The following is a 72,089-nucleotide window of genomic DNA, read 5'->3' on the forward strand; positions in this document are numbered from 1 at the left end:
CAATAAGACTGATAAGGAGGGTAATGTGATCCACAATAAGGCTCATCTTGTAGCTCAAGAATACTCTCAAATGGAAGGAGTAGACTATGATGAGACACTTGCTCTAGTAGCCAGTATGGAGTCCATCATAATTCTCCTAACCCTAGCATGTCACTTGAAGTTCAAGTTCTACCAAATGAACATAAAGACTGCTTTCTTGAATGGGCTCCTTAAAGAAGATGTTTATGTGGCTCAACCAAAAGGATTCATTGATTCACACTTTCTGAATCATGTGTTGTACCTCAAGAAGGCACTTTATGGTTTAAAGCAAGCCCTCAGAGCTTGGTATGATCAACTCACACAACACTTGGTGTTACATGGGTTCAGAAGAGGAAAAGTTGATCAAACTCTCTTCATAAAAAGGGAAGACAATGAGTTGATAGTTGCTCAAGTCTATGTTGATGATACATCTTTGGGTCGACTAAGGATGAACTTGCTCATAGTTTCTCAAAACTCATACAGGCTAAGTTCGAGATGAGCATGATTGAAGAGTTGACTCATTTCCTTGTTTTACAGATCCATCAACAAGAGTCAGGTATATTCCTATCTCAATCTAAATATGCTAAAAATCTTGTGAAAAAGTTTGGTTTAAAATTTGCTAGTTCTGCTAGAACCCTTATAAGCCCAAATGTTAAAACTCACTGTTGATTTGTTGGGTAAAAGTGTTGATTCATCTCTTTATAGAAGTATGATAGGTAGTCTTCTTTACATTCGGGAGCTTATCGAAGATGGTACTCTTACTCTTGAGTTCATTCACACTGATGATCAGAAGACTGACTTGTTCACCAAACCTCTTGATAGCAAACGGTTTAAATTCTTTCGCCAAAACATTGGTGTTATCTCCATGGATTGATCTCTTTTTCTCCTACTTCTTCCTCATGCATTTACATCTAGTTTTGTGCATTGCTTTGTTTAACATGTTTTTGTTTGATTATTTTTCAGTTTTGCTTTATTTTTTTGGGCATAAAAATTAAAAAAAAAATTGAAAAATCAGAAAAATACAAAAATAGTGCCTATATGTACATTGGTACTTGTGTACCTTGGATGACCATTGAAACAAAATTTTCTAAACTTTGTATCTTTTGTAACTTAGATGAGCATCTCTATGCACAACTAAGCAAATGAGCTTTGTGTCTCGTATTTGTGATGAATAAGATTATGTAATCTCTTATACTTAATACTCGTATCACTTTTTTTGACAGGAATGACTAAAAAATCCTAAGAGAAAGGTATAAATATCCATCTCACTACTATTGCCTGCCAATCATGAAATGACATCTGTATGCTTCGGCATAGCAAAAATGTAATGTCAAAAGTTTAACATCATTGGATATTTCTTTTCTCTCTCTTATATACCCATGCATGATTTGCTTAAAAGAAAATATGTAAAGAAAAATAAAAGCAAAAAGAATCAAAATATTTTATATATGATTGCAAGCGTGTATTCTAGGAGATGTGGGAGTTATAGGATGTACCTCGAATGTGATAGTCTCCATCAAATAGTTATGGTTGTGTGTGAGTTAAAATGATTTTCTCATATCTCAAATCATCATAACATGTAGACACTTATGCAATCTTGCAATATTTTTCACACACAACACCCAATATTTTTTGTTACTCTTGATACATGTGCAGGTACAATGTGATTTGGTCATCATAAGAAATACATGTGTTAATGTATGCTCACTAAACTGTCTTAACTTGTTTTTAAAATATAAAATTGGTTAGACTTATTTAGTGTGTGTGAGTGTATGTTTTGGATCTAAATGCTTGACATTTTTTTTATGAGAGATGTTTTTGAGAACTTAAAATGTTATTTGGATATTTAGTTGAGTAGCATGTTTGATTGCATTCATGTCTGTGTTTTTTTTTCTTCTTTGAAAAACTATTTTTAAGCAATTTCAACAGCTTCTCGATACTGCTTGATAGATAGCTCTCGATAGCTAGGCTATCTATTGAGTCTCTTGAGCTTCTCGATCCATTGAGGAGGTTTCTGTATGCTTGATAGATACTCGATAGCTTCTCGATCCATTGAAATTTATTTGCTGTGGACACCTCTCAATAGCTCCTCGATAGCTATTTCTCGCTTTTTAATTCTCGACAGCTCTCGACAGCTCTCGATCCATCGAGAAACTGGGATTTCTATATATAGGGTCCGTGCAACATTTCTCTCATTTCTCCTCAATCTCTTTCGATCCTTTCTGACTTCTCACCTTTCTCTCAAGATCACTCCCTTTCTCTGGTATGATTCTTTTTCACTCCTTTCTCATGTATTTCATCTTTTGTGACCTAGCTTTTGGGGTTTGTTGAAAAATTTTGGATTTTTCAAGTTTAGTGAGGTTTTTGCAAAATTTTTGGAATGGGTTTTTGTTTAAATGATTTCAAATCATCATGCTTTGCATCACATGTGCATTTTAACTATATTTCATGCATTTTAGATGTGTGATTATTATGTTGAATTGTTATGTGCTGTTAGGTTTGGATTGGGCTGAGCCCATGATGTTTTTACTATTGCATGTCATATGTTTATGCATTTTTCATGCATACTTACCATTTTTGTTTCTATCATATTGATATCAAACAGTTTGGTGCTTTTCTGCATGTCTCTCTCTCTCTCCCTCTATCTTTCTTGTGTTAGTCTGCTCTATGGCACCTAAACGCAAATTGATAATAGCTTAATTTTTCATATTTATATCATTATTAGAAAAGCATTATCATACTTATTTTGAGTTAATTCATGCATTTTATAGTTAATTTTGAAATAATGCTAAATAATCAATTTTGTGCTTAATTGAATTTTAATGCGTGAATTTATCTTTTGTAGGATAATGAAATTAAATAAGTAAATTTGTGCAAAGAAGAAATTTAATAGATTTTAATTTTACAAGGGCCATGATGAAGTCTAAGAAATTTAATAGTATTTGGAGCATAACTTTCGATTCAGATGTTCAATCGAGATGATTCAAGTTGGGTTGGAAAGCTAACTTAAAAGGCTTCAACTTTGTAGTTTACCAAAAGTTCGAATTCTGAAGTCAATTGGGCCAAAAGCGTCGGTTGAGTGAAACCTAAAAACTTGGGATTTTCTCCAAATGGGAATTCAAAGGCTCTTTAGGGCAAAATTTAGGGGGGGAGCTGCTGTAGAACATAATTTAGGATTTCTTAAAGTTTCTTTACAGTTTTTAGAGTTCTATTTGTGTTATGGCTTGCTAGAAGTCTTGTTAAGGCAAGGGGTGAAACTCAACTGTTTATTGGTATATTCTTAACAATTATTTATTGGTTTTAATGCTTATGTTTTTATGTTTTTAATTGTTTTACTCATCTAGAAAAGTATTTAGTTCTGTATAATCTTTTGATTTATCGTAGACTCTGGGCATGTTAAATGCTTAGTATTCCCTGCAAACTAATTCACTAGTTTTGTTTTGCCTAAAATCAATCAATTTCATGAAACTACCTTAGGCAATTAATTCTTGAGTTTTTATTGTTAAATCATCGACTAAGATCATCATTCGTATGAATTTTAGTTGAGTTATAAAATAAATATTGTTAAGACTACTAATAGATGTGTTGTGTGTGGATCCTTAAACCTTAACGCCTTAATATATTGTTATTTTCTTTCAATTTAAATTACCTTTACTAAGCTATCAAAAATCTCTTTAGGTAAACTTTATTATTTTAGTTTTATTCTCTTGTAATTTGCTAATAAATTCCCTTTTCCCTATGGATTTAACCTCGGACTTACCGAGTTATTACTTCGTGACAATCCTGCACTTGAAAGCATTATTTAAGTTACAGCACAAATCTACTCCGTCCCGGAACTCTCTTTATTCCGGGGCTTCTTCTTCTTCTTCTTCCCCCTCTGACCCCACTCTATCTCACATCTGGTTCCATGATGATAAAGCCCGTAAGGAATTTTCAGAGAACTTCTCACGACGTGGCATTCATTCAGAACGCCAAGTCATTCTATCGAATTCTTCTGATACTGACCTTCCCACTATCATCTATAGTCAAGGTTAGGAGTCACTATGTGGCATCCCGATCACTTGTCCTTTCATGATCATACAGGAGTTTTACTCCAATATGCACAAATTTGACTATTTTGTACCTCATTTTATCACTCGCGTTCAAGGTACACGCATCGTAATCACTCCAGATATTGTATCCGAGGTACTACACGTTCCTAGGGTAATGCATCCTGACTACCCTGGCTGCAATCATCTAAGGATTGTGTCCAAAGACGAACTCTTGTCTCTTTTCTGTGAGACACCTTCATCTTGGGGTGACCATCAAAACACCCCTTACTCGAGCTTTGCAAAAGGTCCGAGGTTCCTTAACATGGTGATGACATTTGTTCTCCATCCGCTGTCTCACTATAACTTTATCACAGAGCCTCATGCTCGATTTTTGCTTTCCCTTCTTGAGAGGCTTACCATTGATTTTCCCTTTCATTTCATTTGCTCCCTCATAGATGTCTATAGTGATACAGCGACCCGTGATAAGTTCATTTTTCCTTCAGCTACCATATGGATTCTTCGCCATTTTTCTGTCTCTTATCCTGAGTCTCCTCATTTTTCGGTCATGCGTGCCATAGAGGTTGCTACCATCAGACAGAGTGAGGCCTAGCTTTGACCAAAGCGGCCACGGATAGAGATAGCAACTCCTCCTGCTTCTTCCGCTCCTTCCACATCTGCACCTTCTTCATCAACATGTGGTGTAACCCTCGAGGCGGTCATGACGTAGTTGTAGCGCATGGATGCTCTCCTTAACACACTTAGTGATGAGTTGTGTCATGTGAACACCTATGTTGGCCGAATTGCGTGACGGTAAGCTCCCTCTCCTTCTTCAGAGGCATTTGAGGACGAGGACGATGATGGTGACTTTGACGACGAAGATGATAATGATAAGGATGAGGATGCTAGCTCGCCTAGTGACGATGAGATGACTGCCTGATTTACTTACCCTTTGTCATTCGTGACAAAAAAAGGAAGTAGTTTTGGATATGAGAGTAGTCATGTACATAGAGGGAGAGTTAGCATAAGAGATTTTTGTTAGGGGGAGTGTTTCTATTTGAAGGGATGTAGTGAGGTTATTATATATTTTCTTTTCTTTCCTTTACATTTACCTTATGTATACCGGTCTTGTGACCATTTGACATACATTGTACTTATCTTTGGATATATATATATATATATATATTGATGTATGTTATTCACCTATCTTTACATGTGTTGTTTCTTATCTTTCTTTATGCACATGCTTCTTATTATTTGTATGCAATCTTTTATTTCTATTTTACACTAAGATGCCATGAACTCTCTTCTTGCAAAAATTTTCAAGAGTTTGTGTTAGAATAGATTTTATTGTATTCAACCAGTGAGTATGAGTTGAGTGATTTATGACTTCTCTCATATGTTCATTTATTTGTTATGGTTTTGTCACAGATTGCCAAAGGGAGAGATTGTTAGGACATATGTGAATCATGTTAGAAACATATGTCAATATAGAATTGGCTAATCTTTTGACAAAACACACTTTACTTGTAATTGGGTAGATCTAGGATGTGTTTAATGCTTCAAGAAACAAAGTTTCAAGTTCAAGTGTTAAAGTCATGCAAGTTTGTCCAAGAATCAAGTGAAGAAGTGCTGGATTTTAAAACTCGACAGCGAGCTTGATAACTAGTATCTATCGAGGTTTAAAAGACTGTTTAAGCTCGATACTCGACAACTGCTCGATAGATAGGGTATCTATCGAGATTTATGAAAATTAGTTTTCAGATCTGATTTCACTCAAATCCGTGAATAGATGTTTGGACTTTCTTTTTTCACATCCCTAAACATATGTAAGGATTGTTTTAAGGGTCGTCACAGCGGATGCACCTTAATGCAAAAGTTCATCTTTCTATTCAAGAAGTTGTTGTGTTTGTACACCATAGGGTTTTGTAACCAATGAGCTTTATGATCTTCATCGTGTGGATGAACTAAAGAACTTTGCAAACAACATCTTTCTCAAGTTGGTGAGTAAGCCACGTACTGGGATCCGTGCATCGAATTGGTTAGTTACGTACTGGGAGCCGTGCATTGAAACGAGAGATTGTCACTACAAAATAAGTCCAATTGGGTATTGGGGTAAGGGTTCAATTGTAGGTTGGTATAAGGTACTAGAATTACTTTACTTATAACCGCTTGTTGTGATAATAGTGAATTCTCGGAAATGGTGACCTTAAAATTACCTAGTGGGGTGTAAGTTTTCTCCATTCGTAAACAAATCACCGTGTCAATTTATTTTCCGCTACATTTTAACTTAGTTGGTGATTTATTTGTGCTACCACGCTTATTGCATGTAAATTGAATTAATTAATTAAATTGGCTAATTAATTGGTTAATTCATCACAATGGGTCAATACATTCTTGGCATTTCAAAAACTATAACACATCAACTAAGATGGTTTGTCTTTATCATAGAAGTGGAGACTTCTAATTGATGTGTTGATGTGTCTTAAATATTAAGACATATTGAACTAAACCGCTGTGAGATTAATTTTTCAATCCATAACTTTCACCTGAATGATTAATCTCACGACTTCTAATTTCATAGACTCTCAATCTTAAGAGGATGGTGAACCCGATCATGAAATGTAGGTTACTTTGATATATCAGGAGTGAGATCTAATATTGACGGTCAAAATCTCAGTATGTTGGGTAATCACACGTAGTGTTGAGGAAACACATATTCTCAAGATGGAATCCATAATCTCCTTTAATAGAGACACGAAATATCCCCTTAAGATAAGTTTAATGAGAACTGGTTATTTAGGGTGCCCACTTTAGTAAGGAGTTACTAAAGTTTATATTTATTGAAATTGGATTTCAATAAATATGAATAACTAAAAGATTAAACCGGGCACTCAAGGATAAAATAGTTGTTTACAAAATGACAGTTCATTATGACTTTGTTCACTATGGATATTTCATAGAGAGGTCAAATGATATCATTAGAGTCTTGGGATATAATTTATTAATAAGGAATAGAGTGCAATTATATATATATAGTGGTATTAAATATAATTAATGGTAACTTTGGACTTGTCAAGAATTGACAGATAAGCCCAAGGCCCATTGGAGCTAGAGTCTTATTTGTTCCCTTTGGTCTCATCCCAAGCCACAAACTAAAACCCAATTGGGCTGGCCCAAAAGGCTAACCCAATTAGATAATCAGTTATTTATTTAATAAGACTTATTAAATAAAGTAACTTCCAAGACAGTTAAAACATACGTATGATTAAGAGAAGAGAAAATAGTTTTTCTCTACAGAATCTTGGAAATACACTTTTCTAAAGGAAAATCAACGTACAAAAAGACTGATTGAAAGACTGATTGAGAGACCACTCTTCTCGAGCACCATGTGGAATTGGGATGTTGATTAGAGGTATTCCTAAGTCTTGGTTTTGAATTTCACTGTATCAAGGTACATTTTCTATTCTTTATTCTAGAATTCAAGATTACATGTTATCTCTCATGAATGAAGTAGATCCGTGTTTGTTGCTTTCGCTGTGTGTTTTGTATGAGATGAAAAACCAGATTTTCCAACACAATGCTAAAGACGTCATTCATTCCTTGCGCCATACAAAAGGCCAATTACATAATTTCATATTCTCCTTCATTGCAAAGGTAGCAACAGTGACTCAAACTTCTTGTTCTTCTCATAGTCAAATTTGTTCTCATCATCCTACTTCTCTCTTTCCTCTTGTTCATCTATAGGCCTCTTACCCTTTGCCTCCTCTAGTCAAGTAAAGTGAGCCCCCACTTGTTCCAACATTTTCTTTTGGTCCATCATCATTTGTGCATTTTCTCAGCAAACCCTTCCTCACTTGTCCTAGCCATCTTTTCTGTAGTCTTAAAGTCAATCTTTATCAAAAAAGTCGAGCCGGGTGGTTGGACCCAAGTGGAACCAAGGACATGATTTCTTTGAGTGGGTAGTGCTATGATGCCTAAAAACAAATAATCCCTTATGAGTCCATGTCCCAAGCTTAAAAGCCTTTTTGATTATTTTTTTTTTAGACGTTCTTAGGAATCTTTAAGTTCATTTTCATGAAACCCATTTACAAAAGATCTCTTTCCTCTAATGACCCTCGCCTGTAATTTCATTAGGGCTCGGTCCATTTACATAATGCTCTCATCTTAAACACTCATGGGCTTTCATCAAAGTGGGCTTAAAGATTCTCAACCCTTTGTCTCAAATATTGGCCTATAGTATGTTCATAACTCATGGGCTTTTCACATCTTTATTAATCATCAACTTTTTTTTTTTGTTGGGAACTAACCCTTAAGCTAGAAGGCACTATGACCTTCCTCTCAAGGTCTATGATTCTCACATCATCTTGGCCTTTACATGCATCAATGAAGCCCAAGACTAGAGATATTGAAAGGCTTTGTAGGATCCTTTTGGATGCAATGCCTATAGCATATTTTTTTAGGCTTAAGATTTTCATTTCAAAAACACTTGATTGGGTTTATGACACCAAATGGGCTATGGTCCTATGAACCTTTATGATTATGGCAAGCCCTGTGTGCTTTAGGATAAGCCTTGGAGAGAGCTTCATTTCTTTTCATCCAAAAGTCTTAGGTTATGTCATAACTTTCTAGGCCATCCTTTCATTTTATACCTTATCAACCATATTTTTCTTTTCTTTTCTTTTTTTGTCCTTAAAATTAAAGGTTATGATCCCAAAGGATAAGGTTGAACAAAAACATACATCGAGGGTATTTTCTTCGAATAAGGTCAAAGATTACTTTAAGTTTGGGACCAGATCAGTAGGTCACTTACAACAAGAGGGGTCATGCTCCAACCTAAGGCCTACATGGACCAAAATGGATTGGTGAGCAACCCTTTATTGTACACAAAGCCTATTATAGGCAATGACATAGATTGTGAATTGGTGGGATGAACTTCAAAAAGCTTCAACCCAAATGGAGCTTAATCTTTCTCCCTCACCTCCAATTGTGGTAACAATGGTGAACCAATGTGCAATTGTGTGAAACCAAATTAAAGGAGCTTCTATTAGATTTAGGATATAGAACACATCGGATTCTAACTTTCTATCTCCAATAAAGTCGCCACTGTGGGTGCAAGTGCCCATCCGTGGGTCTTAACTCCCCTTGCTTATTTCAAAAACACTTGATTGGGTTTATGACACCAAATGGGCTATGGTCCTATGAACCTTTATGATTATGGCAAGCCCTGTGTGCTTTAGGATAAGCCTTGGAGAGAGCTTCATTTCTTTTCATCCAAAAGTCTTGGGTTATGTCATAACTTTCTAGGCCATCCTTTCATTTTATACCTTATCAACCATATTTTTCTTTTCTTTTCTTTTTTTGTCCTTAAAATTAAAGGTTATGATCCCAAAGGATAAGGTTGAACAAACACATACATCGAGGGTATTTTCTTCGAATAAGGTCAAAGATTACTTTAAGTTTGGGACCAGATCAGTAGGTCACTTACAACAAGAGGGGTCATGCTCCAACCTAAGGCCTACATGGACCAAAATGGATTGGTGAGCAACCCTTTATTGTACACAAAGCCTATTATAGGCAATGACATAGATTGTGAATTGGTGGGATGAACTTCAAAAAGCTTCAACCCAAATGGAGCTTAATCTTTCTCCCTCACCTCCAATTGTGGTAACAATGGTGAACCAATGTGCAATTGTGTGAAACCAAATTAAAGGAGCTTCTATTAGATTTAGGATATAGAACACATCGGATTCTAACTTTCTATCTCCAATAAAGTCGCCACTGTGGGTGCAAGTGCCCATCCGTGGGTCTTAACTCCCCTTGCTATGCACACGGCCATGTTCTAAGGAATACGCCACAACTAAGTGGGCCAAAGGTGGATGGTTTAGTGGGAGTTGCCACCTGGTTTAGTCCCAAGAACCAATCTTGAGCCCCTTGTAAAGGACCTTGTAAATCCAGAATCTAGGTTCGAAGTTAAGATATGGGGATGTGAAGGTGTTTAAGCACCTAACCCTGCCTGGCCCATAAGCTAGCTTCCACTCATTGTGTTCAATACCCTAATTCTATCAAGGGGTCCTCTAATAGGCTATCCTAGTTATGCGTGCTAATAAATACTCTAGTTCTAATACATACATGCCCTAGCATACATTTAAGCATATATATACTCATAAGGCAGCAAGAATACATCATCATGTCATCATAAGACAACAAGCATTCATCATCACATGTTCATCATATTATTGTGTATTCATCATATCATCATATCATATATGCATGTTCATGTCATAATGCATGCATATACCTTACTTACCTCACTACATCACCACAACACCAATACATAAATGCATGTTCATATCCATGTGTTCTTCCAAGTATATCAAACCTTAATCATTAATTTAAGCAATCTAATCATGTGGGCAGGTCACCTACTGACTTCTTTCCTAAACATACATAAATTAACTCAAATAGAAAGCTAGAACATGTATTAGACTATCTAAATAGAAGGAAGGCACAAAACAAATAAGTTTTAGAATTCTAGGTTAAGCCTTTGCGCACACATAGAAGCAAGTGTATGCAAGCTCGTGGAGCGATGTGCACAGGGACTACCCTGTGTATGCAACCTAACTCAAATTCTAAACATACAATAACCAAATAAACTATATCTAAACTAACCCAGCATGTTTTTAAGTATTAAAATTGTAAACATAAACTAAAAAGTAAAAAAATAAAAGAAATAAAACAAAAATTAAACTTAAAGAGAAGGAAAGAAAAAGGTAAGAAAATTATTTAAACAAGAAGCTCTTAGAGCTTGATTTTGATTGCTCCCCTTCGTCAATCTATAAGATAAAAACTAGAAGGTTAGTAAAATTTAACTAGAGGACTTAGACCATAAAATGGTCTCAGCCAAGAAAACTTAGTTTAAAAGTGTTTTAACTAAATCGAGTATTTTCTAGTCAACTTGGTGTGTTTTCGAAAAAGAGCCTAGAAGGCCTTTTATATTTTCAAGTGTGGGATAAGATCTTTTCCTAGGTGATGTGGGATCACCTCTGCACGGGTTTCCGTAAAAAAGTTTTCTTACATAACTCTGCCAACCCCCACTTGCGCAAGTAGGCCCGAAGGCTGTGTGTGCAGGGTTGAAGGCTTCGTATGCATGTTGTGTTCCTACGTAGGCACAACTAGGGTTTTTGCAATGTTTTTAAAAAACCAAAACATCCCTCAACCTAAAGAGTTTCCTTAGCTAAGCCCTTGACCAATCATAGGCCCTCTAGTGATATTGTCATTGGGTAACAAGGGCTCAAATAGTAAGAAATACAAAATGAGGTGTCTACAACTTCTCATCATTTAAAAATAACTTCATCCAATTTGTTGAAAGTCACCATGGCCATTCGCTAAGTTCTAAAACCAATATTCCCACTACAATAGAAACATCTGTAGGCTCCCCATTCATGCTTCTAGAGACATTAGGAAAATCTTCAACTTGCCATTCTTTAACAAACCATCCACCATTCTCTTCCATTGTACCTTTGCCACTTGCCTTCCACCGTAGTCATTCAAAGACTTTATAATCTATTTTGGATCTTTGTCATGCTTCAAAAATTTCTCCTTATAAAACTTCATCGCCACCAACGCTAGCCTATTGTACTTTATTTCACCCATAACCTTTTTCATCCATGCATAAATTCACAAATTTCTTCCCCAACACACATAAAACCTAGCAAAAAGAAACCCTCCAAACCCTAAAACAAGAGAGAGAGAGAGAGAGTACCAACTTTCTGGAAATCAACACTGCACAGTAGAGAGAAAGGGCCACTGGTCTGGGGAGAGAGAAAGGCTAGCAATCTTTGGATTTGGGTGGAAGACTTGAGCAAGCATCTGTGGGTTTCAATGGCTTTTTCTTCGAAGATTGAAATGTTTATTTGCAATTTGTTTTCTATAAGTTTTTTGCTATGGTGAGAAAGACAATGAATCATGTCTCACACAAGTAGTTGTTTTGACATAGTCCCCACCATCTGAGTTATAATTTGCTTTTTAAAAACCAAAAACTAAGGGAATTTCAAGTGTCCAATAGGAATTGGAATGAGTTAAGGGAAAAAAATGGGGAATTATGTTTTATGAGTTATGAGAACTAAAATATGAATTATGAGAACCAAATAGGGCCTAAATCTTGACTACTTTCCCTTATTCTCTCATTTCTCCCATGTCCCATGGTTCCTATAGTAATTAATAAGGGTCTTTATTGACCTAAGCTCCCCGTCTGGCATTGCATTTTGAGGGGAAAAGAGCTTTAAGAGAGCTTAAAAGTCTCTTTAGTAAAATTTATCATTCGTTTGGCAATTTTGTTAAAGATCATTTTCTCTCTCCCTAAAATTGGGAATTTGAAGCTTTTGAATTAAAAATTTGTTTAGTATTATTCCAACTTTTAATATAAATAATTAAGGAAAAATTACACTTTACCACCCTAAACTATACCCTTAGTTACACTTTGCACCCTAAACTTTCAGAATACATAGTTAACACTCTAAACTATAATCCATGTTACACTTAGCACTTTGCTGTCAATTCTGCAATTATCTTGGACAACACCACATGAAATGACCCAAATGCACTTCTTAATCTCTTAAAAACAAAGGAGAAACTGCAATTTTTCACCCTAAACTATACTCCATCGATTACACTTTGCACCCTAAATTTTAGTTTTCTATCCAAGATAACAATAGAATTGACAATTGGGTGTAAAGTGTAATTTGGATATAGGTTAGGGTGAAGTAGGGGTGTGTCGGTTCGGTTTCAGTTGGTTTTCTAAGTGTTGGCCAACCGAAACCGAAATTTTCGGTTTGTGAAATTCTCAACCGAAACCGACCGAAATAATTGAAAATCCATCGATTTCGGTTCGATTTCGGTTTCAGTCGGTTTCGATCGGTTTTTTGGTTTCCTTATCAAAGAAAAAAAATTAACAAACCCAGAAAATATTAAAAAACCTAGAAACCCAGAAAATATTAACAAACCCAAAAAACATAAACAAACCCAGAAAAAATTAACAAACCCAGAAAATCCCTTTACTTTCCCACGTTTTCTCACCACCCAAACACCAAACACCAATTTTCTCACCACCCAAACACCAACAAACACCAAGCACCAAGCAAATAGCAAAGTAGCAAACACAAAACCAAAAAAAAAAAAAAAAAACGGCGAAGAAGCGTACCGGCGAAGCCAAACTCACAACCTTCTACCTTGAAACCCAGAAATCACAAAAAACAAAACCTAAACCACGAAGAACAAAACCCAAACGATGTCAAAAAAAAAAAAAAAAATGCGATTGAACCTAGGTGACGAAGACTCCAGGCGGCGGCGGCAACGGGGTTTGTTGATGTTTTCTCTCTGGATCTTTGGGTGGGTTTCTTGATTCTTGTTCTTGATTCTCTCTGAATCTTGTTCTTGGTGTGGGTTTTTCATTTCTTGCTTCTTGATGTTCTCTCTTGATGTTGCCAACGGAAGTGAGAGAGAAGAGAGAACAAAACCCACACGTCGGCTGAAGAAAGAAAAGGGAAGCTGAAGAAAAGAAAAGGGAAAAATAAACAGGGGTATTTCCGTATTTATGCTACTAGTAGGGTTTTAAAAAATTAAATAGCAAAAAAAAATACCCACCGCGCGAAGGCTTGAACCTGGGATCAGCTAGCTAAACCATAAGGAGCATACCATTAAGGCCACTGATCAGTGGTGTAATAATATTACATAAATATATGTATATTCGGTCGGTTTGGTTCGGTTTCGGGTGAAAAAATCCAACACCGAAACCGAAACTGAAAATTTCGGTTTTTAAAAAATGAAACCGAAACCGAACCGAACCGAAAATTTGGCAACGGTTCGGTCGGTTTTGGTCAGTTTGTTCGGTTCGTCGGTTTTTTGCACACCCCTAGGGTGAATTAAGAAAAATTCCCTTTCTTATATTTCAAATGGCACATATTGTCTATCATTTTCCACCAGAGAAAGAATCTAATATAATAATAATAATAATAACAACAACAACAACAACAAGATCATTAATTGAATTAACTGGATTTATTTTAAAAAAATAAACACACACAAAAAGGTACAAGGAATATGGTTGAACACATTGTTAAGTATGAAGAACAAAGCACTTTTGTTCTGTTCTCCCCGGTCTTTTTTTCACACTTAAAAAAGCTTTTTATCAATTTGGTTATTAAACAGGTGTAACTGCTTCAAAGTATGTTATCATTGTAGTTTGTCAAACGTTCTATATGCAATTGCAAAGAGCTTTTCGATTCAAGCATCTTTGTCTTAAAAGCTATACAGCTTAGAGCTCATCTTCCGAAAAGAAATCCACACATAGTTATGGTGACCAAAAGCAGCTTCCCAACGGTGGTTCAACTTGTTATACCCTGTAAGCTGAGTTGCACTAGAAATGGTATGCATGGCAATGAGTAAAGACATCAGAATTATGAGACCAAATACAGGACTTGGGCAACTTTTCTATCATACATATCATATGATGCAAAGGACGATGACGCATGAACACTACCTAGGGCCTATGTGAATTCTCTTCCCTAAAATGGAGGAGGCCCTGCTTGGTAGAGAACCTCAAAAAAGAAAAGAGACGGATTATCTGGAGCAATCCTTAAATGCATTACAAATTTTATACCCAAGGTTGTATGTGCGTGTTGTCCTTATTGCGATACAGTAGTTGGGTCACTGATGAGAGTGATCTGACTTATTGGCCTTTACCACGCTAGTTTCATCACTCATTCTTGAGCACGTCTTCCATAGAATATCACCTGGAGATCACCATCAGGCTTAGCCTCCTTCCAGGTTGGACAATGGAATTTGCTGAATACATTTTAATTTACCATTCTATTTTGCTTAGACCCATTTCATTGAGGTTAAGGACAATCAGATGATCAGTGACAACTATGAAAAAATATGGCACATTTTGGGGAAATTGATACCAACCAGTGTAGGAAAAATCCCCCTTCATTTACAGAACAGTTAGTAGTACTGAGAATGAAAACTCCTGTTTAGAAATGAAATGTTCCCGAAAATTCTTCCCATTGGACTATTTGCATCTATGTGCACCAGCCAATCTCATACATGAGTACTAACTGATGACTTATGGGATACCAACAAATTACACACATACAACGACTAGATAAGAGCGTGGAATGTCACAAGGAAGCACACGGATTATAGTAGTACATATGGGCCTAACATGAACACTCACAAGTTGTCTAGGAAGATCTTGTGTTTGGGTTACTATACATAAACGTATTGTCATCATTCATCACCCACAAAACGAACTTATCTTTCACTTCTACATATAATCCATTATACAACACATGAATTTACAAATATCTTATCAAGTCTTCAACCCTGGTGTGACCAACATGAAGCAAATGAGCTGACACTTGGTACAAAAAATTGATGAGAGTACCAGGTTTGATTGCGCTCACATACCAAGAGCAGCTTCAATCTGAAAGGGCATAAACACCAAAAAGTTATACAAAGATAAAAATAAGAGTCCAAAGATATTTTATTTAACAATGCAACCAATTCAAAAGGAAATAAGAGACCAGAAATGCTTATACTGTGCCTTGAATGATTGAAGCCTAATTTGGCTGGCTTGGAAGCAACTTCCATAACCTAGAAAAGATGCTCATGGCTTCAGTTGGATCTATATTCTCAAGAGTTTGATTGGGAACCAGTTTTACCATCTCCAGCATCATGGGAGGCCACAGGATCAGCCAAATCATTCTCATCATTCTCCTGAGCATCACTGGACAAATTGGAAGCAGGAGATCCATTTTCTGAAACTTCTGAGGCAATTACTATGGAGTTGTACTGTAAAGTCAGCCTCAACATATTAGGAGCATTCCTTACAAGCTCAAACTTGTGTTCTGGGGTATGTTGCTGATTGAACCGCCCTGGAAGCTTGGATTGGGTATTATAGCAATCACCACAAAGGTCAAAACCAATTTTCTCCTTGCAATCTTTGCATTTGTATCTATCCCCAATTATGGGGCAAATCTATAGACACAAAAACCTGAGATATTATGATATTGCATACAATTTTAACCCCAAAAAAAATATATTGTATAAATTTTTGGTGCCATTTAGAAGTTGAGTCATCCAATGTAAAAAAATTTGAGTATATCAGTACCTATGAACATTATGTTTCACAATTCCCAACAGGGTCCTAACCCCAACTTTCTGACAAACTGGTATTGATTAACATGTTAACACCCCCTTGGGAAGGGAAAATCGTCTTATTATATGGTCTCAAGAGACCGACCTCTCACAGCATAAAGTAAATAATCAATGAATGCAGTGAAAAATCTGTCACTGTTTGATAAATCAAGCAGATCACTTTATTTATCAAGAAAATGAATCATGCAGATCACTTGAAGGATGCCAAACACACTACAACAGGCAGCTGATAAAAATATTGTAATTAAAAGAGAGAGACATCTATGTTGTTTGCTCAAAATAAGGGCCTTTTTTCTAATAAATGAAAGGACCACATCAATATGAAACACCAACATCATTGAAAATACATGTTTGCTCCGCCACACTCTAGGAGTTGCAACATATACATGCATATTTTGCACATAATATAAATACAACTATTTAAGTTTTAGCATTTGCATGTCAAGTTGACAGTTCCATTAACAATCTACTCAAGAAATATTAAAAAAGAGTAAGCATCATAACACTGTTTGGAGCATCAATGCATCAAAAACTATCAAATAATCAAGTTGAAACAATAAGGTTTCTCCTACAAAGAGGGGGCTTAACCCATATCTTCACATTATGGACACAAGCAAATGAAGATGGACAACATTGTGAAAGTGCCCAAATGCATAAACAATAATTCCAACATATAATAATTGAAAAGATAATTTCCATGCCGAGTGGCAACTAACCCAAGATGAATGGATGGAGTAAACAGGTTTTTGCAAGTCTGACACCAAATATGGCATATGCTACCAAAATCTAGGCATCAGTGCACGTGCAGGAAATGGAAGTAGAAAAAATTTACCCCACAAGAATCACAACCACATGCTGCATGAACAATTGAGTGAGAGTCAGGCCAATGTAGTAAGTTCTCTCCTTGTTTAGCAGGCTCTCCTTGTTTAGCAGTTCCTGTTGAACCTGGAAGCATATACTAGCATTGTAACAGGCAGGTCTAACTTTAAAGTATTCAGGATATGCATCAATAATTATGCTACTGTAGGTTAATTTTAAACAGTGTACAAGACACAAAAGCCCCTCTTGTATCACTACTCAATGTTTAATCTCATTTGTTCTTATCAATACATCATTGGTACCTTGATTTCAACTCTAATTACAATGGGGCTTATTCTCTCTCTCTCTCTCTCTCTATATATATATATACACACACACAGTCAAGCTCACACTGTTGCCCATGGTATCATAGAATTCTATTGATGAAGTTTGTAAGGTTCACCTAGCAAATTTTTAGTCTAAAGATCCAACAAGTTTGGAGGGCTGATTATACTTTAGCATCTACCCCATGAACAAGATTGATGATTTCAACTAACAAAAAAGGGTGAAAAATGTAACAAGAACAGCAAAACAGATTATATGAATTCAGGAAACATGATGTCACCTATATGGCTACACTAAACTAAAAACAGATGGCACATTCTAAACAACCCAAAATATTTTTAAGAACCAATTCATACTTATACTTGAACATTAAAAAGAGAAATCAAGTATTCGGGCATACAAATAGTTGGATGCTTGTGCTCAACATCAACTAGTTTGAGCAGAATACCATCTCTTCTCAGCATATATTCTTTAGGAAATTGTTCTTCCAAGAAATGATCAAGCTCCAAACAAACTTTCGGAAATCCTCTTGGATGTGAAGTTTGACAAACTTGACATTTAAGCATCTCAACAGCTGAGATGATGACACAACTTTCACAATATACTGCACAATAAAATAAATTAAAATGAACATAATTACAAATAAACTAAAAAATATTTTCCATAACAGATAACTTGAAACCTGATCATATATAAGAGGAATAACTTAAGTGAACAGTCTACCATGGCCACAGATAAGAACCACAGGACGAAATAGTAGTTGCTTGCATTCCAAACAAAGAACATCAGCAACTGAAACCTGCTTGCAATACTTTTCTTCAACAGCAATGTTCCTGATTACTTCAGAATTCCCATCAGAGATTTCTACAAGAGTGCCTATGCCATCATCTTGAACCTGTGAATCGGACATCAATACCTCCGTATTTGCATAAGCTTCCCCTTTCCTAGGGGATGATGGGTCTGATGATGAATTTGACTCAAAAACCATGGTAGAGAAAGATGCTGGATCACCCCAATGATTACATGCTTGAGAATTAAGTTGCGGCGAGAATGTCTCTTGTTTCATTTCCTCTTCTGCAAAAAGAAAAGGCAACAACTTAAATTTTCATGAAATATGAGAAGAGCCAGATTAAAAATAATGATTTGATAACTGTTTGCTGCAAAAAAACAAAAGAGCACTACAACAGCAGTTACAGTGATGACAAGCTAACAGAATGAGAAACAGATTAAAAACATCAATAAATCTTTTCTCCTGCATTAATTTTTCTTCTTTTTTTTTTTTTTTTTTTTTTTTCAAGGGCATTGAGAAATAAGGTGGTCATGCTCAAGAAACACAAGTCTAGGTCACACTTCTAACAGAACTTAACATCTAAGCTTGGAGCCACAGCCATGTTCTGAGCAGATAGCCATGCCAGAAAAGGTGATAAAATATAGACATTTACAAACTAAAATTAAGTGAATATTGAAGTTTAAATATTTAAGGATATCATTTTCATCAGTATATCCAATACCTTGAGTAAGGAAATTTTTTCAGTTTACATCCCAAGATGTCAAAAATTCTATTGACATAATAATATCCATCAACATTGCACAAACATCCATGGTTTGTCGCAAGTCAATAGTATGTCAAGCTATGTATTTACATCACGGGAAATGTTTTGGCTTAGTCATGTGGTTTTACCAATGCAATATGCTAGGTTCTTTTTCTTTTTTTAGTTCAAAACTTCTAAGTGTTTCTCATTGAGCTAGTGTAAAAAACTTTAAATTATGAAGCATTATTTGAATAGTCATGCCCCACATTATTTATCAAACATAGTTATGTCCCACATTGCTTAAGAGAGTGTTGTGTGTAGTATAACTTTTTTTTGATAAGTAACGTAAAAAATTTTAAAAAAACAGACAACCCAAGTACACGGGAAATGTACTATAGTAGCAAAAATTAAGAACCTAGATTACAATGATCAATTAAAACAGCAAGGGAAAAACAAGAACAAGATGGCAGAACTAGACTCCATTCAAGGAGAGTAAGGAAGGACAAAGACTCTATCTCAAGAATAGACCATTCACAGCCCTCAAAGCATTTAGCATTATGTTCCTGCCATATACACCATAGCAAACAGTGCGGCACAAAGCTCCAAAGAGCGACATTTCGATGTCTACTGAACTTGACCAACCAAGAAGCTAACAGCTTGACAACCCTATACCGCATAACCCAATGAATACCAGACAAACAAAAAACCATAGACCACAGCTCACATGCTATAGGACAATGAAGAAGAAGATGATCCACCAATTCCCCACACCTTTTGCACATATAGCACCAATCAAGCACTACAATATGCCTCTTTCAAAGATTATCTATAGTTAAAATCTTACCTAAAGAGGCAAACCAAGAAAAGAAAGCTACTTTAGGAGGAACCTTCAATTGCCACACCATTTTCCACAGAAATGAAATGAGAGAAGCAAGGGATAAAGAGCGATAAAAACCTTGAACCTCAAAACCTTTAATCATAGCTAGCTACCAACAAACTTTGTCAAAACAAACACCCCGCACATCTGTGGAATAGATCATGTCCATAAACAAGGTCAATGCTTCTAATTCCCAATCATGCACTAGACGACGGAACTAAATGTCCCTAATGTATCCTCCCATCAGAGAAACATATGATGACCTCGGACACAAAAGACTCACTTGCCCAACTAATATGATAAAATATTTAGGAAAAGCCACCTTAAGATAACAGTCCCTACACCATACATCCTCCCAAAATTTCACACTAGTACCATACACCTTTGGCATGATTTTGTGCACAAGCACCCCATTCACTCCCATATTTCACCTTTATGACCCTCCTCCAAAGGGCATCCCTCTTTGTTCCATATCTCCACAACCATTTACCTAGCAAGGCACCATTAAATCTACTCAAACACCTAATTCCTACTTGCCATTTAGCATTGGCTTACAAACCTTAAACCTTTTTTCCACGGGTACTTTTGAATCATCACCAATACCACTCCAAAGAAAATCTCTCTATAACTTCTCCATAGGATTCACTACCTTCACTAGAACTGGAAGGAGACAGGAAATAAGTAGGCAAGCTAGAAAGAGTACTCTAATAAGAGTTACCTTACCCCCCTTAAATAAATACAATCTCTTCCAACAAACTAATGTCTACTCCATCTTTTCCAAAATAGGATTCAAAATCGTCTTTATCTTTAAAGGTAGCACCCAATAGTAGACCCAAATATTTTAGAGGAAGTGAAGATTGCCTACAAGCCAATATCTCCACTAATTCCTGCATATTTTGCACATCATCGATTGGAACCAATTTTGACTTCCCTAAATTAATATTCAACCCTAACACCACCTCAAATCTGGCAAGGATCCCCTGCAAAACAACTATTTGATTGGAGTTAGCATCACAAAAAATAAGTGTGTCATCCGCAAATAAGAGACAAGATACCATCATCAATGTACTAGCTGAACTACCTATTGAGAAGCCCAAAAACTGACCCACTGTAACAGCCGCATCCAACATACGACTCAAGGCCTCCACAACAATATCAAAAAGTAACAGGGATAAAGAATCCCCCTTGAGAAACTTCCCTAGAGCTCCCAAAAAAATCAGATGGGGTACCATTAATCATAATAGAAAATTTGATAGTGGAACTATAACACATTATCCACCTTCTCCATTTTTCCAAGAATCCACACTGCTGGAGGCTGGAGCATATATATTGAGAAAACTCCAATTCACGTGATCATAAGCTTTTTCCACATCCAACTTGCATAACACCCCCGACACTTCCCGTCTTCAACCTACTGTTTATACATTTAGATGCAATTAAAACAAAATCCAAAATCTGACTACCTTTAATGAAGGCATTTTGAAAATGATTAGCCAACACCTTGGAGATAATCTTATACATCCCTCCCACCAAATTAATAGGTCGAAAATCCTTCACTTCTACAACATCAGTTTTCTTAGGAATAAGAACAATGAAAGAAGCATGAATACTCTTTTTGAGCACAGCTTGAGCATGAAAATTATGCAGAACATCCATAATATCATTTTTCAGAATACTCCAACATGACTGAGAAAAAACTATAGAGAAACCATCTGGACCTGGCAACTTATCACCATTGAAACCATTCACCACCCCAAACACCTCATCCTCCTCAAAAGGTCTTATCTATCCACATAGGATCCTTCCAAACACCACAGCATCCAAAACAAGTCAATGAACCTCATTTTTAGAAAACAGCTTTCTATAAAATTGAGTAATACAATTTGCTAGTCCCTTGATCCATAGACATCTCCCCCATTCACCATAAGCGTATCAATGGTATAAATCTTCTAAGAGAGTTTGCCATTTGATGAGAGAAATTGGTATTCCTATATCCTTCTTTAATACAAAGAACTCTTGATTTTTGCTTCCAATGAATTTCCTCCAAAAAGTGTCATTTTTTCAAAACCACCTTGAATTTTTTTCCCTTCCAAATTTTCCTCCACCATAAGATCACAGCTGTCCTCAACACTCCAACTCATGAAGATCAATCCACAGCTTTTCCCCCTTTCTTCTATATTACCAAACTCCTCCACATTCCATCTCTTTATATTAAAATCTTCAAAACCTTCAATTTATTTGCCAAAATAAAACTTGGAGCTCCTTGGAATTGATAAGACTCCTACCAGGAGGGTACCCGTTCCACAAAGCCCTCCTCCTTTAACCACATATTCTCAAATCTAAAAGGCCTCCCTCTATGAAAATTACCTCCCTCCAGAAGAATTGGAAAATAATCTGATAGCAACCTAGACATCCTCCTTTAGACAGACAGATGGAAACTTATCCTCCTAGTTAGCTGTGAAAAGAAATCTGACCAGCCTAGACCTTGACATCACCTCACGAGAATTAGACCAAGTGAAATTCTCAAATTCCCCCCTTCCAAAGGGGGATCAATCAATCCTTGCTTTGAAATGAAATAAGAGAACTGATACATAGCCTGAGTAAAATAGTAAGAGCCAGAACGTTCAAAAGGAAACCACACCACACCAAGGAACATTCCACCAGCTACACAACCCAAATAGCTTCTCCCATAAAAGCCTTCTGTCTCTAACGCAATTAGGCCCGTAAACTCCAGTAAATGCACATTCAAATTGCTCAGCCACATTTTTTAATTTACACGAAACTGAAAAATTCCCTATTGCTTCCTCCAACTGTCCCACATCAGTAACACCGCTCCCTAAGCACCCACAGAGCCTAAGCATACGCAGTCCACATGCTGACCTCCCCACAAACTATGAATGACTCCCCTTGTAATTAACTCCAATTTAGTTCCCTGAAGACAAACAATGTCTACTTTCCAAAGTAGTGTTATTTTAAGGGCATAGTTATAAGGGTAAAACAATTTTCAATACAAATTGGAAGCATGTGTAACTTACTAAACAAAAAGGGTTAGAGCAATTTTTAAGTTAGGTTTTATTTAATAAGTTATGGTCAATTTTGTATGGAGGGCCAAAATGTGATTTCTAAAACCACAACAAATTAAAGGAATTTTGGTAGTTTTCCATCTCTTCTGTTTGTTTGTTTCTATTTGCAATAGGTGGTTCCACCTGCGCTCTGTTTTTATGGGGAAAGAGAGTGCAAACAAATTTTTGTTCCACCTGGAGGATACCTGAGGGAAGGTTGGGTAGTGGCTAGCAAGGGCAAGGCTTTGGCATCAACTTGAGGAAAACTTTAAAAAAACCAGCTTCTCTTTTCAGTCAAGGAACGTTACATAGAATACAGAGTGCACTGAAGGCTGCGGTGGTGGAGGCTAATGGACATCAAAATCATGGAAAGGAGAAAGTATATTGGGAAGCATGCAGCAGAGCTTGGGGCAGTGGGATATTTTGTCAAATATTAAATTAATGTGATTGCCAGAAGACTCTAGACATCTTTTTACTTACGTGTGGAGTGGAGCGTGGAAAGGAGGGGAAGTGGGTTGCTGACTGTTTCTTCCAATATTAAAGATGTGAGCTCCAATCAAAATAACAATGGAATGAGGCCTAACCCATCTCTCAGCAGCCAGGTACTTGTAAGTCAAACCTCACCCATTTGCACACCTAGGGCAATTCAATTCAGAAAAATGGATTTTGGAGCTTCATGATGGGAGGCAAATAACTAACTATCCCTCTCTCACTATACCACTCACCTGGGAGCATGCATGTCGGATTTTAATGATCTTGAGGGACAAGGTAACAACACTTTCAAGGAAGAAGGGCATATTGTTAGTTGGGCAGATGAATGTGATAATATTTCTGTAGTATTAGGGTTGGACTGTGAGCTGTGGGACTCAGATGGGGGTCTCGTAATGTAAACTGGGAAAAGATGAAAGAATCTCTGGTTGTGCAACCTTTGGCCATGGCTAACCCAGATGTTCCACTTGTAGAGCTGGTGGGTGCTTCCACGCAATTATCACCATGGGTTGAAAAATGAATTAATAAAGCTTTTAGGACGTCTGTGGGTACCTCCTTAATAGGCTTTGAAGCAGAAATTACTAGAATTTTTTTAGCTTTGGAGGCTAGGAAGAAAACTACAATGCAGGGAGAAGGCTCTCAAAAGAAAGAGGCTAAGACAGGTTCTAAAGGGCGTTGAGAATTGAAAAGTCTGCTAAATTCTTGGAATCTTGAGAAGAAATCTGCTTTGTCAAGAAGTGCAAGTGAGGAACAGGATTCAGTGGTGCATCAATGAATCTGAAAATTATCTGTTGGAATGGAATGTTAGGGAGCCGAAAGATCGTGACAAAAGACTTTGGATTCCGAATATGATCAGAAGTTAGGGTGCTAACATTATTTGTCTTCAGGAAACAAAAATGGAATTGATAACAAGGAGGAAGATACGAAGCTTGTGGGGTTGTCAACATTTGGATTGGCTATATTTGGGCTCTGCTTGAATTTTCAGATTTTATTTCTGAACAGTCTTATAGATTTACCATTAGAAGGGGCTACTTTCACTTGGTCTAATTCTAGAGAAGTGGTTTTGTGGTCTAGGCTTGATATGTTTCTTCTATCTTCTGATTTAGAAGAGCACTTTCCTCACATTCGTCAAAAAAGACTGCATAGGTTACTATCAAACCACTTTCCAGTTCTTTTAGGAGGAAAATTTCACAGAGGCAGCTGCCCTTTTCGCTTTGAGAATATGTGGTTGAAGGCCAAGGGTTTTGTGGAGACATTGAGAACCTAGTGGGAGTCCTATCATTTCAAGGTTCCCCTAGCTTTTGGATTGTTAGCAAATTGAACGCTCTGAAGATAGATTTGAAGAAATGGAATGAAGAAGAATTTGGCAATGTAGAGGATAAGATGCACAAGTTATGGAAGGATCTTGAAGAGCTATATTTGATGGAAGATAGCCGTCCTCTAACCGATGATGAGAATTTGGAAAAAGAATGGCTTCGCATTGAGCTTGAAAAGGTAAGTCTTATGTTTGAGATCTAATGGAGACAGAATTCTAGGGCCCTTTGGATCCGAGACAGCGATAGAAACACTAAGGGTTTTCATAGAACAGCAAACTCCCACAGAAGGTTTAATACCATAAACAATCTAATGGTGGATGGTGAGTTGTCATCGGATCCAAATTCCATATCAGCATGCATCTCCAATTTCTACAAACAATTATACTCTAAGAATGAGGATCAAATACCTATGCTAGATGAAGTGAAATTCTCTACGATTTCTGAGGAGGAGGCTGTTTGGTTAGATAGACCCTCTGAGGAAGAGGAGGTATATGGTGTCATCCAAGGTTGTAATGGCAATAAATCTCTAGGACAAGATGGTTTCTCAATGGCTTTTTTTAAGGCTTGATGGGGCTTTTTAAAGTTTGAAATTACGGAGATTCTTGCAAACTTTCATTCACAAGCTGCCCTTGAGAAAAGCCTTGATGCAACTTTCCTTGCTCTCATTCCAAGGAAAGTAGATGTTGTTAATGTGAGAGACTTTAGACCTGTTAGTCTAGCGGGCAATATTTATAAAGTCATTTCCAAGGAGTTGGTTAACAGGCTAAGAATGGTGATTACTAGGATTATCTCTGAGCCTTAGAATGCCTTTGTTCTGGATAGGCAAATCCTAGATTCTATTTTAATAGCTAATGAGTATTTGGATAGCAGGCTCAAGGCAAGGATACCAGGTGTTTTATGTAAGTTAGATGTGGAGAGCTTTTGATCATGTCAGTTTGGATTTTCTTATGTATATGTTGCAACGCTATGGATTCTCTAAGAAATGGAGAGTGGGTTTTGTTTTGTATCTCCATGATGAGATTTTCAGTTTTCAATTCTGATAAATGGTACCCTTAAGGATTTCTTTGGGAGCTCTAGGGGGCTACGCCAAGGCGATCCTCTCTCCTTGCTCTTATTTGCTATTGCTATGGAGGCTTTAAGCTGCTTGTTGGATGGTGTGGTTCTGGCTGGACACTTCTATGGTTTCACTATTGGTACTAGGACTAATACTCCCCATATGGTGTCCTTGTCTTCTCTTTGCAGATGACACTTTAATTTTTTGTGATGCTTCTACTAGTCAAATTGATAATTTTCGGGAGATTTTATCCTCATTTGAAGCGATGTTAGGGCTGCACATTAACCTGGCTAAGTCAGAATTAGTTTCAATTGGGGAGGTCTAATGGGGGAGCTTGTGGCATTGCTAGGTTGTAGACAATCATCTCTGCCAATGACATACTTGGGACTTCCTTTGGGTGCTAAATTCAAAGATAGGGCGATTTGGAACCTATTCAAGAAAAAATGGAGCGAAATTAGCGAGTTGGAAGCGATAATATTTATCAAAGAGAGGTAAGATTACTTTAATTAAAAGCACTCTCTCAAGTTTGCCAACTTATTTCCCATCACTCTTCCCTATTCCTGTGGATATTGCTAATCGTATTGAGAGGCTTCAGAGGAATTTTTTATGGAGTGGGATAGATGAGTCCCCTAAATTCCGTCTAGTTAGGTGAGCCCAAGTTTGTACACCCTTGTAGTCCGGCGGTTTGGGCATTAGAAATTTGAGAATTTCCAATCAAGCTTTGTTGGGGAAATGGTTGTGGAGATATGGAATAGAGACAACCCGCCTCTAGAGGCGGGTCATTAAGACTAAATATGGGAATGATTAGGGTGGTTGGTGTACAAAAGGAGTCTATAATCCGTATGGTGTTAGTCTTTGGAGAACCATAAGACAAGGCCAACCAGCCTTTTTGAAATCCATTCAATTCAAGGTTGTTGTCGTTAATAGAATTAAATTTTGGCATCATGTGTGGTGTCGGGGTTGTACTCTCCAGGAGGCATTTGCGGAGCTTTACAGCATTAGTTATAATAAGGGGTCTTCTACTGAGGATGTTATGCACTTTCCTAACCAAAGGCTGCACTAGGATCTTCAATTTTCTAGGGATGCTCAAGATTGGGAAACGGAACATTTTTACACTTTTCTGGATCTTATCAACTCTATGCCTCTTAATGGTGAAGGACAGGACAAACTTTGTAAGAAATCGGCAGGGAATAAGAGTTTTAAAGTGAGTGAGTACTATCTCTCCCTTTCCTCCACTCTTGACACTCTTTTCCCTTGGAAACCTGTGTGGCGTTCAAAGATCCCTCCTAGGGTTTGCTTTCCTCTCATGGATTGCCGCATTAGGTAAAATTTTGACTCTTGAAAACTTATGGTATAAGGGTGTTGCAGCTGTAGATTGGTGTTGTGTGTTAAAAGAGTGAGGAATCAGTGAATCATCTTCTTCTTCATTGTCCTATTGCTTATGAGTTATGGTCTATGGTGTGGACTCTATTTGGACTTCTATGGGTTATGCCGTAGTGTTAGTAATTTATTTTCTAGTTGGCAAGGTTCCTTCGGTGGACATCGGAGCATTGATTTATGGAGGGTTGTACCACATTGTGTCTTATGGTGTATTTAGCGAGAACAAAACTCAAGATGTTTCAAAGGGAAGGAACGGTCTATTTTGGAACTTAAATCTCTCCTTTTTCACGCCTTGCTGGAGTGGAGTTTGTCCTTTAATCTTTTTTCTTGTTCTAATTTTTTAGAATTGCTTGATCATTGTAATTTAAGTGTTTGGTGTTCTGTTATCCATGTACACCCCCCAGTGTACCTGGAGTTTTGATTAATACAATTCCATTATTTATCAACCAAAAAAAAAATTGCTATGGATCAATTCAAGAAGAATTTAATGATATGGTGGTAAATAAAAATTCATGATTCTTAATCCTTCTGAAGGTGATTGAAAGGTTCGTACAAGTTTCAAGTTCAAGAGTGTTTTTTATATTAATGCATTTGTCATATAAGTCATTAACAATCAATAGTGTCATCTGACTGTGGATGCATGCATAATGTGAGCACCTCAAATAAAAATTATGAAGCTCACCAAGAATCTGGTTTTCCCTTCTCTTATAGGCAACAGGATACATCTTCAAGAGCAGAAGGTGAAGCATCTGGCAGATGGTAGGAAAGTGAATATATGGATGCCTACAAATAGGACAACGAGACTCCCATAGTCCATCCATGGAACGGTGAACACACCAAAAACAAGATATGTGACCACAAGCTGCAAGAAAATGATATAATTTACTGAAGAGTATAAGCATTTCAAAATTCATACCATTCAAGCCATTAGTAAACCCTTACACAGCACTATTGGCTTGTACAAAAGATCCCTGCAACATAAGAGTGAACTCAATTTGTAAGGTTTCCATTCAAAATAAAACCAATAATAAGCAAATACAAGAATAGAACTAGACTATAACCACTACAGAGTAATACCTACTAATATAAAACTAGCCAAGTAAATATTATTCATAAATTAGTCAATGCAGACATTTTGGTTCTTTTAAGTCCAAAAATAGAATTATTAAGCCATTTATGAAAAAAAAAAATGTTTGCATACAGCATGTAAAGACATCATATGTAAAATGCCAAGTACACAGTAGTACAAGAAAGTCTCTACAAGATCACAATATTTAATTTAAATAACCACAATCAAGGGAAAAAAAAGGGGGGGGGGGGGGGGGTGGGGGGGTAACATGCCTAAAGGTCAACATCAAGTGATAAAATAATCTCAAAAAAGGAAGACACTAATATGAGAGAATTTTTTTCACCACCAAATGTTTGAATATTCCATTCCCTCCAAGTAGACCATGTAAGAAAATGTGGAATATCATTCCAAATGTCACCACTCCTTTGACAACCAAATCATAATTTCCCAGAAGCCAGCAATTCAACAACCCTCTTTGGCATCACCCAATGAATGCCTAATGGGGAAAAAACTAATGAACACGTATGTGCTGCCATCAAACAGCGAATCAGAAGATTGATCAGCCAATTCACTAGAATTTTCACACATTCAACCCCAGTACACAACAATTATTCTGCTCTTAATATGATTTTCCACTGTCAATATTTTACCCAAGGAAGTGTGCACAAAAGATACAGCTTGCAATGGAACCATCACACACCATATGCTCTTAGAAGGGAATCGCTAATCCTCTTACAGCTGCATGAAAAGAGCGAACCTCAAAATTTCCATTACGTGCCAATTTCCAACATAATCTACCCTTTTTATCACCCGAAAGGAAATTAGAGTACAATGAAAATATATAAAAGGCAATCACACCACTTCCCAATCCTAAAGGATTCCAATAATGAACACCACCCTCTTCTGATCTCCCCATATAAGAATCCACTAAAGGATCTCTTTTTTTTTAATAAGTTTGTTTTTGGCCCCAAGGAAAGAAGGAGAGATTCAAACTAGTGACCTCTGCTATGTGACGCACGGTCCCCAACCGATCATGCTCTCCTAATATATACAGATGCACAACTAATTACTTTTCACATCATAACACCACAACCACTTCCCAAATAAACCTGTATTAAAGTGCTTAATTTCCTAGCACCCAATCCACCAATACTAATAGGAAACCACACAACAGCACAATCTACCAAATGAAGTTTAAAATCCTTCCCTATTCCTTCTCACAAAGATTCCTGCTGTAATTTATTTATCCTATTAGTAACATGGATGGGGACATACGAAAAAGAGAAGGGAAATAAGGTGCTCTTCAAAAGCATGATCCTCTCACCTACCCCCCCCCCCCCCCCCCAGGGGGCAGCCAGCTCCCCCCTTTATAATTACGTGAAGTACTGGACTGAAGGGGAGGGGAAAAGGAGATTCAACTAGTAAAATCAGTTTCATAAGTCATGGTCTGCTGCAGTGGCAGAGCTAGGGGGACCATGCCCCCCCCCCCCCCTAGCTTTTTGAAATCTCCTTTATTTGTCAGTATAATTGATAGTAAACTTAGAAATTTGTTAAATTACCGATTGTCCCAAAAGCTTAAACTATTAGGAAAATGTGAATTTAATCACTTAACCATAATTCTAACACTCCCTCTCACTTGTGGGCCTAAACTTCCCCTTAAATAAGTGGGGCCCAACAAGTGGGAACTTTAACATTTTAAATGGGAGGTAGAGTAAAGTTAGGAATCGAACTCAGGATCTCCTGCTCTGATACCATGTTAAATTACAGATTGTCCCAAAAGCTTAAACTGTTAGGAAATGGTGAATTTAATCACTTAACCATAATTCTAACAAAATTAAAGAAAATTTTCTTCATTGCCCCCCCCCCCTAAAATTATAGAATCTGCTCCTTCAAGCTCATAATTTTGAACTAACACAGTAAGAGTAAAACCCCTTTAAAAAATAACAATAAAATGGAATGGGTACAAAAAAGCCCCCCCAAAAAACAAAAAAGATCCCCCCTTCTGGCCCAATCCTTTGCCCATGATCCTCCAAAGTCCAAATACTAACAAAACCCCAGATCTTGTCTAACAAATCCCAAATCACAAATTTATTTATAATAAATAGAAGAAGAAGAAGAAAAAAAATGTCTACCCCATGCAGTCAGGGATCATCTGCTCAACTTCACTACTAAACCAGTCCAACCGGTGGTACATCTCTCTCACTCTATCTTTGTTTTCTCTCTTGTTCTAGTGTCCTGTCTTCTAACACTGCTGTAAAGCAGTTCACAAATCACAAATGTTTACCTGTTTGGCTGACTAAAAGTAAAAACTTTGGCTGAATGTATTGTAATAAATTGTGATGGTGAACTAGCTGTACTTTTTTTTTTTTTGATGAACCAGTTAACTAGCTGTACAGCATTTCACACATTATATAAAAGTATATAATAGTTTTGTTTTTGTTTAATATAATAATAAATAATAGTTTATTGAATTTATGATATGTAATAATTTCTATATGCTATCAAACAGCATAATTTAACCCAAAAATTAATAATAATAAAAACTGTGTAATGTTATCTATATATGTTTGGTAGGAAAAATTATATAGAACTTAAGATTATTTATGAAATAAAGTATTTGGTTTGGGTTATGGACTTTTTTTTCTACATAAGAATTTTGTTATATTTAGTTTGGCCCGACTTGAAAAAATTTTCTGGCTCCACCACTAGTCCCCTGCTGATTGAACTAACCCTTAGGGTTAGGGTGATCCTTTCACCCTTGGATAGATGATCCCAAAGGCAATCACAAAGAAGTCATAGGCAAGGACCCAACTTTACAACCCAACAACAGAAGGAAAATCCATAATCCCTGGGACCTCCCTTATGGGCCACTCTTCCTCAAAATCACTTTCATCCTAGCAAAGTTTCAAAACAAAGAAGTACAAATATGATACTCTTGAGATGATCTGGATCCTAATTGATCATATCAAGAGATCTTTTCCTCAATCCTAACTCAGTCTCTATCTATTAAGCTGCTTTCTTGGAAAAATTAATGCTTTGAGAGCATATCCATTCTTGACCAACCCCCAAACCACCATGGAACTCAATTAGTTCCAAGGGCCCCTCTATTCTCTTGGCAAATAACATGTATAGTTCAATTACCATCACAAAAATGTTAAACGAAATTAGCAAGAGAAAGATGTGAGTGAAACTAATTCCTCCAAGAAACCCAAAATCCAACTCGAATCAGTCCTTCCTTCCAAACCCACAAAAGAAATCTCTTGTCAAGAATCCACAGTAGGTCAAAACCTTCTCTCTACATAACGAAAACCTTCAAATCGAGTCAAAGAAAGTTCCCTCTCACCTACCCACAAATCTAGTAATAATGGGTTCCTTTTCAATCGATTTTTTTTTTTTTTTTCATTTAAAAAAAAAGTAGCAATCAAGATTGATGGACCAATTTGTTTCGCATTTCTGAAAAGTATTGGTGATCACATGTGGGTTGTGAAAAAAATAAATTTGACAGTCAATTAAAATGAGAAGAGTATAAACAAAACAACACAACAACTTGTATTTTTTTTAAATTAAAAAATAAAATCCAAAGCAATTCTATAAAGTTGATACTGAGAAATAAATATCGGTGCGATCAAACTTTAAAAAAAAAAAAAAAAAAAAGATTGGTTAAGGACGAGAGTGACCTGCAGACGCAGCAGATAAAAGAGTGGGAGATTTCATCTGAATCTGATCCGCCGTCGTCTTCAATGAAGGTTGATTTATCCATCACAATTTTCTAAGCTCAGACAATTCAGAAAGAAAGAGATAAGCCGAAAGGGTTGAGAGGAGATATGTCGAGGAATACTTTTGGGGTTGAGGTTTCCGGGTGCGCACGGCAAACTATTCTTTTGCTTGGAGGGGTGCAATGCTGGATGGAAAATTATGGATGGCCAGGAAATATTTTAAATTCCTTCTTTTTCGCTTGATTGGAATGAAAAGTGAAGTATGGCATAAATTTACTTATATTCTCTTGTTAAAAAAAATAATTCTCAATTAAAACTCAAAAAAAAAAGGACAAACAAAAAAAAGCAATCATTCAATTATGTTCTCGTTAAATAAAATAAAAAAAGTAGCACATTTATTTAGCAAAAAATTGTGTCCGCGCAAAAAAAAAAAAAAAAAAAAAGTAAACAAAGCAACTGGGTTAAACTTGAGTTTCACGTGTATTTTTTCCTTCCACATTATATTACCACCACTTGTAGCTCGAGTTTTAAAGGTTCAATTTTCATATTGAACTCGAGTTTCAGAGATTAAGATGCTAATTTGCTAAATAGTTTTGTAAACTCGACAACTTACTAAAATGTTCCAAAAATAATGCTAAATGCCAAAAAGAAGCTAAAACCCCTCCACCTACCCCCGGCCCACACCATTAGAACATAAGCATTGGGGTGTACCCAACCCCCCCCCCCAAATTACTATTTTACCATCTGTAGTGGGCCTTTTTGTTAAATTGGGTTGGGCTGGCTCTTGCAGTACTAGGCTCAAGTATTCTGAGTAAAGGAGTTGAGATCGGTCCAACTACAACTCAATTTAGTCTGGCTGGTGCACAAACTATACCTTGTTTGCCAGGAACATGCTTACGGCAGGCAGAACTAGGGGTGTTTACCAAACCACATAAACCACACCAAAACCGCCGCACTGCATCGCTATTAATAATGCACCACCCTGCACTACACCGTATGGTGTAGTGCGGTTTATGGTTTTATAATAAGAAAACCGCACTGCACCGCACCCTCTCTATATATTAATATATTTATTTATTTTTAATATTAAATATATTATTAATAGTTTAATAACCCTAGTTTTCAACAAAAAAAAAAAAGTTTAATAACTCTAGCAAGTGTTGACTAGAAAATCCAACCCAAAATAAAGAAAAACTAGCTCAATAATTTAAAACTTGACCCAAAAAAGGGATAAAATTAGTTTTGTGCTGAGTAGGAAAAGCTCAAAATTTGAAAAATATACCGACTTCAAACCGCATCTTATACATAGTATCGCACTTGTGACTGCAAAAATGAGATAAGGTGCGGTTATGGTTTTGGCTAAACTCTAAACTCTAAACTGCACCACGCCGCATCGCACCGCACATGTGACCGCAAAAACAAGGTGCAGTGCAGTGCAATTATGATTTTAGCTAAACTGCACCGCAAATGATTTTAGCTAAACCGCACCGCAAAGTGCGGTGCTAAAAATGGCCCAAAACCGCACCGTACCACACCACAAACACCCCTAGGCAGAACTATTCTAGATAAGTCATGGTAAGCAAATATGATAATAACAAAACAACAAAGAGAGTACTTTGACTTTTTAATCAAAGTGAATAGATAATCTCTAATTAAGAAAGATAATCATAGTTTTAACAACAATTACTTTTATAAAGAAAGTAGGAGGAATAAATGAGTAGTGTATGGGTTAATCAAAAAGAAAGAAAGAAGTCAAATTGAATCTATTTTGCAGGACCAAAGCTAGAGAGGGAAGAACGTCCCTTTTCAACATGAATAATCTCCCAAGGAAATCCTGCTGTGGAAATTACTCATTTTGAGGGAAACGAACCTGAATGGTTGATGCTCAAAAGAACCCTTTTGCTTTTGGCAAAGAACAGGACTTTAAGAGGGAGAGAGGGAATCAACCTATTGGTACATGCCTACTGATCTAACTCTCTGTTTTTTCCTTTTTATTTAATTTTTCTCCTATCTTTCTTTCCTCCACACTTGTTTTCTATTTTCTGGTTTTCTTTAAAAGTGCTTGTTGCCATGATTCTCCCTTCTCTGGGCACGGTAAGGGTCTCCCTTTATAGTGTCTGCCGTGACTAGATTTTACTATTTTAGCCCTTAACCACCTTTGTCTGGTCTGGGTGTACTTGTCGACCACCACTGGACTATCAGTGTGTCATTCTCCCATTTTCAGACAAATGAAAACTATTTTATTTATTAGTATGCCATGACACCCATTCCTGCCACGGTGTGGGTACTCTCTCTCTCTCTCTTTATCCCTCATGGCATGCACCTAATGGTTCCAACTCAACCTTGCTTCTTTTTGGTGGTATGTCATCCCAGCAGGATGTATCCCCCAAAAGAGCTTAAGCAGGAACCGCAGAATAAGTTTTCCCCTCTCCCCACCGCCAAACCATGCTCTCTTACTTCTGACCCATGACCCCACAATGTCCCATATTGGCTGGGTACAGGCTAGTGGTGTCTGGGCCTTGCGCGTGCCTCCCTTTCATGTATGTCTAAAATTTGCCTGCTGCTTATGTGTTAGACACAATCGGGAGACTTGCTTGCACAATCTGCCCTCCTTCCTTGACCTTTTATGTGGGTTGCTTTATGATTTCTAGCTCCCCTTAGGTGCTGGACTTTGTTTGATGTTGGGCTTTGCCTTCTTTCAGTCCACCCCTTTGACTGCTATCATTTTCTGCCATGTCACTCTGTTATTCTTATTGTGACATTTATTTGATTCAATCCTGCTAGACCTCTTTGAGCCTGCCGTTTATTCTTTTCCAGTGACTCAGTATGGCCATTGGTTTTTCATCACATTACTTATGGGCTCCTGCGTCCCATTTGTTTTCTCTTGAGCATTCTTGGCCTATTTCCTAACTCTCTGTTTCCATGGGCTTTTACTAACTTCATTGGGCTTCCTCAACCCAATTACATTGTCCTCATCCTTGGGGTTCATGGGCTTGCCATCAACCCCTTACTTTCTTTGCTTGCATTACTTCGGGCTTGCCGTGGCCCATTTTCACTTTTCTATATCATATACTGCCCATGAGTTTACTATTTCTCTCTTTTCAAGCTCCTTTAAACTCATTTGCTTCCTCAAGACCCATTTGTTTATTTCATGGACCTGTGACCCATTATATCTGCCGCCTGTTTACCAACTCCTTTTCTACTTGTGTTGTTGGGCTCCTTTCTCATTTGATTTCCAAAATGACCATCAACACCATCCAATGCACCCAAAATCATGTTTTCCTAGGTATGTATTGCTATTTTTTTTACAATGAACAGTGAGTTATCAAATATACAACATACTATAGCAATAAATGCAAAACAAAATATATTATATTATTTTATTAAAAATATTTCATCTTTTTCTCTCTTCAATCATGCCTCGCAGTCCTTTTTTCTCTACTATCACGGTAGTGAGTCTCCCTCTATTCTCACCATATCTCTCTCTCTCTCTCTCTTTCTCTCTCTCTCTCTCTCTTAGCCACGAGAGTTAAACCTATGACCACCAATACTGGCAATGGTGCATAATAGGGAACCCACCATTGGTGGCCGCAGATCTTTCTCCTCTCCCTCTCAATATTTTATTTTTATTTTATTGTTTGATTCAAAATCCACCCCCCCCCTTTTTTTTTATCATTTATGCTTTTAGGTTTGCTTAGGTTTGAGGATTAGAGATTTTTGGGTTTAAGGGTTTAAGAAAGAAGAGATTTTTGTTCCAGGTTTTGGGGTTTGTTTCAAAAAATGGATTTTGGGATTTTGATGTGTGTTCTTGTGGCTGTGGTGGGTGATTGACGATGGTGGGTGATTGGCGGTGGTAGGTGTGATGCGATGGTGGATATGGATCTTGGAGTGTTTAGTAGTGGTGGGTGGAAGTTTTGTTGATTTTTCAGGGTTTATAGAGCAACAATGTTGTGGTGGTGGTAACTGGCGGTTTTGTTGGTTGTTGTGATTCGATGGTTGGTTCATTGGGTGGTTCGGTGGAGTTTTTTTTTTTTTTTTTTTTTTTTCCCGATTTGGTGGTGCTGCAATGGGGGTGTTGATGGCTTGCTTTTGGTAGTTAGGCTGAGTTTCAATGGTAGGTGGTTAATGGCAGTGGTGGGATTGCTGGATTTAGTGGTGATTGCGGGCTGTGTTGGTTTGATGGAGAAAGAGGAAGAAAGATGGGAGAGAAGATTAAGAAGAGAGTTGTTTATATTATTTGATGGTTTAGTTTAAATTATTTTAATGGGTTGTATGTAAAAATAGAATTTGAGATGTTGGGTGAGTTGTGAAATGCAATATTAAAATAGATAAAGTAAATTTTGAGAATGTAAAATAGATGTTTTGTTATGTCTCCAGATGCAAATGCTCTTACTTATTATATATTCTCTCTCTCTCTCTCTCTCTAACCAAACATTGGCCACCAGAGAAACTACCATTAGCAACACCACCACGTAAGCTAATAACACCATCAACTAACTCTCATCCCTCTCTCTATCTCACATCGGAACCCACACGGTGGTGGTGGTGGTGCTTAGATTTGAATCTCACTATCAACGGACTCTCTCGTTGTCTTTGTGGCGGCGTCATGGATCGTGGCATGGGCTATGCATTTCAGATTTGGGCAGTGTTCTTTACAGGATTATGACGCTAATCTCGGGGTATGACATGGATTTTTCTATTTTCTCTTTTGAGGTTTACAATGGTCATCTTCGGTTCTATTTGTGTTGATTTTCTGTGTATTGTTTGGCTGGGATTTTTGGGGTCTCTGTTGGGTTTTTCAAAAGATTTTAATGGTGGTTTACAAAGAGATTTCCTAGTTTTGAAAGATATATTTTTTGTGCTTTTTTGTAGCATTTTCAGGGAGGGCCATTGTGGGATTTTGGTAATGATTTTACAAATTCAGAAAGGGTTGGGTATTTATGGGTTAAAGTTGTGCTCGTTTTTCTGGTACTCTCGGATTGTTTGAGGGTTTTTAGAGGTTTTTATGGGTGTATCATTGGCCAGGGTTCGATTTGAAAGAGAGAAAGAGAGGGACAAAGAAGAGAGAAGAGAAGGTTTGAGAGAGAGAGAGAGAGAGAGGCAGACGAGAGAGAAGAGAGAATTAGGAATGATGTTTGGTCCGTTTAGGGACAAGTTGTCTTTTAAGGACCAAATTGGTCAATTTTGAAATGTTTTGGATTTGGTTTGCATTAACCCAAACCTCAAGGTCTGTTAATAAAATTGAACATTTTTTATATTATTTTTTGTACTAAACTTTGCATGAAATTCCATTTTGGTCACAAAACTTTTAAAATTGGAAAAAACACTTTTGGTCCTTATATTTTGGGCCAATTCTTGTTTTGGTCCCTACTTTTTAGACGCACTTACTTTAGTCCCTAAATATTGAAAACCATTTCTACTTTGGTCTCAATAACTAGAAATTCATATGTGGCAAACGGAGTGACATCCTGTCAAGCTTCTTTATTAAAATAATAATTAACTAATCCTACATGTCATAAGCCCCATGCCCAGTCAACTTCCCACCTCAAATTGAGTCCAATGTGACCCAATCATCAACTACCCACACATATAGGAGGTCAGAAATAAAATCCTAAGAGTAAGACTTAGGTACAGTACTTAAGTGCTATTCCTTATGTTCCTTTCTTAAGATTTTGCCATGTGACTTTTTTTTTTTAATGAATAGAAGTGTATTTTTTAAGTTAAGTAACCACATGACAAAATCTTAAGAGGAGAACTTAAAGAACAACACCTAAGATATTGTACATAAGTTTTGTCCAAATCCCAATTTTATACAATTAAATCCCTAATCCCACCACCCCATTTGAGCTCATACTCCTCACTACCAAAAGTTGAATGGAAAACGCAAAATCGTTGAAATAAGACCCAAAACCCCAAAATCCGAATCGAAATACTAAACTCGTTTAACTAAGAACCCAAAATGAAAGAATTTTTTTATTTATTGTGGCCATCCACTGGATACAAAATACACAAATCAAAAGGAAGAAATGATTCAAACTCTTGGACCTCATGTGTTTGAGAATTTGGTGGAAAGAGGAATTATGCAGGCTCTATCTCGGAAAATTCGTCAATTTTCAGACTCTCTTTTGGAATTCTTACATGTTGGACAATCAATTGGCGGAAGATTTGCAGTTATTGCTTGGAGTATTTGGTTCAAGAGAAATTCGACCCGGACTGGTTCACCATCGCTGCCCATTTCTCAGATTCACTCGGATGCCATTGAAAGGCTTCAGGAGTTCCACCAAGTCCAGGATATGCCCCTGGTATCACTCCAGCCTCCAACACCAGTCATTGGTCCCCACCTCCCAATTCTTGGTTTTAAAGCCAACTTTGATGGTGCCATTTTCCAGGACCTAGCGCAGCAGGTATAGGTGTAGTCCTCAGGGACCATGAGGGCAATGTTATTGGAGCACTTTCAGAACGATTACCTTACCTCCTTCTGTTGAAGACGTGGAGGCACTAGCATGTAGAAGGGCGATCTTGTATGCGAGGGAACTCAATCTACAAACAGTGGTTTTTGAAGGAGATTCTGAAATAATTATAAACTCCCTCAACTCAAACGAGGAGTGTTTGGCCCCCTTTGGCCACCTGATAGAGGACTCTCGGCACCTGGTGACTGGGTTTCAAACTGTGGTTTTCTCACATGTAAGACGGAAAGGAACAGTGTAGCTGATAAATTAGCTAAACTAGCCAGACTAACCATTCCCCCAGTTTTGGCTAGACGACATCCATAGTGATGCCATAGTCTTGTACTGCATGACAAACGTTTCTGTTGATTTATGAATGAACAAGTTCTTTCTCAAAAAAAAAAAAAAAAAAAAAAATTTAGAAGGTATGTTTTATCTACCACGAGAGAGAGAGGAGGAGAGAGAGAGAGAGAGAGAGAGAGAGAGAGAGAGAGAGAGAGAGAGAGAGAGCTAGCAAGGAGAAAGTTTTGAGAATAAAAAAACATTTTTTTAGGACTAGCGAGGAATACTATCTCATACAAGTGGTGATCACCGTTGATCGCTAAATTTTTAGTATAGTCTATTGAGTCTGTTGTGTGGGTTTATTTTTTTTATTTTTATTTTTGGGTGAGTTTTAGCTATATTTTTAACCTTAGACCAGTTTGTTGAGATTGATGTGAATGCCCTAATAGGTTATCCAAATATCCAATGATGCAGGAGACAATTCTCAATCGAAGAGGAGATCACACAAGATTTGAAGGACAAAAACGAAAAGAACAAATAAGAAAAGGGAGGAAAGCAGGACGCAAAAGAGAGCACTCTCACTTACAGTTGTGACTGATCAAATTACAAAGCAAAGAGGCCAAAAAGCTATGGAATTGAATAGATTTAGTAACAGTCTTTCCTAGGCATTGATGAATGAGCACACTCTTCCTCCCACTTCCATCAAACAAATTTGCTATACAGGCTACTCATTTTTCACATGAAACATAATTACCCACCNAAACTCTTGGACCTCATGTGTTTGAGACATTGATTTGAAGAAGCCATCCACTGCGTCTCCCAATTTAGAAGGTATGTGGTGGCTTTCCTTTCAAGACTTTCAAACTAAATCCATTCTCTCTTTGGATCTGGGTTCTCTCTATCTGGTGCTCTCATGCTAATGCATGTGGTAGCAGTGAAGTCCTGTAGCTTACTTACAGGAGTTTTCGTGACCTCCAGTCTGTGATAGTGAGTCGTTTTTCTTTTCCTTTAGTTATCGGAGTAAATTAAGAGATCTTAGTGTTCTTAGCTAACTAGTGCCAACTATGGCCGAAGACCTTGAGAAGTTGTGGAGCAAGTTGTCTTTTACAGAGGAGGAGGACGAAGGTATTGAACTGGGCAGCAACTGCACTAACGCAGCAAGGCCATAGGGAGAAACTGTCTTGTTATGAAGATCTGTACGTCCAGGTGTGTAGTTTGGATGCACTAAGGAAAAATATGAGAATGTTGTGGAAGCCATCTGGAGGGGTTCAAATCTCGGAATAATAGAATAAAAAAAAAAAAAAAAAAAAAATTTACATTGCTAATTAGCACATGACACTAATAGCCTTGTGACTCAGTGATACTGCCCAATTCTTTATATTAGGAGCATTTGAATCCCTCTTCCCCATTTGTTGTAAGCAAGGGGAAAAAAAAAGCACCACATTTGAATTTGTAACACACAATTATTACAAACAGACTCCAAACAGCATGCTATTTCTTTTCCCAAGATCAGTGAGGATTGAAAGCAAATGCCAAGAGCTCCAAAAATATTGGACACTGCCATAACAGAGCTCTATTTATTTCCATAACTTCATAGAGTTGTCATGGCTTGCAGAGGCAACCATTCCAGTGACAGGTGATTGTGCCAAAGCAGAAATTATATTGTCATGCGCTTGTGCTGCAATTGTCATGCGCTTGTGCTGCAATTGTCATGCTTTTATTCTCAGCCATGTTCCATAACTCCAGAGACTGCAGCCCATGATGTGAAAAACAACAATTAGCAATAAGTCAGCTCATTAAAATCAACCTTTACAAGACCATAATTTTGAAAGCTAAATTCTATATGCTATGTATGTATTGACAAAACTAGAAGGCTAAAATAATGTTCCATTGTAAAAACAAGCAAACAAGAAGGCTAACACAACGTTTGAATTCCCACTAACATGAGGTCCATTACAGAATCCATCCTTCAGAGTGGAGTAATTACAGACTAGGAGTAAGCTAGCAAGTGACAATTAAGTGTGTGTGTGTTCTAGATAAACTATGATAGGACAATGCCTCATCAAATTTCAACTATAAAGAAATATTTCAAACATTACGATATTATATAGGTTAAGGGTTCTTTAATGTTATAACAAAGTAAAGATATTAATTAAATGATTTTTCTCTATAGAAAAATAGATGCTCTACTTTTTCCCTTATATGCACCATTAATCAACATCCAAATAAAAAAAAAAATGTATTTATTTGAACAGATATGATCTATAAACAATCTCATGAATACATGAAAAAAGAATATGAGGGGAAGGGAACTACAGTAGCCCACCACCCCATATATATATTCTGTTTCTGGCTGAGGTCATCCTTCAGCTCAGCCATTGCTGAGATCATCAATGAGCTATGGCCTGGATTTGACATTCAAGCACAACTGCTTGGCGAAAAGGGAAAATTTGACACTTTCTAATTAATTTAACCACGTCCTATGTTAGCATCAAGATTCAAACTAATGGACGAAATAAAAGTTGGGTTTTTCCTCTTTAAATTAAGGGAAATATAAAAATCATGCATAGGCTCTATAAAAGGGCATCAGACCCAGAAGGTAGAGACAAACTGTGTAAACTGCAGGAACAAAGAGTGTTATTATGGCTGTCGCTGAAGAAGAAGTATTGCTGTCTAGTACGTGGCCCAGCATTTATGGCCGCAGAGTAGAGATGGCTTTGAAGCTGAAAGGAATAGAGTAAAAATACATTGAAGAAGATCTAACTAACAAGAGCCCTTCCCTTCTCAAATACAACCCAGTTCACAAAAAGATTCCCGTGCTTGTACACAATGGAAAGCCTGTGGCCGAGTCACTTGTTATTCTCGAATACATTGATGAGACTTGGAATCTTGCCCAAACATCCTTATGAGAGATCCAATACACGATTCTGGGCCAAGTTCATAGACGAAAAGGTAAAGCTTTCTTTCAATTGTAAATTTGTAACAAACAATGTATTTTCTTTACTTCTTTACTGGACTAAAATTGTATTTGCGCCAATTTTTTTTTTTGGTGTGGTTGCTTTAATACTCCTCTCATGTGGGCCTAAGATGTGAGTTTTTTATTTTATTTGATATAGAAGGAATGGTGTAAACAGAGTTAAATCTCATGACTATTTGATTTGCATTGTTACTCTGATATATTACCAATTATTCTAAAAAGTTTAAATTATTAAAAAATGATTAATTTAATTATTTAGCCACTGTTCTAATAACGCACCTAAAGGCTTTAATGATAAGCCATGTATTGACTGATTATCTATCTTTTTTTTTTCTTTTTTTTTTTTTTTTTTTTTGTATAAGCATGCAATTTTTTAACCTAGAAAAATAGACTGCTAAAATTTGAGTTCTCTCTCTTTCTGTTTTTTAGTGCTTGCCTGCAATACTTAAAGCTTGCTGGGGTGAAGATCAGAAAGAGCGCGAGAAGGCTGCGGAAGAGTTATCTAAGCTTCTACAATTTCTAGAAAATGAGCTCAAGGGAAAGAGGTTTTTTGGTGAGAGACTATTGGACTGCTAGACATTGCTGCTAACATGATAGGCTACTGGTTTGGAATTTTTGAAGAAGCGTCAGGGGTATCAGAGTTGTTGACAAAGGAGAAATTTCCCAAACTTTTCAATTGGGCTAAGAGTTTGTAAGTGTGAGCGCCATCAAGGAAAATCTACCTCCTAGAGACAAACATGTTGCCTATATGCGAAAACGCTTTGGGATGGTTAATGCTTCCAAATAGATGAACTTATACCCGCCACTCACAATTGGTGCATTATTACTGCATAATACTTGACCACTTTGTCATCAATTGGGTTCTTATGTACTTTGCAATTTCTTGTGATTTGTCTGCAGACTGTTGTAGAAAGAGTTTGTTTGAGCCCTGTACTTTGCTTACCCTGTTGCAGTTTTTGTATGAAGTTTTCTCCACTCTTGGTTAGGGGTGTGCGGAAAACTCACCGACTCGCCAAACCCGACCCGACAGGTTGGGTCGGTTTTTAAGGCTTGGTGGGTTGGGTTGGGTCACAAAATTTTTTTTTATAGCAGGTCGGTTAGTGTGGGTCATAAAATTACGAACCCGCCAAACCCGACCTGACCCAACCATATTTAATATATATAAAAATATATTTTATTTAATAATTTTTTAAAAATCATCTATAAATTTAATATATACTTAATAATATATTTAAGGGATAATATACTAATAATAATATTATATACTATAAGTGCTTATATAAGTGCTTACATAATATATATATATATATATATATATATATACCAATAATAATATATTTAATAATAATAATAATAAAAATTTGTCAAACTCATGGGTTCAACCCGACTCAATCCGACCTATGTGGGTTGGGTTGGACTTATGTGAGGGGTTGGGTTGGGTTGAATTTTTTTTACCCACCATGGTGAGTTGGGTCANTTGAGCCCTGTACTTTGCTTACCCTGTTGCAGTTTTTGTATGAAGTTTTCTCCACTCTTGGTTAGGGGTGTGCGGAAAACTCACCGACTCGCCAAACCCGACCCGACAGGTTGGTCGGTTTTTAAGGCTTGGTGGTTGGGTTGGGTCACAAAATTTTTTTTTATAGCAGGTCGGGTTGAGTGTGGGTCATAAAATTACGAACCCGCCAAACCCGACCTGACCCACCCATATTTAATATATATTTAAATATATTTTATTTAATAATTTTTTTAAAAATCATCTATAAATTTAATATATACTAATAATAATATATTTAAGGGATAATATACTAATAATATATTATATACTATAAGTGCTTATTATAAGTGCTTACATAATATATATATATATATATATATATATATACCAATAATAATATATTTAATAATAATAATAATAAAAATTTGTCAAACTCATGGGTTCAACCCGACTCAATCCGACCTATGTGGGTTGGGTTGGACTTATGTGAGGGGTTGGGTTGGGTTGAATTTTTTTTACCCACCATGGTGAGTTGGGTCAAAAAATCCTCTCAACCCGACCTACCCCATCCATGCACACCCCTACTCTTGGTTGTTCTGTCAACATCGCATATTAAACTTTTCCCTATCGTCAATATTTCATCAGATTTTTTTTTTTTTTTTTTTGAGTAAAAAGGAACCAAGGTATTTACAGGGCAGCGCCTGCTTAAGTACAAACCAGATAAATCAAAGGCGGATTTACATATGTTTACATTTGTTTAAAAATAAAAATAAAAATACAACTATAGTTAGAAAAAATGTTTAAAGAAGTTACCGCTAACCAAATATATAAAATTAATCAATATACCTAGACTCTTAATACAAGAACGTATTAACTAGTTTAAACATCCTTATAGTACTCTAGTCTCATTAAGAAAACTTACTCGTAAATATGCAATTAGAATTATACATTAATTAATAAAGAAGCCACCATCAAGAGCTTTACAGTTTAATGGTTTACTTAATTCTTCTAATAAAGATAATTTGGGTTCAAATCCTCTCTCTTACTTTTTGTAAAAAAAAAAAAAAAAAAAAAAAAAAAACAAAAAACAAAATATCCACCGAAGTAGCATCACTAATGCATGGCATGAATAGATTCACAATATCATAGACTAGTTACCAATGTCCCTTTTTTTTTTCTTTTAAAGTAATGAAAGCTTAAAATTAAATATATATTATATTGCAATTAATTGAGCAAAAAGTAAAATACTAAGAGAGAAATAGAGGATTTCTAAATTACACATTACTTTGAAAGACTTAACAAAAAAACTTGTAACTATCGTAAGAGAGAAGTAAAGGATTACTAATTCACACGTTACTTTGAAAGACTTATGAAAAACTTTGGTTTTGGCTCCACCAATGGAGCCCCAATTTTGTAATTAGTGGTGCTAAAAATAGCAATATGACTTTTTAGCACCACCAATAATAATGTTTTAAGTCCTAGCATCACTCCATTAAAAATTCCCTAATAAATCTGTCCCTAAAAATTAAGCCAACTTCCCACCTCAAATTAAGTCCAACGTGACCCAATCATCAACTACCCACACGTATGAGAGGTCAAAGATAAAATCCCAATTCTATTGAACCTTAAATCCCTAATCTCACCACCCCATTTGAGCTCTTACTCCTCCTCACTACCAAAATTGTTGAATGGAAAACCCAAAATCGTTGAAATAAGATTTCGAAACCCCAAAATCTGAATCAAAATACTAAATTTGTTTAACTAAGAACCCAAAATGAAAGATTTTTTTTTTTTTGGTGGGCATCCACTGGATACAAAATTCACAAATCAAAAGGAAGAAATGATTCAAACTGTTGGACCTCGTGTGTTCGAGACACTGATTTGAAGAAGTCATCCAGTGTCTCCCATTTAAAGGGTATGTTTTATCTACCACGGGATTGAGGTTAGGTGGAGAGAGAGAGAGAGAGAGAGAGAGAGGGTATTGAGAATAAAAAAACATTTTTTTTAGGACTAGCGAGGAAGACTATCTCACTACAAGTGGTGATCACTGTTGATCACTAAATTTTTTTAGTTAGTTTATTGAGTCTGATTTTTTTTTTTTTTTTTTGGTGGGCTTTTAGCTAAATTTTTAACCTTAGACCAGTTTGTTGAGATTGATGTGAATGCTCTAATAGGTTATCCAAATATCCAATGATGCAGGAGACAATTTTTCCAACGAAGAGTAGATCACACAAGATTTGCAGGAGAGAAAAAAAAAACCAAAGAAGAAAAGGGAAGGCAAGCAGGACGAAAAAGAGAGCACTCTCACTTACAGTTGTGATTGGTCAAATTACAAAGCAAAGAGGCCCAAAAAGCTATGTAATTGAATAGATTTAGTAACAGTCTTCCCTAGGCATTGAATTAGCGAATGAAGAACACACTCTTCCTCCCACCTTCCATCAAACAAGTTTGCTATACAGGCTACTCATTTTTCACCTTGAAACATAATTACCCACCAAAAAAAAAAAATTTGCATTGCTAATTAGCACGACACTAAGAGCCTTGTGGCTCAGTGATACTGCCCAATTCTTTATATTAGGAGCATTTGAATCCCCCTTCCCCGTTTGTTGTAAGCAAGGGGAAAAAAAGCACCACATTTGAAATTGTAACACAAAATTATTACAAACAGACTCCAAACAGCAATGCTATTTCTTTTCCCAAGATTAGTGAGGATTGAAAGCAAATACCAAGAGCTCCAACAATATTGGACACTGCCATAACAGAGCTCTATTTATTTCCATAACTTCACAGAGTTGTCATGACTTGCAGAGGCAACCATTCCAGTGACAGGTGATTGTGCCAAAGCAGAAATTATATTCTCGTGTGCTGCAATTGTCATGCTTTTATTCTCAGCCATGTTCCATAACTCCAAAGACTGCAGCCCATGATTTTAAAAAACAAGAATTAGCAATAAGTCAGCTCGTTAAAATCAACCTTTACAAGACCATAATTTTGAAAGCTAAATTCTATATGCTATGCAAACAGGAAGGCTAACACAACGTTTGAATTCCCACTAACATGAGGTCCATTACAAAATCCATCCTTCAGAGTGGAGTAATTACAGACTAGGAGTAAGCCAGCAAGTGACAATTAAGTGTGTGTGTGTGCTAGATAAACTATGATAGGACATGCCTCATCAAATTTCAATTATAAAGAAATATTTCTAACACTAAGATATTATATAGGTTAAGGGTTCTTTAATGTTATAACAAAGTAAAGATATTAATTAAATGATTTTTCTCTATAAAAAAATAGATGCTCTACTGTTTCCCTTATATGCACCATTAATCACCATCCAAATTAAAAAAAAAATATTTATTTGAACAGATTTGATCTATAAACAATCTCATCAATACATGAAAAAATGGTGAGGATTAGGTGTGGCCCCATCATAGCTTATCCTACACAGTGATTCCATGAAATTCAATGATTTAACCAAAAAAATGTCAACTAATTAGATGACATGCAAAAAATCCAACTAGTTTCGCATGATTCTATTTCCAAGGGGTGTTCAAACACCCCCCAAATAGCTGCCATAAAGTTGAATAGGAACAAAAATAATTAATCCCACTATTTTACATCACTTTTGCTTGATTTAATGGTTCAAAACTTTAGTAGTAAGAGTGTCACATAAGGCTGGCTTAGGTCTTACTTTTACCCCACACACCCCCCCCCCCCCCATAAAAAAAAAAAAAAAAAAAAAATTGAAAACAAGTCATCACCAAAGACTTGAAACACAAAAGTTCATCTTTAGGGATATAAACTAAAAATTAAGTAGCATCCAACACAAACTATACAATACATATTTCCACCAAATGATCAAATGACTCCTCATAGCTAGTTGTGTGAAGGTCAAACAGGGATACAAGTATATTTCCACCAAATAATTCAACTATCACTCCCTGTTAGGTGGAAAAAGGGTAGAATGGGATTGAGCTAGGTCACTCTTAGAAAAGAAAAAGAAAAAAAAGGACTTAGCATTGTCTAAAAACACAACTATGGACAGGACTTAATATGAGACGCTAGTCATCAAATATTGTGACAGTTTTATTTCTTATCTAAAAATTTTCCCCATGAAGAGTACAAGGAATTACCGAGATTCCTCCAATGACCAAGAGAGTTGGATAACTTGGGTGAAATACACAAGAATGAAACTGATTCCCATTAGAGCCGAGCTCCTGAATGCATTCCCCTGAGGATAATGACCAAATCTTCACCAAATTCTGACTCACAGATGCCAAGTAATCTCCATTTGCATCCCAGCAGATATAATTTACCATTTCAGAGTGTCCCTATATATGAGGTGGAGGATTTAATTACAAAAACTACTAGAACAGATGCTAAAAATGGAAGCCAAACACAGATAACATTTCAAGACAGGGTTGTGTCAGTTACTCAACCTCAGCCTATAATTATTAACAAAATACAATTACCACATTTCATACCTGGAATGAGAGGGTTTTCCTGTCGGTTTCGACATCAAAAATGGACACCACTTTATCAGAAGCTGCTGCCAATAGATGTCCAATTCTTGGTTGAAATCTCACTTGTGCCATACCTCCCTATGCCAAACAATAGAAGATTAGAATTAATAGTTCATTGCAGCTTTAGTAATTGAAAGACGGACCAAGACTAAAAGCAGAAAGAAAGAACCAACCTTAGAAATACGAGTACAGGAAAAAGGATTGATATTCCAATAGCGAATTTCATTGTCATTGTCACAGAAACAGAATAGATCAGTCTTCTTAGGGTGAAAATCAAGGGACATCACTGCTGAATTGTGTGCAGTATATGCTTGCACACAGTAATTTGGCTGCCACAGTATATTAATTAAGTTAATCTTGGCAGTATAGTAAAACAGGAATATAAAATTTAATGAATGCATCTCATGAAGCACAAGGGAAACAATGCCTCTAAAGTCTAGAATGATGAAAATCATTCTTGGGTAGTCTTAACTTCATAAATTTAACTAACACCCAAGATTTTAGAAAGAGGAAGAATGCACTAACATTGGCTGCATCCCATAATCGCACAGATTTGTCAACTGAAGCTGTTGCCAACTGAGATGAATTCGGCCTAAAACGAACATCTGTAATCACTAATTTGTGTTCTTCAGGAGTGCTCTCTGTTTGCAAGGTGTCCATGTTCCAGAGGACAACCTAATACATACAAAAAATTACGTACCATTAATTACTTGGTCTTGATGTGAAAAAAGTAAATGAACTAGATTGGAGAACAAAATGTATAAATTTCAGAAGTAAAGAATTATCAAAGATTTCCATCACACTTACGTCGACAATGTTAGAGAAAAAATTCTAAAACAATAAAATCATTATCACAGCACAATCATGTAGCCATCATAACCAAAGCAATGTTGGTTTAATGGCATAAAGTGGTTCTTCCCATGTGACCTCAAAGTCTGAGGTCAGTAGTTCAAGCCACCCCGCTTGAAAAAGAGAGGTTACAGGAGTGAAACAATTCGTTGCTAAATTGAGTGTGAAAAAAGGTCAGAAGGAAAACATAAATTTTAAACAACTAAATATTGTTATGAATACGTATTAGTAAGGAGATATACCACACAAACAAACACATTCCTCAAAATATGGCATTTTCTCATTACTCTAAGAGGATATATACCTTCCTGTCATGTCCAGCACTAGCTAGCAACTTCCCGTCTGATGAAAAATGACAGCAAGTAACTTTGCTGTTTCTTGTCCGTATGCAACCAACTTCACTGAAGGTGAAACCTGAAATGGAGATTGTAGAAATAGTATGTCGAAGAACAAATAAATTGTCGATCTTCATATATGCAAAATGATGATAGGGTTACCTTTGGAAGACTCCTTTTGGTTCTCAGTAGTACTTTGTTTCAATGCTCCATATAAGTTCCCTCCATCACCTCCATCGTGAGACAGCAACGATTCCACATTATCATCTAATGCACTAACATCTCCAAATCGTTCCATGTCTTCCTGAAAGTTAGAAATGATGTTTCAGAACCATAGTAACATTCCAATCTATTTAGCTTTAACATTACAGCATCTAAAAGGAAGATATATCCCTACAAACTCAATACACAAGTCCGTATTTTTAAATGAGTGTTTAATAAATCCCCCAGACAACTGACTCCATGTGTTGCATACATATATTGGGAAACAATAAATGATAAGTTACTAATACATTAGCAGGTCAATGTGCAATATCGATCATATTCTTTAACAACAATTGATGAATTAAATTCATGATGTTTCTGCTGATGTTCAACCATAAGCTGACTGTTGACATACCAGCAGATTAGAAGATGATGCAAGGCCTCCCATCCCCTCAGGACCATACAACATCAAGCTTTTGGGCACACTGTTAACATGCTGCATGCTACTTGCTGTTGTTATTCCATCACCAGGAGTGTGGGTTGATGCTGGAGAACTAGGTGAGGGCCCCACAGTATTTCCTGTACCAGTGCTGTTAGCGGCTCCAGAAGAAGAATGCTGTTTTCTTTTCCTGTTATTCTGCAGATTATTAAAACAAAAAATGTTAATTAGCTTAATTGAAAAAAATGACAACATCTAATTGAAATGTGGCAATAGGAAGCATGTTTCCGTGAATGAATGTTAATTAGCTTAATCCAAAATTGAAAAAACAACATAAATCTTATTGAAAATGTGGCAATAGGAATCCTATGAAATGTAATGGCATATTTCTGTGAGACAGTTTACAGTTCACTAATTAGCCCAAATAGTAAGATATCTAGTTATTTGGAAAGGGCAAAACTTAAGTATAGTATCTTAGATGTTGAAGTACGTTCCCCAATTAAATTCAAACACTGGGTTGACTTATCAAAAAAAAAAAATTCAAACACTGGGTTGCATCGATCAATAAAACACAAATTGAGTTATCTTTTCCAAGAACAAGAAATTCAATGCAACCAGGTGTTCGAATTCAATTGAGGAATCTAATATATTGTACCTAAGTTTTACATCCATTTGGATAACCAAGCACAACCTGTTGCAATTGTTGTTGCTGCAATTGGTCCTGTTGTTGAGATGAAGAGTGTTGCATCTGACCCATTTTCATCTGTTAAAAACCACCAAAGATTCAGAAAGAAGTCACTGGCCTTTAAAAAACTATGTTCGCTGAATCACTATCTTTTTATTTTTTTGATAAATAAATAAATCACTATCTGACATTGCACACTGAGAAAACTAACAATTTCCTACAGAAACATTGATGATACGATGTGTGATGTATATGCCATTCCTAAGTGATCTTTTCCTAAGTGATCTATTAATCTGCTAATAAGTTGTTAAATGGAAGTTCCGTCTGCAATTAACAAATTTTGAGAATACCACACAATCCACGTGAAAGAAAGCTGGCATATTTATGCATACAATGCATACTTATTTTTCTTGGATGGGAAAGTTGAGCACATACACTCTGTTCTATATTTGCATGATCATCTGAACAAGAAACATGGATGGAAGTGCCTTTTATACATGCATGCACTCAATTAAATTATTGATCAGCTTGGAAATTTCCTATCTGGTCCCATTTTCCCATACAAAGCTTGTGTATATATAAAATGAAAGTAGTTTGAGTTTTGGTTGACCTAATGAAATTTCGTCACATAAACTTTTGATGCCTCACAATTTTTCACTTCATTATTCTAAATTATATATATATATATATATTAAGATTAAATTCTATAAAGATTTCCTCTAAAACCTCCTATATTTACATCGTCCATTAGAATATTCCCAAATCAATAGATAGTTCAATTTAAAAACATAATCATAATAAATACCTATTAATAAGTTAATAACTCCCAATGTACTCGGGTTGGCTGTTTTTCGTTTATTAATAAAATTTTCGTTACTTATCCCAAAAAAAAAAAGTTAATAACTAAGGAACTACCATAATTATCAAGTGGCATATTTAAAAATAAAAAATTTTAAAGAGAGAGAGAGAAGAATATCATAACATGCCAAATTTTAAAAAATATTGAAATTATGATAAAGAAATATTTAAAATGTAAATAAAAAACAAGACAGAAATAAATTACCATGCCTAGATCTAGATTCCAACTTCCAAAAATGATTTTGCCTATTTTAGCCATTCCCAAAGAAAGTATTTTTCTACACTCCTAAGCCTTCAAAAACAATTGATGGGTGACGAGTCTATACAACAAACCTCCTTCTGTTAAAGCCTTAAAGGTCTTTAATTCTTACACATGTTCCTTTTGTTATTATGAATGTTTTAAAAAATATCCTAAAAAGAATGATGCCTCTAATATTAGAGATTTCCGTCCTATTAGCTTGGTGGGAAGTGCGTATAAAATCCTGACTAAGGTTTTAGCAAATCATTTGAGAGTGGTCTTAGATCAGTTGTTTATGAGAATCAGAATAGCTTTGTGGGTGGGAGACAAATCCTTGACTCAGTTCTTATTGCGAATGAGTGTGTGGATAGCCGAAGGAAGAGCAGGGTCCCTGGAGTCATTTGTAAGCTCGATATGGAGAAAGCCTACGATCATGTGAATTGGGAGGCTTTGCTGTATTTATTGAATAGGATGGGTTTTGGAGTGAAGTGGTGTAAGTGGATCCGTACTTGCATATCCACAATTCAGTTCTCTGTTTTGATTAATGGGTCTCCAACTGATTTCTTTGGTAGTTCATGGGGTTTAAAACAAGGTGATCCGCTATCTCCTTTGCTGTTTCTGATCATGATGGAGGTGTTTAGTAGGATGTTGAGAAGAGTGGAGGGAGCTGGTTTGATCCGTGGTTTTAATCTTGAGGGTAGAAGGGATGATAGGGAATGTGTTTCACATCTTTTGTTTGCAGACGATACTATCCTTTTTTGTGATGCAAATGTGGAGCAAATTTTTCATATTCGGTTGTTGTTACTTAGTTTTCAGGCGGTAATAAGTTTGAAGGTCAATGTGCATAAGAGTGAAATGGTTCCAATAGGGGAGGTTGTTGATGTGCATGCCCTGGCTGAAATTTTGGGCTGCAGAGTTGGAACTTTGCCTATGTTGTATCTTGGCATGCCGTTGGGGGCTTCACATAATTCCCCTTCGATTTGGAATCCAATCTTAGAAAAAATTGAGTAGAAATTAGCTGGGTGGAAGAAATTATACTTGTCTAAAGGGGGTCGTTTGATGTTACTCAAGAGTACGCTATCTAGTCTTCCGACTTACTTTTTTTCGTTATTCATAATTCCTACTCATGTGGCTAATAAAATTGAAAAGTTGCAAAGGGATTTTCTTTGGGGTGATAGCAAGATTCATTTGGTAGGATGGGATAAAGTTTGTGCGCCTATAGCCAATGGTGGGCTTGGGGATAAGGAAACTTACTACCTTTAATAAGGCCTTATTAGTAAAATGGTTGTGGCGGTTTGGAAAAGAAGAGGATCGGTTATGGAGGAGAGTGGTAACTTCAAAATATGGGGAAGATTGGGGGGGATGGACCTCAAAGGTGGGGAGGGGAGTTCATGGGTGTGGTTTGTGGAGAGGTACTCGCATGGGATGGGAGGATTTTAGCAAAAATTGTTAGTTAGTTGTTGGGTTGGGGAATAGAGTGAGGTTTTGGCAAGATAGGTGGTATAGGGATCAACCCTTTCAATTGGCTCTTCCAAGGCTGTATGGTATTGCCATTGATAAGGAGGTTTCTGTTGAAACTTCTTTGCTAAGGCAGGGGGCGGAGGAGAGAAGAATTTGGAATGTTCGTTTTATTAGAGATTTTAATGATTGAGAGATAGATGAAGGGCTGCATTTTCTTCATATATTGGGAGCCAATACTCCTCCTATGGATGTTGGAGACTGGATGAGATGGAAATTGAAGTCTAATGGGGTTTTTGACATCCAGTCGTTTTATAACAAATTAAGGGATTCTCCCTCAACTGTCTTTCCTTGGAAAGCTATTTGGAGAGTATTAGCCCCTAGGCGAGTTTCTTTTTTTGTTTGGTGTGTAGCTTGGAATAAGATCCTAACGGGAGATAACTTAAGATTAAGGAGATTGGTTTTTGTGGATTGGTGTATTATGTGTCGTTATTGTGGAGAGATAGTTGACCACTTACTTCTTCATTGTGAGATGGCTTATCGATTATGGAGCTTTGTCTTTGTAACTTTTGGCTTGTCTTGGGTTATACCTAAATCGATTACAGACTTGCTCTATGGTTGGTGGAATTGGTTGGGGAAGCATTCGTCTCAGATTTGGAACTTAGTCCCGTTGTGCATTCTTTGGTGTATTTGGAAGGAACGAAATCGGAGGACTTTTGAGGATTTGGATAGCTCCAGTGATTAGATGCTTGCTTCTTTTTGTGGAACTCTTTTTGATTGGTCTCAGGCGTGGGGACTCACGTCTAGTGATTCCCTCCCTTCTTTTCTTTGCTCCCTTTCTCTTTTGTAATTTTTTTGTTTTTTGGTTTTCTTTTATGTTTTTGTCTTGTTTTTTCTAGGTTTGCTCTATGTTCTTCATGCATAGAGTAGCCTTTCATTTATATATATCATTCTTACTTATCCCAAAAAAAAAAAAATGCTGGAAAGCAAACTGCCCAAAGGAAGATATCCCAAAACGAAAAAGATAATAATTATGCCTAGGTACACTTTAAAAAGAAAAAATTTTAATGCCAACTGTACAGATATCCTTCTCATGTGTTTGTGCGTGCACACGTGCATTGTGAAGGCTAATCTTTGTGAAGTGTCTTCTGAAATTGGAAAGGTATTCTAACCTTTGGTGAACTTGATTGCACAGGAGAGCATATAGACCCATCATTTCTGTTGGATTGACCGTCTTTTGCACTCAAGCTACCCCTAGGCAGCCCACAAAATCGACGTGGATCCATATCTCCATAGTTAGTTGAATTTCCAAGATTGCTTTGTGCCTGAGCCTGTGCAAATATCTGCTGTTGTTGTGATGCTAAAAGAAACTGATTTTGGGTTGGCAGATTAGGCTTCTGTACTTGTACACCTAAACTTGGCCGTAGTTGCTCAATTCCCTGTACAGTTTGGCAACAGTCAAGGAATTGCCTAAATTCATACTAAGTAGAAGAGAAGAATGTGCAGAATATAGAAATATTCAACTTACAGTTAAAGGCCAACCCTTTAATGGAAGACCAGTAACTCCTTGATTCAATCCTGAAGGAATCAGGGAAAGAATTACATACAGAGTCTTTACACTAAAATGATGATTATTTCAAATAAATGACAGTAAAGTAAGCCTTCTCTTAAGAAATTCATAAAGTTAATCCATGTGTGAGCAATATTGAAGATACTCCCAAAGCAATATGGACAAAGAAAACTTGTTTTACCCAGCAATATTTGCAAGAATTGGCTTTTCTGATGAATGGTTTCTTTCATAGTACCAATATTACTTTGCATCTAAGGATTGCAATTCATCATCACAAACTCCTATAAAGCACAGTCTCTTCTTTGTCAAACATTTGTAACAGATACAATCCCTTCAAAGAACTTGTAACCAATATATGGATGGGAGCAATTATTTCATCTCTAGGATCAAATAAACTAAAACATAAGAACCTAAGAAGATATAAGCCCTGCAAATATAGTTTAAGGCCCTTTCTAAGTGCAAAGAATAAGCAGCGAAGTATTCCATTACTACAAAATAAGCTCCAAAATCCTCCCCCTTCCCCCATTTGAATATATTTTCTATTCTTTTATCTTATTAGTAAAATTATAGTAGGGTGATTAAAAAAAGGGTAGAAATATACAAAGATCTCGTAATTCCTAGTTCAGAAACTTTATCAATACCAGAAACAAAATTTGGGTGTACATGAACAGAAAATGTGTGAGAAATCGTTAAGGGAAAAATGGAAAAAACACCTCTTGAACTTTAGGTCAAAATCAAACTGGCTCCTTGATCTTCTAATTTAAAATTAGAAGACCCTAATGTTCGAGAAATGACCAATTGCTCCTTCCTTCAAATTTCAGTTGCCGCAGTGGATGGAAAATACTGTCGCATGCAGAACACATGATTTATTTTAATAAAAATTTCTTTTTAAAATTCAATTTCTTTTTCATTTTCTTTTTCTTTTTCTTCTTCCTCTATCTCCTGCTACCAAACAACCACCAACTCCAGCAACCAAGAACCGCCACACAAATCCACCCATCCAACAAACTGGGCACATGCGGCCAAAGACACCACCACGGAAGTTAAAAAACCACCCAAGGCTGACCTTGACCCAAAATGTTCATATTTCATATCCATTTTGTGTCATGTTTGTATCTCATCTCCATATTTGCGCTTCATTAATACCAGCACAGATAGATGCAATAGTTTATCCACTCAGAGATGTTTCACTCTTTCATTAATAGTTTTCCTTAAATATGAGAAACTTTGAATAGGGCTCTCCAGACCCACCATCATGGGTTAAAAAAAATTCATGTTAAACAATTAAAATAGAAGCTACCATATGAACATTCATGCTGAAACAAGATGTTTGCATGCAGCTTTCTCAGTCAAACTATCAATCTCAAAACATATACATCTAAACAAATATTACCTTAAACAAGGATTACTACAATATGCAAACTACAAATTAGGACGTGGTATACCAATTATCTCAAAATGAACAAAAATCCTCTGTCCCACTCTTAGTATTCCACTTTATGCTCTATCAATTGCAGCTTGCCACACATCCTTTTTTTTTTTTTTTCCTTATACAGTAACCAAAGTTTAAAATGGAAAAATGTATTAGACACATGGCACATTATAGTTGGTGGAGCATAAACCGGAACACTATAAGAAGCACTAAAGATTTTTATTTATCTTCAAACGTGTTACAATTGGGCTAGGTTAATATATCTTACATAGATTTTTTTAGGTAAAGGCTTCTGCTAGAAGTTAGAATGAAATAACATCCCATCTAAAATAGTGATATGATTGAAATCCACAAAACATAGTCCATGAATCTTATAACAACATCCAACAAGGGGTACATTAATAGTTTAGCCTAGCCATGTGCAATATGTCATTACCATGAGTGATGTGATTCCCAAAATTGATTGTGTGTGTGTTGTGTGGGTGTGTGCTAAGTCCCACATCGAGCATACATTGCGTTGATCTGAGATTTATTAACACATATAACGAGCCTCAATTGTTATTAGACCAGTCCTTTTAGGGTCCGTTTGATTAAAGAGATGAAAAAGTAAGAGGATAGAAAAAATTTTAGTTTCTCTCATTTGTGTTTGGTTGAGGATGAAAAAAATGAGTTTGTATAAAATATAAATTCACTCATAGACCCTTATATAAAAATGATGCCCAATTAAAACAAAAAAAGTGGCAAACAACCAACCCAAAAAAAAAAAAAAAAGCAATACCCAAATTCATTAAAAAAGATAAATCAAGCCCAAAAAATAATAATAATAATAATTCACATCTAGTTAAACCCATAAAAGAAAAGAAGAAAAACAAAGAACTTGAGGCTCAAGAAAATATTGCCAAAAAAAAAAAAAAGACTAGCAGGTCTAGCACGTAAGAGAGAGAGAGAGAGAGAAAAGAAGAAGAAGAAGAAGAAGAAGAAGAAGAAGACACTCTAGAAAATATTAAAAAAAAAAAAAAAAAAACTAGTAGGTCTAGCATGTCAGAGGAGGGGTTGTTCAGTCATTGACAATAGCTATTCCTCTCCCTTCTATTTTTTCCCCAATTTGAAGAGATAGAATTTTGGTGCGCCAGGGAGAAAACACCCGGGGCCCTACCAATTTTCCATCCTCCCCTTTTCTCGGTCTTTCCAACCAAACACCCATAAAATCAATTTTCTTTCCACTTTTCTCTTCTCTATTTTCTATCCAACCCTGTTTCACCCCATCCAAACCAAACGGACCCTTAGGGTATAGCATAGTTATTGCTATTGTTTTTCCTTGGGATGTTACAAATGGTATCAAAACCAACCTGGTAATCCCATATGAGCTCAGAGATAATGCTCCATAAAGTGGGCCCTAATAAGAACGTCAAGTATTTAAGTTGAGGAGATTGTGATGCCCCAAATTGATTGGATATTGACTGAGTGTGTAACCATGTATTGTGTGGGTGTGTGCCGTGTCCCACATCAAGCATATATTGGGTTTGATCTATACTTCATTAACAACTATAAGGAGTCTCAATTGTAACTAAACTAGTCATTTTAGGGAATAACCTAGACATGGCTAGCGCTTTCCCTTAAGTCTTTAATAGTGACATATATTCTTCTCCAAATATAATTTGGTGTCCTTGATTGAAATAAAAATTTTATTAAGCCTTGGTGACAATATTGCCTTAAGACTCTGTATCTTGTTAAGGTTTATTCATGTTTTATCAATCATTCTTTCAAAGGTGTAATTGGGGTCTTTACATTTACTGTTTTGGAATAGAAAGTACAGCAGCCAGGCAATTTTGGTAAGGAATTACCGAATGATGTCATAATCCATGACCCCTATGTTCTTTAGAGAAGAGGGGGAAGGGGGCAATAAAAACAACTTTTCATATACCACCCTTACTCTAAAAAAGATGAAATACGGTTATAGGTTAAATTGTTCCAGTTAGGGAAGGTCAGGAAATGCTACCTGCACCACCTAGTCCAGATTTTGACTGAAAAATAGCTTGTCCATAAATTGATGAAGGATCCATAGGCAAACTTTTTTGAGTTGCACCCAAGTTAACCTCGCTTTTGATGTCCTACAAACTCCATATAGAAAACGTTCAGCATGGTCTTGTAGGGAGAAAAAGAAAGAAATGGCAAGTGCAACCAGAGCATATGGTCCAAGTAATTACAGTTGTCAAAGGACTTCGTGCCTGGATTTGTTGCAAAGCTGCAGACATGTTCCCAGAATTCCCTTGTACCAACTGACTGAATAAACAACAACCAAAGACGTAAGATCCAGTCCAACCATGGAAAGGATAGGTAAATAAGAGATCATACTTACATGCATCATTAACCAATGAGACTGGAGAGCAGGTTCTAATATTACGGATTGATGTATTTTGTTTAAAAACAAGAAGTAGCAAAGCCTTGGGTCAAATAAAAATTGGCGCGGTTATTGCGCTTAAATGGTTTTTATTTTTATTTAAAAATATTTTATATATGGAACCATATGAATAATGGACAAACTAAATGAAAGAAAAATTAATGATTAGTATAAATCACTTAATGGTAAATGCATATATATAGAAATTAAAGCCAATTTACCCTGGATGATTGGTTGCTGATTTGAGAAGGGCTATCCTATTTGCATCAATTATAGGTGGGGATGTCTCTGAATCCATTGAATGAGGGTGTTTCATACGTTCTTCATACATTTTCATGGCCAACACACTGGCTGATGACTGCCCCATCATTCCTTCAGAGTTAATAGCATTCATAGAACCACCAAGAGCAGCATGATTAGGATCCCTGCGTTGCAGCTGTGCATTGCGCTGCTGCATGAGTTGTAATTGCTGCATTTGCAGCTGTTGCGCCTTAATTTGCTGAGCCTAGTCTCAATGAGAACAAAAAATATAAAACAAAAATAAAGATTGGACATGTTTTGTTCATTTTGTATTCAANCAATGTAAGCAGCAGCAGGCTCGGAATGCTTCTCATTTGTCCTAGCAATGAATATGTCCCAAAAAACAGACCACCATTCAAAGAGAAATCCTCCAGGTGCATCAATTGCTGCACATCCAAACTAAAACTTAACAAACTCATCTCACTCTCTTCCCTAATAAAGCAAACCATAATTTACTTTCTCGAGAAAAGAATGTAAACCCTTAATTATGCAAACCATAAACTGAACTAGAATTTTGCGATTTATTAGCAAGCAGCATGGCTAAATACAATAATGTAAATGTAAAGTAAAAAAAAAAAAGTGTATAGGAAAAGAATTAAGCTTGCAACATTTACCTACTGGATCTGTGGCGACTTTCCCTTCAGTCATAAAGGCTTTTGCAGAAGCATTCAATTTTCTTTTCAACAAATAATCATGAATGTAAACATCAAGCCTACCACAAGAAAAGGAAACCCAGCCAAAAAAAAAAAAAAAACATAAATTCAGTAAATTTAGCACAGCAAAAATTAGTTGGAACCCACTAAAACAAAATTCAGAGTGTACATACATCTTATCCGCTTCCCAATTACTCTGTGCCATGTTATTTCGAAGTTGGAACACAAAAACCAAGGAATGAAGAATCAATAACTGTTACTGCCTGCAAGTAAGCCATCCTTAGCATCAGATCCCTCATAAAAACAGAATAATACAAACCTGTTTGGTTCCCAAGAAACCACAATAAAAAAGAAATTCTAAAACCCTATTATCAGGTCAATTTAGTCTTGAGCCAATTCTTTTGCTGAAACTTTTTTTTTTTTTCATTTTTGCTTTGGTGTGCGGTTTTCAGTATTGAACTTCTTTTCTAGTGGTTTCTTGGGAACCAAACGGAGTGAAAACCAATTAACTGAATCACAAAATTCTTTTGAACTGTAACGATAAAAATAAATAAATAAAAACTATACCTCATAAAACCCTAACTTGCTACTAAATCTTCAAACCAGAAATTCAAACCCAAAAAAAAAAAAAAAAACAAAAATATAAGAAATTGTGGATTCCGCAGAGTAATGAATTTTGCGATCTGAAATCCTTACATGGTGAGGTGATATAAGAGTAATGAATTCGTGTGCACTGTTATTATTATAATGATTTCGGCAATTTGTTCTCGGGAAAGTGACGAAAGTTCATTGATGAAGTTGAAGTAGAACCGCTACAGCTTTCACCATTTTTAATAATAATAATAAGGGAAAGAGGTAAAGAAAAGTATCTACTACTAATTTTATAGGAATCAGGTAACATTGCCGAACCTGAGGTTCGGACTTGTAACCAAAGCAAACATGTGTTGTTTACTTTTTACTTAGTTATTCTTTCTTTTTCTTTTTGTTTTTTGCTGAATGTTTACTTTGTTATCCTACCCAACAAAATCTCGCAACATTATAACTAACACGTAAGAATCTGACGAGACGTACCGGTTAAATTACAAAACTTTTAAGTCTTAACAGCTATATCTAAATTTATAGTAAAAATATTACAATATTTTGTTGTGGCTATACAAAAACTCTAGTTACAACTAGAACTGTTCCCAAAAAAAAAAAAAGGGTAAATAAAGTTAATAAACTTGTAACTAAAGGATGGTTGCTTATATTCGTTTATATAGAAAATAAGTCCAGCTCAAACCCAACTTGAAGTTCGACTATTAAATGAATCAATCTCAAACATAATAGTTGGTTCCAATTAGCTTATTTGGTATTAAAATTATATCTTGTCTATTAAAAAAAAAAGCTCAAATATAAATAGGCTAACTATTTTAGTCACAAACACTGGACTATGTGCCAAGATGATAACAAATGTTTTAAATGTATCAGTTTTGTCTCTAATTTTTTGGTATTGGGTCAAAATAGTCATTGTCATTAAGTGATGAATGAAAAAATTGACGTGGTAACTGTGACTTTAAAAAAATGATTTGTTATATCACCTGGGCCGGGTTGTCACATGTTATTCATCTAAAAATTAAAATTTATTTTAAGTTTAATTCTTCTATAGACACCAAAAAAAAAGTTTCACAAAATTTTTACAATAAGCTAAGGTATCAACCCACCATAGATCAAAATAAAATTAAAAAATATATATTAAACCATAATCTATGACAACTCAAAAAAATATATCATGAAAATGTTGTGAGATTTTATTGTGCTCCTCTCTTTTAACTTTTATTTTTAGAAATTTCTCTTTTGAACTTTATCTTCAAGAGAGTACTAACACTAATTTTGTTTCTCACACACATTATTATTACTAGCTTGTATCTTGTGCATATACACAGGCATAATAAAATATTTTTACCGAATAAGTAATAAAATATACACATTTATAGTATTATGTATAAGTATAATAAATTAAATATATATATATTTTTTCCAAGTTCGATGCAAAATATTTCAATTCTCAAGGAGAAAGAAACTATAAAACATAATCTAGTCGGATTCAAATCTTCTAGATTTCCTATGATATCCTATAAATAGATTTCATTAAATTCTAACCACTCTTTTATGATTTTAAGGTCTAGATTTTACCATATCAGCATTTCACTAACAATGTTCTTAAAATAATAAAATAATGTTGCAAACAAAATAATTAAGTTATTGTTAATGGAATGTTGACATGGAAAAATCTAGACCATTAAATCATTAAAGAATAGTTAAGATTTAAGGAAATCTATTTGGTAGAGTATTCTAGAAAATCTAGAGGATCTAAATCTAATCTAATCTTAGATGTTGACATGGTTTTTATTTTATTTTTTTAAATTTAATCCCATGCGTTACAATCCAAAAAATATTAACTTCATGGATCTTTTCTTAAAATAATAAAATAATGTTGCAAACAAAATAATTAAGTTATTGTTAATGGAATGTTGACATGGAAAAATCTAGACCATTAAATCATTAAAGAATAGTTAAGATTTAAGGAAATCTATTTGGTAGAGTATTCTAGAAAATCTAGAGGATCTAAATCTAATCTAATCTTAGATGTTGACATGGTTTTTATTTTATTTTTTTAAATTTAATCCCATGCGTTACAATCCAAAAAATATTAACTTCATGGATCTTTAACAGTATAAATTTGTTTGCAAATCATGTTGTAGATATATGGCAATAGAGAATGTTCTCAAGTCATCTTTAGTAAATGTTCTTTTTTTTTTTTTTTTTTTGAGAGAGAGTTTCAACTTATGGCGTCCGCTCCTGATGATAGCTCTTTTATCATCAGACCAAGACACCAATTAGTTTTTGGTGTAGGCGGAGATTGAACCTTCAATCTCTTATACAACCATCAGAGACTTTACCAGTTGAGCTAACTGGAACCCACTTTAGTAAATGTTCTTGTAAAGATATTCATGGATAAAATGAACAAACTAATAAAATTCTCATAATAATAGAAATGTCTCTTATCATCCTTAGGAGGTCCACAGAACCACTTGCCTCTTTGAAATTACAAAACATACATCAATTTTCATATGCTTTTTAATTTTGGAATTTATGAAATAAAAAATAGAGGACATTTTGTTAAGGCCAAATTAGCCCAAACTTTAGAGTTTGATTGAAATTTTGGATAAAAATTTTCAGTTGAACCAAATAGATGCAACCTATTCATATATAATGAAATGTAAGTATATGCTATATATCAGAAGGCATACAAACTTGTTCATGCAACACAACATCCTGAATGGCAGTTTCAATGTCACTGGCATATTTAACATAAGTATCAATTGCCTAGAAGATGCATCCGAAACATGTACTGCACTTTTGTACTTTTCGTGCAAAATATTGAAGTTAGATCCTTAGTAAAACTGGGTCAAAAACTCAAAGTGCTTATGTTCATTTTCATCAATGTCATAGTGTCAATCTTCCTGAAAAATTAAAAAAAAAAAAAATGATGATCGAAACAAAAATGCCACAAGACATGGAAGTCCAAGTAGTGTATATGAACAATGTCTAGCCAAAACAGACAAGATTGTTTAGCGCACTTTTGTAATCCAATTTCCAATGACATCACAAGGATAGCATGCCATCTTGACAGATTTAAAAAAAGAAAAAAAAAAAAAAAGCAATTCACATAAGGATACCAAGTTCCTGGCTTAATTAAGAGTTTGTAAGACAACATGATTCCAAATTAATACATATCAACACAACATGATATACATCCCTTTATATATATATATATATATATATTTGGCTACCTAGCCTCTTACTTGTCCTCCAAGTTTTGGCTACTTTGTCATTTTTCTAGCTTCTGGTCCGATTTTCATACTGCTTTTTGGCAACCTTTCCTAACTCATATTTATTCAAACTTAACATCCCTAAAAAGCTCTGGATGTCTAGTTTCCATAGGCTTTGACCTTGCTCAATTTTGAGTTATGGTCGTTAAGATATCACGTTCGGAAGAGAGGCGATGCAATGCAGGAGATTCTTTGACACTTTTTCTTGAAAAATTCATTTCTTCCAATCCATGGTAGATATCGTTGAGCCCTTTTTGTGAGAGGTAGTTGAGACATCATACTTCAATATGGTTTAGATAGATCACTCCAATTATTGCTTAGTTCATGCAGTTTTTTGCGCAAAATTAGTCCAAAAACAACCATTTTGACCTAGGAAAAAAAAGTGAAACATTTAATCGAGGTTTCGGAGTTTTATTGACATGTTATCCGCTTTAACTCTGATTTTGGCCCATGAACTATCGTTTCAAAGAGAAAAATATGACCTATAAGATAATCTAAAATTCAGCCTAATCAGACGGTCAAATCAAAAGGTCAACTTTTTGACCATTCACAGTTAGGGTTTTTGGTCTAGTTCTTATTAGAAGGGATTTAATTGTTGCAACTTTTTGATTCACCATCCCATCATGTTGCATTTATTTATTACCCTTTTTTGGTCTCAAAACTCAAGATGTGCACATTTTTTGAATTTTTTTGGATTCTTATCATTGTTTTGACGAGTTAATCAGGGTTGGTCAAAACATAGTATCGACAAATCAAAATTTGTTTGAGTTTGATATAACTTAATTTTGATAATTTACAACCTGGAACTTTAGTAATATTATCTTAATCAATGTTAATACTCTTATCCATTTAAATATTTAAATGCACTAGTGATAGCTTTCAATGGTAGAGAAATACCTTTAACCAATTTTCCATGTTCTAATTGGTTTTGAAATATCTCTACAAAATTTGTTATAGATTTTTGAGTTTGTCACAAATATATGTTTGCAGATGAGTTTGTTTGGTTTTATATTTCTGTTTAATTCATTTGTCTCAATGATTTTTAGATCAAGATGTTTTTCTTTTTCGGTGATTTTTGGCTTTACTTACACTAAGTGATGTTTATATGCAATTTTGTTAATAAAATGGTTGGATAATTAAAATGTATAGACATTTTAAGTGAAATTTTATAGTGGATTTGTTTGATTGTGTCTGAAATTGTAATTTTAAGATGGATTTGCTTGATTTTGATTGCTCAAATTTATTTGTTCAAAAGAATTTTCCCCAATGATACTTTTTGGGGTTAGTTTTATTACTTTACAATTTTACTTAAACTAAGTGATATTTGAATGCTGGTGGAATTTCATAGTGAGGCTGTATTTGAAATTGTAACTTTCAAATCAATTTGCTGGATTATGATTCTTTTTTGGTTACTAATATTGTTGGGTTCCATAGCATAATAGTTAGAACTTAGAAGCTATATGGGCGCGGTTGTAAGAATATGTTTGTTCTACTCTCTACCCCTACAACACTTCAATATATAACATTGGGTTACACGTCTTTGGATTGGATATTAGCTTTAGGATGTTGATTATAATGAGAATAATTTTGTGTAACAGGTCGCCATCTTTGTACTCTACCCACTGTTTTAAAAACCGGATCAGCTGGTCCAACTAGTTCAACTGAAAACCAGGAGCCAATCCGGTCCAGTTAAAAGCCCCAAAACCAGTCAATAACTGGTCAACAACCGGAAAACCGGCCAAAAACCGGGGTTGAACCGAAAATTAAAAAAAAAAAAGGTTTGATGACCAGTTCGGTTTTTAAAACTATGACTCTACCATTGGACCCAAATACTAGAAAAAAAATGCTTCTTATAGGACCTTTAATCCTGTCTTAACAACTGTAGCTATTCTTGTGCATACCCATTTGTGCCACCATCAAATAGGAAAGAGGAAGCTGATGCAGCAAAAAGACCCTTTGCTAGTGATTCTTGAAGGTTAATTATTAAGTTGAGTGATATTGGTCATTTTTCATGGCATGTGAAGAGTTTTTTAGGTTAACCTTGATCCTATTGCTGATTCTAAACTTTATATATATTATTATGTAGTGATCGTATATTACTTCTTAAAACTTTTGAAGGATGGAAGGATGCAAACCACAATGGAAAGAAAAGACAATGAGATAAATTTTTATCCCCAGTCACCTTGCAAATGACAAAGGATATGAGAACGCAATTTGTAGCTTTATTTAGCATTGGCTTTGTGTCTGTTCAGGAACAGCTTATTTAGCTGAAACTAAATTTTTTTTGCTGAAAGTACTATAAATAAAGCTAAAAGGTAGCTGAAATAATACAGTAAGACTCATGAATAGTACTAAAAAGTGTAATGAGACACATGAATAATAGCAAAAATAAGCTAAATAGTATAAAAAAAAAAAAAACTGGATTTTTAAACCAATGTCAAACGCACACTTTGTAGACAAATTGAGGGGTGCTAATATAAGCTTTTAAAGATTTCCAAATTTTAAAGCATTTGATTTGTTAACAGTTGGCATTATTCAAGGGAAGAAGTAAGAAACCAAAAGTTTCCGACTTTTAAAATCAATTTGTTTTCTTCTAAAAGCCCATGCTATTAACCAATCTATTAAATAGCAATATCCATGTTTTCATACTAAGTGCGCGTTTGGCTCCAAATTGAAAAGCCAGATTATTTTACTATTCAGCTTATTTTTATTTTTGCTACGATTCATGGGTTTCACTACACTTTTTAGAACTATTCATGAGTCTCATTGTATTATTTTAGTTAACTTTTATCTTTATCTACGATACTTTCAGCAAAAAAATTTCAATTTCAACAAAATAAACGGATCCTAAACAGACCCTAATAGTTTGTGTTTTGGTCAATTTATATTTTTGTGGTGGGGAGTTTAATGAAAAGTTTTAAAATCTCATATTCAATAGCTTTTCCGTGCATCGCACCAGTTAATGACTAGTTTAGTTTTTATATATATAAAATTTAAAAAATATTTATTATATTATGTTTTTAATAGGTTTATTTTTTAATAAGGCATAAATATGGTTTTTAATCTACAAACTTCAATCTATGATATCTTAGGTTATTATATTATTGTATTTATATTTTATGTTTAAGATTTAAATTGTTATATTGTTATGTTTGATTTGTTTTAATATATTTTAATATTTGAATTATTTAATTGTCACGCTTTTAAAATGATTTTTATAATGTTAGAATTTGTCTTTTAAAAAGAAAATTTTAAAACCCACCACTTATCCACCCCGTTGCCACTCCTAAATGTTGGGAACTAAAATAGTAATTACACTCTTTTTTAACCAGTGGGTAACTTTGTGCAATGAATGGAAAAGTTTAATATTATAAGTTTTTATTATTATTTCTTTTATATTTTGTTAAAATATGAAATTCGATAAATAATTTATCCTTGACTTAATTTAAATACAGCATATCTATATATATATATATATTATCACGGTGAGTTTATGTGTTTGTGGTTGAGTTGATTTTGGAATGGGTTGTGGATCGGCCTCGCTAGGTAGTGGGTGGTAGTTGCTTGGTTGCTATTAGTTAATGTTTTGTGGCTAGTTGTGCTGTGGGTTGTTCTTATGGGGTTTTGTGTTTATTGTGCTGTGTGTTGAGGAAGAGAGACTGAGAGGTGGGGAAGAGAGACAGAGAAAAAGAGATTTTAGACATAAATAAATGAATTATGTTTGGCTGTGATGTGGAAAATAAGAGTATTGATGTAAGGTGAGTTGTGAAATAATGAGTTAATATAGATAAAATAGATTTTTTGGTGCTAAAAGTTAAATTTAGTTTTTTTAGTACCACTGTTGTGAATGCTCTAAGAATTTAGCTTTTTAGCATAATATAAGTGTATATGTGTGTGAAGTTCCTTCTTAGAGACTTGAATTATGACTTTTACCCCCACACTTTATAAACACTTATACTTATGAAGTGACTATTATGCCAAGAGTGCTCGGTGGTCAAAAAAAAAAAAAAAACAATTCTAACCTAAAGAAAAAGAAGTAAAAGAAGAAAAAAAGAGGGGGGGGGGAATGGCTTTACGCGATCTCAGACAATTTAATGACGCTCTTTTATGGAAATAGGTTTGGAGGTTGTACCATGAGAAGGACACCTTGGTCTATCAGGTTTTCCAACCCAAGTATCTCCCCAATGGAAGTATATTTGATGCTGAGATCACCCCTCGCTGTTCCTTTGCTTGGAAGAGCATTCTGCAGCCAAGGACAGTGATTTGCAAGGGGCTAGGTGGCGGATAGGGGATGGCTCAACAATTGACATTTCGGGTAATAGGCAGGGGTGGAGCCAGAAATTTTGGTTTGGGGGGCCGAGTTATGATGCTAATATATTAGTTAAAACAATCCTCTACACACACACACATATATAAATTAATTTACCAAGAAAATTTATCATCATCTAAATTTTAATAAGTATATAAAGTCATGTATTTTTTCTATTAGACATATACAAAAATTTATCATTTTCTACATAGTTTAATTTGTTAAACTTCATAAATTATATGATTTTAATATAATTTCTCTTTCTTTTAAGAGCACCATTGAAATAACTCAAAATTTGGGGGGGCCAACTTCAATTTTTACATGCTACATTTTTTAAAATGTAAATAATATACATACTATAAATTAATTTTTTAAAATTTTGGGGGGGCCTTGGCCCCCCCACCTTTGTATGTGGCTCCGCCACTCATAGGTGGCTTGATGATCCGGGAGGTGGTCTTATTGTTTCGCCCCAGAGAGATCTTTCTTTGAAGGTTGTTCAAGATCTTTTCATCCCTGGAACAAGGCACTGGAACGAAGAGCTTATAGACAGAAACTTCATTCCATCAGAAGCAATTTGTATCAAAAGCATCCCGGTCAGTGCTCAAGCCTCAAAAGACCTGCTAATATGGCCTCTTACTTCGGGCGGCTCCTATACAGTAAGGAGTGCCTATAGGCTGCTAGCAGCATCTCATGATGCATTGCCTGGCACTTCCAATCCAGATGGTTTAAAGCAGCTATGGAGTGGTATTTGGAAGCTGCAGGTTCCAAATAAAGTAAGGCCTTTCATGTGGTAGGCTTCAGGTGAATCTCTTCCTACCTGGTCTAATCTTCGGTTCAGACATGTGCTTGAGGATAGTACTTGCAGTCTGTGAGGATCACCCTGAGGATGTCATTCATTGTTTATAGATGTGTGACCACGTCAAATGTATATGGTTCTCTGATCCCCCCTTTAACTTCCCCAGAGCAAGGCGTTTTCATAGGTTCAGTGACCTAGTCTCCTTTGTGCTGTCTGAGACTACACCGAACACGGCGGCCTTATTTTCCTTGGTTGCGTGGTGCATTTGGGTTAGGCGCAACAAGATCAGGGAGGGCCAGCAGGTATGGGACGTTGGTGATATTGTCAAGAGAGCTCGAGATCTGCTGCAGGAATTCCGAGATGTTAACACTCATCAGTATCGGTCTGCTACGATACGGGCAGTGACAAAGTGGTAGCCACCTTCTCCAGGTTTATTCAAAATCAACTTCGACGGACTTGTGTTCGCCAACTTGGGATGGGCAGGTCTGGGCGTTGTTATTAGAGATTCAAAGGGGAAAATACTTGCTGCCCTCAGTTAGAAAATCCACCTCCCCCGATCAGTGGACATGGTAGAAGCCTTGGCAGTAAGACGAGCACTTACCTTCGCCCAAGAGATCAGTATTTTTCGAGCTGAAGTGGAAGGGGACACCTTAAAGGTTATTTCAGTGGTCAACAAGGGTGCTCAGTTATTGGTTTAATGTATATATTATAAACCAACTAAACAATTTAAGGTTCTTATCAATTTTTATATTCAGCAATCAGTTTGATCTTTTGCTTTTCGAGTATAAATTATCATCAAATTTTTATTTTCATATATATCTTCAAGTATATCTAATAACTTGATGAGATTTTATATTAGAGTTTAACTTGAAATTCTACTATCTTTTAATGGTAAAATCAATCGAGAAATAAAAATTAAATTATATATTTCCATTTAGAAAACGAAAAGAGGCTCCCCCGTAGAAGCAGTCCATTTCCCCTAAGAGTAAGGAGTAGTAGAGTACGATAAGAGAAAACAATCAGGTAGCACATGAACTTGCATAACTTTAGTTATCTATCTGTTTTTTTTTTTTTTTTTTTTCCTTAGAATAAAACTATAATGAAGAGTATGTTTGTATTAAGTTTATGCTTGGAGTAGCGGGTGGATATATCAATGATATCATACCAACTAATCAAAAAGTCGTGTAATCAAGATAGCATCGTTTATCCTTGGGAAATTTTTATTCAAGGTTCCACAACCTTATGCGATCTTTCCTTAGAATTTTATAGAATTTTTTAATTTTTGGGATTTTTTTTATAGAGTTTTAACCAATAGAATCCATTTTTTACGATTGTGCTATTTATCATCGGACCAAAACACCAATGAATTTTTAGTGTAGGCAGAGATTGAAACCTAAATGTGGTACATTTTTGTGCTAATGGATTTTATTGTTATGTTACAGTTTTTGTGCTAATGGATTATAGATATGGTACGTTTTTCTCCATTGATAGTGCAATCTTTATCAATTTCAGTCTCAGGCTCTCGGTCAAAATATCCGTCCTGTAATACCCTTTCTCTTAGCTATATATATTTTTTTTCTGTGTGTTTTTTTTTCCCAGAATAAATTTCTTAGTTAAAAAATACATTGTTTGCAGCTTTGTTTTTTTCCCCCTATTATTATTAATTCTCAAATATGATAAGGAGATTGTTCTTTTTGTCGCTAAGGAAAGCTACAAATTCTCTTTCTACACTATTTTAACATGTTGTATTTCAATATAGTTTTGAAGAATCCGAATTCAACCTTGATGAGAAAGAGGAAAAGATTGAATCATTGCATTTTGTTAATTTTGACCTTTATAAAGATTGAAAAAGAATAGTTTAGAAAAAATATTATTTTTGTTGATATTAAGATTTATGTTAGAATGATAACATTTACCATGGGTTAACTTTGAATATATATTTACTATTGGTTAACTTTGAATTAGGGTTGTCCAAGGACCCGCCGGAACATACCCACCCGTTGCCGCCCATCGAACCCAACCCGCCGTTGATTGAACCAGCTGCTCCGGCGGTCGGCAAAGGATTTTTTTCTCCAAAATCCGAGATCAACGGGTTGGAGACTGGATCCCCTTTTCTCAAATTTGAGAAACCCGATCTAACAGACCCATCATTTTTCCAAGGAAAAGGTGTAGATCCAGCAAGTTTTGAGATTTTTTTTGGGAAGATTTGAGCTAGATTCGGTGAGATTTCGCTAGATCAAGCCAAGATCTTGCCAAAAATGGCCAAGATCTCACTGGATCTGTTAAAACATTTTCACCAGATTTTTGCCGTTTTTTCATCTTTTCTTCGTCGGATTCTCGCCGTTTTCCATACAAATCAACCCCGACCGATCTGCCCGAACTCTGTGGAAGCTCCGACCCGCCTGATCTAATCGACACTCTAGATTTGAGCTAGATTCGGTGAGATTTCGCTAGATCAAGCCAAGATCTTGCCAAAAATGGCCAAGATCTCACTGGATCTGTTAAAACATTTTCACCAGATTTTTGCCGTTTTTTCATCTTTTCTTCGTCGGATTCTCGCCGTTTTCCATACAAATCAACCCCGACCGATCTGCCCGAACTCTGTGGAAGCTCCGACCCGCCTGATCTAATCGACACTCTAGTTGGCGGCAGGTTGAAATTTTGAGGATCCGATCTGGTCGGGTCGGGTCGGTTCTGGGTTGGGCACAACCCCGACCCGTGGATAGGCCTACTTTGAATATATATATAAATACTAATTGATATAAATGGAAAAATAATATTTTAGATACATGTTGGACATGCATGTTGGAGACACAACATAATTTGCAAATATGCAAGTCTAAATAAGCATACACCAAATCTCTGATGATTGTATAAGAGATCTGGGGTTTAATCCTCGCCTACACCAAAAACTGATTTGTGTCTTGGTCTAATAATAAAGAGTTATTATTAGGAGCAGACGCCATAGGTTGAAACTCTCAAAAAAAGAAAAAAAAAGAATACAAATATGCCAAAGGATCAAATGCAAGGCATAAAAATAGAGGGAGACATAGAGATAGAAAAGTACTTGCTATTTATTTATTTAATTAAAATAATTCTATCAAATTTTGATAGGTTTCTCACTATTGTTTTGAATATATAATTATTATGTATATATATAAAAGTAATTATAATGATGTGATTTAATCTCAAATTTTAATATTTCACTCACCTCAAATTCTAATAAATCCAAGTAATTTAAAATAAATTAAATATTTTGATTTTATATCATAATTTTATGTTTTGATATGTAAAATTTATATACCATACACCATATATGCACAAAGTGACTCAATATATGAATGTATACATCTTGCAAAATTAATTTGTTTTTATCGTATAACTCACAAATTAGTCACAAATTATTAATATAGTTTTAACATAAATAACTTTTAATTAAGCCGTGCATCGCACGGGCATAATACTAATTATTAAAAAGAAAAAAGAGTTAAGCTTTGAAGAAACGGTTGCTGTTCACACTCCAATAGATTCTTTAAATGCAAAACTTTTCCAAATATTTTTTGAAGTTGTTACAATGCTTCTCTAGATATAGAGAACACTGTAGCAACTCCAAATGAATTTTTCTGCTTAAAAAATTCATACATCTCAATAAAAAAAAAAAAAAAATTCTTTCTCTCTCCTCTCACAGCTACAAACATAACAGCTACAAATACAATAATCTTTTTCTCAAACATCTCTAAACTCAAGCATAATTAGATTATCATAATACAAAATAAAAAACACAATTTTAAAATTAATAAAATCATAACAATAAAAGGAAAAAAAAAAAAGACAGAAGACAGAAGGCATCTGACCTATTTGGACTGTGTTGGGGACGAAGATGAGCGATGGCATAGTGATCCATCTCTCTTGTTTTTTTCTCTCTATACCTCTTTTCTTTCTTTTCTTGTTGCAGAGAGAGCTAGCAAATGTTCTGGAATCAAGTAAAAAGAAGAAGAAGAGAGAGCTGAAGAAAAAAAGAGAGAATGAGAGCTCGCTGGAATGTTCTTGAATAAGGGAGAAAA

General features: G+C 35.7%; 2 protein-coding genes and 1 pseudogene across 5 annotated transcripts; 1 reads left to right on the forward strand and 2 right to left on the reverse strand.

Annotated features, from left to right (window-relative positions):
- Positions 1 to 15,224: 15,224 nt before the first annotated feature.
- On the reverse strand, positions 15,225 to 32,152 carry LOC112003461 (E3 ubiquitin-protein ligase PRT1). 3 transcript variants are annotated; one of them, XM_065777947.1, is made up of 8 exons: positions 31,865 to 32,152; positions 28,061 to 28,089; positions 27,801 to 27,980; positions 18,132 to 18,482; positions 17,809 to 18,012; positions 17,098 to 17,210; positions 15,652 to 16,085; positions 15,225 to 15,531 (listed from the first exon to the last, which is right to left on the reverse strand). In XM_065777947.1, the coding sequence occupies exons 1-7, from the start codon at positions 31,945 to 31,947 to the stop codon at positions 15,741 to 15,743; spliced, it is 1,305 nt and encodes a 434-aa protein (XP_065634019.1). In that variant the 5' UTR covers positions 31,948 to 32,152; the 3' UTR covers positions 15,225 to 15,531; positions 15,652 to 15,740. The 3 variants fall into 3 exon arrangements, with proteins under 3 accessions (XP_065634019.1, XP_065634027.1, XP_065634024.1); XM_065777955.1 differs by having other exon boundaries at positions 15,647 to 16,085; XM_065777952.1 differs by having other exon boundaries at positions 15,632 to 16,085.
- A 9,121-nt stretch (positions 32,153 to 41,273) lies between these two features.
- On the forward strand, positions 41,274 to 42,591 carry LOC136069558 (glutathione S-transferase U8-like; annotated as a pseudogene).
- A 2,795-nt stretch (positions 42,592 to 45,386) lies between these two features.
- On the reverse strand, positions 45,387 to 59,914 carry LOC111995984 (transcriptional corepressor LEUNIG_HOMOLOG). 2 transcript variants are annotated; one of them, XM_065777959.1, is made up of 18 exons: positions 59,745 to 59,914; positions 59,222 to 59,311; positions 59,010 to 59,107; positions 58,674 to 58,781; positions 58,317 to 58,602; positions 57,902 to 57,977; positions 57,694 to 57,805; positions 54,221 to 54,270; positions 53,865 to 54,131; positions 50,145 to 50,216; positions 49,430 to 49,651; positions 48,973 to 49,114; positions 48,780 to 48,889; positions 48,152 to 48,301; positions 47,800 to 47,955; positions 47,588 to 47,704; positions 47,237 to 47,434; positions 45,387 to 46,017 (listed from the first exon to the last, which is right to left on the reverse strand). In XM_065777959.1, the coding sequence occupies exons 2-18, from the start codon at positions 59,251 to 59,253 to the stop codon at positions 45,874 to 45,876; spliced, it is 2,340 nt and encodes a 779-aa protein (XP_065634031.1). In that variant the 5' UTR covers positions 59,254 to 59,311; positions 59,745 to 59,914; the 3' UTR covers positions 45,387 to 45,873. The 2 variants fall into 2 exon arrangements, with proteins under 2 accessions (XP_065634031.1, XP_065634033.1); XM_065777961.1 differs by lacking the exon at positions 59,745 to 59,914 and adding an exon at positions 59,616 to 59,694.
- Positions 59,915 to 72,089: the final 12,175 nt, after the last annotated feature.

The sequence above is a fragment of the Quercus suber genome, unplaced genomic scaffold (genome assembly GCF_002906115.3).
Source record: "Quercus suber isolate HL8 unplaced genomic scaffold, Cork oak 2.0 scaffold_10, whole genome shotgun sequence".
Classification (NCBI taxonomy): domain Eukaryota; kingdom Viridiplantae; phylum Streptophyta; class Magnoliopsida; order Fagales; family Fagaceae; genus Quercus; species Quercus suber.

What these genes read in the sequence shown, in the direction of transcription:
- LOC112003461 (XM_065777947.1), bottom strand. Translation starts at nt 31,947, where the DNA reads ATGGATAAATCAACCTTCATTGAAGACGACGGCGGATCAGATTCAGAT. An exon ending in TTTATCTGCTGCGTCTGCAG is followed by an intron (nt 28,090 to 31,864) that starts GTCACTCTCGTC and finishes CTTATGTTGCAG; the next exon opens with GGATCTTTTGTACAAGCCAA. An exon ending in AAGGGAAAACCAGATTCTTG is followed by an intron (nt 18,483 to 27,800) that starts GTGAGCTTCATA and finishes TTCTTTTTGCAG; the next exon opens with AAGAGGAAATGAAACAAGAG.
- LOC111995984 (XM_065777959.1), bottom strand. Translation starts at nt 59,253, where the DNA reads ATGGCACAGAGTAATTGGGAAGCGGATAAGAT. An exon ending in TAAAGGGTTGGCCTTTAACT is followed by an intron (nt 54,132 to 54,220) that starts GTAAGTTGAATA and finishes CAAACTGTACAG; the next exon opens with GGAATTGAGCAACTACGGCC. An exon ending in CCAAAAGGAGTCTTCCAAAG is followed by an intron (nt 48,890 to 48,972) that starts GTAACCCTATCA and finishes TCTCCATTTCAG; the next exon opens with GTTTCACCTTCAGTGAAGTT.